We start from the raw sequence: 72089 nt of genomic DNA on the forward strand, positions 1-72089 counted from the left end.
AGTAACTGCTCCCCTATACTGAGAAACTGCTCCACTAAACAATAATGCAACAAACCACTACCCATGCCTTCTGTTCTAAACATCTTCTGCTTTCAGTTAAAAGCATGTCAGCACAAGCTAAAATTCATTAGAACATAAGTACATTTAGAAAATTAAAAAATAAAAATAAAAATAAGAAATGGGACATAATCACTGCCTAGCTATCAAGCACAAAGAGTACAACTGCGCCCTTTTATGTATTAATTTAGTGTTCTGAATAACAAGCAGTAATAGGTTAGGCATGAAACTTCCACTTGCCTGGTGACAGACACACCAGCTATTCACACTGCCTTACTTTCCATTTGCAGCTCTGTTCATTCCAAATTTCATCCTCTAGAGCAGAATCCTATCTGCACTTCCCATTTTACAGACAGACCGTGTATTCTGTCAGGTCCACAAACACATCTAAACTTACTGTCTTTATATTTCACTCTTCCAGAAGTCATATAACAGTTGTTAGTGATGATGGTTTGGAAGCTACTTAGTGTTTTGCCTTTAGTGTTCTGTCAGCTTTGAAATCCCTCTGTGTTTTAGTTCTATGGAGATGGCAGAGACATGTCAGTATCTGAAACTGCAGCACCCATTGCAGTGACTAGGTTGAACCTAATGCTTAGTTTTACTTTGATGGCCAGGTTACGTGGTTCTGTAGACCAAGCATCTGCTAAGCTTAGCCACCTTTCTGGTCTGTTCTCACACCATTACAGCTAGCAACTGAGTCAATCCAGCCTCCTTATCTGTTAGAATCTCAGTTTGAAATCCACTCATCCATCTTACTTTTTTCAAATGCCACAAGCTGGTTCAGGAAATTGAGATCCACACACAAAGACTTGGTTATGATTTTATGAAGACCCTTTTTGATCAAGCACTTAAAGATTTGACCTCTCTTCACTGTGTTTTACAATACGGAACAGGTATGTTAGAAAGCACTTTGTATCGTGAGCTAGTGAAACTCTGTGTGCTACAGTTGGAAAGTTACACAGTGAAATACTGCAATTACAATTGCCTATAGATGCATATATGAAAAAAAAATCAAAGATGATTGTTCAGAAAACTTATTTATGCATACAAATTTACATCATTTAGGATATCTTTGCATCACATGTCTAGTAAAGGAGAGGTAGAATTAGTGGCCTTAAAACCTCTTAAGGTTTCTGCCACTACAGAAATCCCCCTTTGCACTCCTAGATAGGATTTGTAGGAAAAGGTCATGTTGGGTGGACAATGTGGAGAACAGCCAGGCAGCAGGTAGCAAAGCTAACATAATGAAGACCATCCAAAGAGCAATTTGTTCACACGGAGCTGTAGTACTATATCTGATTTCTGGTGCCAAATGGCTTGGACAGCTAGTGTTAGTGGTCAGAGATTTCCCCATGGCTCACATAACTGCATAATGCAAAGACTCCTGAATACTGTGGGGGAATGGAATAGAGCATGACTGTGAGGCAGGAGATCTGGAGCTCAAACTATAAAATACAAAATGCATTAGTGCAATACATCAAGAAATACTAACTCCTTAACCAAAGGACAGAAAAAGTATAAAGTATTCTAAATTTTTTTTTTTTTTTTTTTTTTTTTTTTTTTTTTTTTAACTTCATGCAGTTCTTGTTGAGGTTTAAATCAGTGTTACACTTTTTTTCCCAAGTTTGTACCCCTGAGTCAAACATTGAATAAACATTGTACAGTAGGTACAGAAACTAGCATCTAGTTAAAAAGCAACAGATTTGAATGGCCATTGCTTCAAAAGTGTTAAACAGTGACAATACCCTTTCATATGGGAGAAAAGTGGAACTTTGATTTGTTGTTAGTTTATCACTAGGTAAAAGATCTCAAGAGTTTCTAACCACATCCTTATCAAACATTAGACTGAAGTTTTCAGTAAATGAAATCTTCAAATGAGCATAGCCATTGGGACTACACCATTTGAGTATGCACAGTTGAGAACAACTACAACAAAGCAAAGTGATCTTTCCGAGTTATGAGTTGTAAGAGATCATATTAGCCTTCAAACATTATCTGAATGTTGGAAGAGTTCTCTGACTATATTTATCAGGAGATCTAAACTCAATACTGCTTATATCCAATATAGTTTACTACAGTAATAACTAAATTGCTATAATTCTGGCCTCAGCCACTATTAAAATGGAACATCAACACTTTCACTAACTTAAACATGGTAACATTCACCTTACTAGAACCTCTGCTGACTGTCTCCAAGAATAATGCATGTTTTTTGCACTTTTTCATCCTTTCTTTACAACATCAGGAATAAGAGCTTATTTAGAAGGCAGGTTCAGGTGCAACGATGACTCACTGTTAATCATTCGGCTTGTTCTGAAAAAAGTGTGTGAAGGACCACCCTGTGTTACCGGGCTTGGGAGAGTCTTCATCATCTTTTGGGGGAAGCAGAAACTGTCGGGAATTAATGGAGCATGGGCTCCCAAAAGATGCATTTTCATTGTTGCTTTCAACTGATCCAGGAGAGTCTGGAGTGTCCATGTTCCAGGCGTTTGTGTTTGTTTGAGGTCTGTAACCTGCTGTTTTATCTGATTCTTCCTCGGCAGGTGAGCGACTTTCTATTTTCAGAGCACTAACAGGCAGCTGCATTTGTGGCTTATAGCCTGCGGTAGTCACTAAGTCTATTTCTGACTCCTCTTCTGGTTTAATTTGAGGCTGATACATTGACTGAATGTCAATGTAAACCACCTGAGATAGCCCCATAGGTTCATCCATAGGGGGATTTGACATTTCCTCTTCAATGATAGGGGGGCAGTAGGACACAACCACGTGGTTTTCTGTTTCTGAGTCAGATCCATCTTCAGGTACAGTGGTGTCTGTTGTTGCAGACATCATCTCAGTGTCTTCAATTTTGGGAGCTGCAGACTGTGTTTCCACCACTTCAACACTGTTTGGGGTACAGGGATTCATTTCCAGTGTTTTAAGTGACTTATTCCCCTGAAGTGAGAAAAGGAGAAGGTAGAGTCTAAGCTAGAAGGTCTGGAAACTCTTCCTGAGAGTAACAACTTGTCCAAATTAAACCTGCATGAATGCAAGACTTGTGTCTTGCATTCATTCCATTGCCATTAGTACAATCAATCCATCAATCAATGCTTTGATTTTTATTTTTTGGCTCCTCACACATCCCTGTTCATCTTAAAATTATCTCATCCAACTTAAAAAGACTCCAGACCTGGCTGTAAGTGTTTGAGAACTGTTTCCCCAAATATCAGCTTTTTAAAATCCATTCCAGAAGGTTATCTAAATGTAACACTCAGTTCCAGTTATGGTGCCCACTATAGGTTACCACACTTTCTTCTTCCCTTACTGCTATGACAAAGATAATAACTACCTGGGAGTAACATAGCCATCTACTAAGACTCACTATTAGTGTGGCAGGACAGAAATGCATCAGCTCTTTCCTAGTTCAAATTTCCTAAGTAACTGCATCAACATTATAGTTTCAGATGTAGTTCGACAAAAGTTGCACAGTATCTTTGCCATAGAGTTGTTTTACAACTGGATTAGAAGGCTCAAACCCTCAAACTTCTTTGCTCACAGTGTCTTCTAGAAGATGCTAGATTTAAAATAAAGGTTACCTCACAGATGTTCTTCTGAAACTGCAGTGCCTTACTGTTCTCAGGATTTGGGATCTCTGGATAAAACGTTTCTTTGATCCTTTAAAGAGAAGAGAAAGAATTTATTAAAGTCACCAGGCCCCAGAACACATTGCAAGTACACTGAAGGGGTCAGAACATTTCACTTTAATTCAGAATACTGAAGACATCTGGTATAAAGATTCAGTGTCTTATACCTTCACTGAGTATTTAATGGAAATAACAGCAAACCATTCTGTTTTCCTTTTTTCTTTCTTTCTTTCTTTTTTTTTTTAAAAAAAAACAACAACAACAACAACAACAAAACAATACACTAGGGAACTTATGATGTCATGTTTATGAGAAGGTGAAGGTGAGATGGTGAGATGTCTACCTGGGTGTTTGTGGATAGCTCACAAATTATGCTTTGGAAAACTATTTATAAACACAGGCTCCTGTACAACCTTTTTTGCATTCCTAATACTCACAATGCTGACTCAATTTCTTCCTCACCATCTAGAATATCATTTTGCCACCTTCTTTTACACGAAGGTCTGTCAAAGTCCACTAACATATTTGGGCAGTCACAGAAAACAAGGAATTACTCAAATAGTCAAAAACACCGGTGCTAAAACAAACACGTTCAGAAAAAGTTCAGAACTGAATGCAGATATTTACCATTCCCTTTTTCTATAGCAAAAGATGCTTGTCACCACTCCAAGCAGAACAACCACTGCCACAGGGGAGATAACTGCAATGATTAGACCTACAGCTGGTGGACAGAAAAAAGAAAAGGTATTAAAGATATCCAGAGTTTCCAGCAAGCTTTATGACTTCTCTAACAACCTCACAGAATAGAGTCAATCCCACCTAAACAGAAACTCAGCTAACAGTGACCCATAAACAATGACCTATACCATAAAATTCACCTTTTCTGGAAGACCAGAAGTCCATCCATAAATAGAACTGATTCAGTGACAGCTACAGAAGTCAGCCCATTATTTCTCTCTGATTGCTTAATCGCAAATGCGCAATACAGGACAGATTGCCACTGCAATTTCTGTTCTCAGTAGGCACTGGAACAGCACTTTCAGGTTACTTGATCTGGCTAAATCTCTGGTAATGGCTCTTAAAGTCCAACCACTCTGCATAAGCTGCACTGCCTTTTATATGGTTTATAACGCTTCTAATTCCCAGGGTTGCTCTGTGATACATTCCCACTGCCTTTCTCTGTTGATGTTAAGTGCCTTACATTTGATTTTTCATGTATTTTTGTTGCACCCCAGTGTTTAGTTTCCTTTCACATGACTTTTTTTTTTTTTTTTTTTTTTTTTTTTAATTCTTGTTCCCCAGGTCAGTCTCTTTTTCTAACTGCCTTTCAGAGTTTGTTTCTGTCAGGGGATTGATAAAACTGAATTAAAATCAGCGAGGCATCTGTTTATAATTCTGAAACGAGTAAATATTTCCACAATGTGTTTCTTCCCATCACATATTAACAGATAGATATTCTTCATGGGAAACTTGACAAAAACAACAAACTGCTTAAGAAGTTTCCACACTACAGTAGAAGTCTGTAAGATATTTTTTCTGCATACATTAGCCTGAATTGAAAAGTAGCTGTAATAAGAAAGGACTTTTTTCTCACTTTAAACTGTATCATTTTTTGTGCTGGAAAAAAAAAAGGGGGGGGGGGAGGGGGCGGGGGGACTAAATAAAAACAAAAACAGGCACGTATTATCTAAAGTAACCAGGAAAAAAAACAACAACAACAAGAACACCTCAGTTTTACGTACACTGGACAGCCCCTGCACTAACTAACATTAATGAATAGGGATATTCAACTTACAGTCTTCCTTTGTCACCACATACACACTGTTCGAAGGGCTCAACCCACCAGCAGTATAGGCTTGTAGGTCTAGCTGGTAACTTGTTTTGCCTTGAAGATCAAGTATTTTCAAAGACTTTTTTGTTAAGTCAGTGATATTCTTAACTTTAAGTTCTGGATTCCCTGTTTGTTTAGAAGAAAGATAAACATGCACTGTAAAAAAGGATTCAGAGAGACAACCTCAGCAACAGCAAGACTTTCTTTAAGTCAGCTTACTAAACCCAAGAAGCTGTCTGTGTAAAGCAAAACTGAAGCAGAGAATTGTGGTCATGACTGTAGGTCCTGGTAGATACTCAATTAACATGGCCACATAAGTTCACCCACATCTCTTCCACCCAAGACATCTGTACACAGGGCAGTGTGTCACACTGACACTTAGTCACCGCACAGTTCTGTGCCCTCGGCAAACACAGATGTGCTCCAACTTCTGCCTTATGTTAAAGAGCAACTGTGCTAATCAAGGAGCTGATATTTCAAATGCCATTGTTACATATTAGGGGCCAACTACCAACGATAACAGCGACTAATGCAACTGGACGATTACATCTTTTTTTTTTTAAAATGAAATTAAAATAAGGGAAAAAAAAAAACAAACAAACAAACAAACAAAAAAAAAAAAAAAAAAAAAAAAAAAAAAAAAAAAACAGCTTGAGCAAGGGAATTATGATGATCTATAGATTTACCTGATTCCAAAAGCCTAGGCTTTAAGGCATCTTTTTCACCTTTTGCAAAGGAAAGCCGATACCCTTCTAAAAAGCCCTGACAATCTTCAATAGGCATGTCTTCCCACTTTACCAATATCGAATCTGAAGAAGTTTCTTCTACAGTAAAATTTGGTGCACGTTTTGGAGCTGCAGGAAGAATTAAGAAAAAAGAAGATAAAGTTAAATGCTGAATCCATGCAAGTGCTGTATTAGTTTAATTTCAGGGCTGGCATGTTCAGCTTTTTCCTGAATATCTTTCCCTCACTCTCAAACACAGCTGAACAGGTGCCATTTCAGCGACACAAGTACATTGGTCTTTTTCTTATTAGTTACTGCAGCTTATAACACCAGGTGAGAGAAAAATCTCTTCTTGGGCAATGTTTTTATAGACGCACACACATAAATACCCTTCTTCACATAACATATGCAAAAAGATTGCATAAACATTCAGCACATATGAACTACTTTTAAAGGCTTTAGCTTTGTGATTGCATGGCTCGTCTTCAAGTTAAACAGACTTCACTCTGCTATCATGGGAGTCTATATCAGCTTAAAAGAACAGCCTTAGCAGGCAACACAGGTCCTTACTGCAATTCCTGGAGCTTATTGAGAACATTACAGCAGGTGTTGTGTAAAGGCTTGTAACAGGACATAGCCCGATGTCAGACACTGATCTGTTACCATCAATGCTGAACTTAGGTTTGACAATGCATCTGTTTTGTTTTGATGAGTAACTGTCAAAAGCCAAATTTGAGGGTTAGAATAAACCTGTGATCTTTAGCAAAATGAATATCCTTATTTTCCCATGTTCAACGTATTTTTATTATTCAATGCTTTTATCTTTTTATCTTGGAAGTTTCTAATTCTGCTTCGAATGCACACTGAAAAACTTTCTGGTAGACTGTTCATTGCTTTTACAGAAATGCAAATGGATGAAAGATGAGCTTCTAGTAAAATTTTCTGTTTCACCTTCAGCTTTAGCAATGAAATCAACAACAGTTTTTCCAAGGGATCAGATTAGTTCAGCAGCTCAGTTTTCCAAGCACACTATTCCAGGAGAAAACATGCTGAACTTCAAAGTGAAATGGGCGTTGGTTGTAGTTATATTCCACACAGGATCTGTGATTGTAAAAAGCCAGGACGAGTTCAGGCTCCTGGAAGTAAAAGGCCACTAGTGCCACCAGGCACACAAGCTGAAGCCTCAGTCCACACCCCAGGAAAATGAAATGAGTGAATTCAGTATGAGGGAACTCATTATTACAGTAGCCAAGGAACAAAGTACTCAGAACTCTGTCAAGCCAAAGCAAGTTGTCCTCTCTCCTCCAGGAGGGACCACATCACTGAGGTTCACATTGTAACTGTGCCTTCAGCTCCAAAGAACACTGTCTATAGAGGAAACTTCTGCGCTGTAGTGGCAAATCCTACATCACAACACAAGCTGGAGGATATAGAGTTGTTTCATGCTGGCAAATGGGATGCATCAAGAAATATATTACAATTTCATACAGAGAACAAGCAGAAGTCAGTAGCACTGTATGACAATCTTAGTCTCAATCTTCTGCCAACACCAAGCTAAAAGCAGACACAGTTCAAACTCATTTTTCAAAGATCTTGAATGACAAAGTACACTTACGCAGCTCTTTTGTATACCCAGTTATGTTTTTCAGTAACTGATATCCACTGGATTTGCAGCCATATAATGAAAAGTTGTATCTCACACCGGGTCTGAACAGAGCTGCAAGAAAAAAGCCACTAGTGAGAAGGTCTCACTTACAGATGCTGATGCTACTAACTTTCATATTGCGCATGCTCACAGAAATGAGTATTAAGAAAATGACAGTCTTAGACTGCAGCATTAGATACAAACACTGTTAGTCACAATTTAGGAGCAGTAAGCAAATCCAGCTCTTGGAGAAATTTTGTTTCTAAACAAACATTAAAAATAAGCTACTCAAATTGCATAAATTGCTATTTCCATGAGGAAACACAAACTGAAGTTACTGAAACAATCCATTTACTTTCCTCCCACAGCAGCCATGTGGATCCTGCCTCCTCTTTGGAAACAAAAACGTATTTTGAAATACACAGACTTACTGCAGAAATAGTGCAAAGGAAATTCAGAGAACTCTCAAAAGTGACACTGAAGCACTTCAGCAATGAACACCAGGTCTGAAATGACTCTACAAAACCCAGATAGTCATCAAACTTCTGCTTTGAATGCTTTTGATAGAGGCACACGTGTTTAATACTACACTGTATAAATAATTTACAACTTCCTGTGATTTCTGCAGGTCAGTGTTTTCAAGCTGAATCTCCATCAGTCTTTTCCTAAACAAGCAGCCTCTGTGGACCACTATAGAAACCAAGTGAGTTTTTGCAGGAGTTCAGGTCCAGATGGAGAGAGACTTCTGGACCAAACACAGAGGTAGATGTGGTAGCTTGAGCCCAGCCCCCACAGCCTGGAAACTCTCACAGCAGACATCAAAAAGCATTGCAGGAAAGAGTGCAGGAGTTGAGCAGTGCATTTAGGACAGACACAGTATTGTCTGCTTAGAAAATGCAAGAGCTAGCCAGAACAAACAAAAACAACATGGACGCAGCATTGTAACTGCAAGTAGGAAAGCGTATTGCTTACCTATGAAATTCATACCCACCCCAACTTTTCTACGTACACAGTTTCAAATCATTTTCTCTTTATATATTTTGCTTTATATAGCAAACACTTCTAGAAAGTAAATATACATATTTATAGGGAGCAGAGAAAAAACCTGCATCTTTCTTAGGTCTTTTCTTTTCTGTTTCTACTAGTCCCACAGCAGCTGAGACTCATGTCCCCATCTCCTCACCAGCAGCTAGAGACCTGGAATGTGCCCCATTCCATGGAATTTTAACTGCTGAAAGTGGTCCAACACATGGAGGTCACACTATATATATGTACACATATATATATATATACAGGATGTTGTTGGGTATAGCTAGAAAAGGTAATTTCAATGTAGTTAATAAATGCATGTTGATAATAGTTTAGCGATGACTAGTATTTGGATTTGGTAAGGCTGCATAAGAAATCTTTGATCCATAGCACCACTTGCTACTCAGACTCTGAACCAGAAAAACTCAGAAACTGATTTCTGACTTACCAGATTTTATCACTGCATCTGTTGTATTTGAAGGAAATTTCTGCCAGTCCACGCTGCAGGGTTCCGACCCAGACGAATGACACCATTTTACTATATAGCCACAGGTCATGTTGGGGTAAGAATTCCAAGAAATATAAATGCCATTCCCCATTGCCACAGCTCGATCTGTTTTGACATTGTCTGCAACAAAGATGACAAAAAGATCCATCAGAGACTAGACACTTATCTGTAGTCAAAGCTGAAAGAAAGCCTTCCAGCCACAGCACAAAGGTTTTATAAACTGCAGTGATTTCTAGCAACAAGAAGCACACTCCTGGTACTGTGAAACTTCAAGCAGCACACTTAGCTATGCTTTCTGAAGTGCTGGAAATCAAATGTAGCCTGCAGCAAATCCCACAGCCAGTCTTAAGTATGATGATGAGAAGTACTGCAGCTCAGAACTGGAAAAAAAAGCACTTTTTCAAGGTAAGGATTTACAGCAGATGGCAGGTTCAAATCTGACTTGACACCAATTTGGCAGGAGCCTGCAGCTATAAATTCCTGCTGTTATTTCAGCTAACAGTTTGCTTTGTGTTTCTGTCAGAGTGCCTTGCTGTCACTCACCCAACCACAGACACACAGACATTTGTTTTTCACTGAGAATCGACAACAAAAGTTGAATCCTTTCACACAGATTCCAGGCTACCAAAGGTAAATAAATTAAAAAAACAAAACAAAAACAAAAACAAACAAACAAAAAAAACACCAAAAAAAAAGAAAAAAAAAACAAACCAAACAAACAAACAAAAAAAAAAAAACAAAACCAAAAAAACAGGCCTAAACAAACCTGCAGTGCCCTTTATTTTTTTGTTTCTGAGTTTTTAAAGTTTGGATGCCTCTGAACCAATCAGATCTGAGAATGACTTACGATTCCTGCAGCTTTCCTCCCTGGCTGACAGATGGGACCCTGCAGAGCTAAAAGATGTTTTCCAAAAGCCTTCACAACAGCTGTGGCCCCACAACTGATCTTCAAAAACAGTTTCAGGGTTTGAGTTTTTCCTTATTCAGTATTCTCATTTATGCTCCCTATTGGGTCTATTATTTCATGTCATTAAATCCATAAACCAAGGAAGGTTGAAGGGCAATGGCAGTTTTTAAAAAGCAGTGTTGTGAAACCTCACTCTCACAGACATGCTGTGAACGATGAAGGACTGCTTAGCTCTAAAAAATATGAGTATATGCTAAGCGTACACTCATTTTCTAACTTGCTAGGCCAGGCACAAAAGACACATCTGGTTAAACAAAGACAAATCAACTCCAGAAGTCTTGTAATATTTTTCACTAAAAAGTACTATGGATCCAGTGAAATCACTCTTCTGTGATGCTGGAAGAGCGTATCTGTAATTAGACTGCTTTAATTTTCTGATTGACATGAAAATTTCCTATTTTTACACTGAGTACATACCCTTTAAAATTCCTAAGTACACCACATTCAATGTTATTTCCTGAGCCAGAAGCCTAGAGTTTCACCCAGCACAGCATTGCTCATTTTGATGTATTTATAGCTTCAATCTACAGGAGAAACAACTACCAGCACTATAGCACTGCTGTAGAAGAGGAGTCTGTAACAGCCAGATTATGTGCCCTGAACACTAAACAGTGCTTTCCACAGACAGCAACAAATTAATTAAGGCAGAGTATCCTTTGTTTGTGTTTTTGGGTTCCACAAAACCTCAATAGATCTCAAGCCTCAGAGCCACTGCTCTCTTATGGACACTGAAAGCACTTACAGATTGCACACAGGAAGCAGCCAGAAAAGATGTTTGGGTAAAAATGTCATCCAGTTCAGTAAATGAGTCATCTTTCATGACTCCCTAGTCAGTGACTCAGACAATTCCTATACCAGCTTGGGAGCAAATCTTCAAGGAGTGCAAGTTGGGTAACACTGAGGGGAACCTCAGACATCTCAAGTGCTCATTACAAGAGAAAGCTACAAATGACTGCAAAGGTCCAGCTGCCATCAGCTGTCCCACACCACAGATCTATTACAGAGTCCTCCCCAGTAACTGGAGTCTAGTACTGGTACTGCATGAAGAGAGCTATAAAAGCATTTTTATTCATTTAGCTGTTCCATACAATTACTTTTCTTTTCAGGAAGCAGAAAAAGAAAACATTTTTAGGTGTTGGTGCTTTGGAGAAGCACAAGAAACATTAAGAGCTATTATTTTCTTTTGCATAGAAACAAGTTCATTTTTCTCTCACTGCCGATCTCATTCAAGGCATGCATCTTCTTTGTAGGAGATGGAATTTTCTTACCAGAGCCAGAGTTTTAAGGATGACTGTGTTACCTGCTCTCTGAGTGGAGAAGGAGAAGCAGTACATCCTTCGCACTAAGCAGCTAAAAGATCCAAAGGTTCAGGCTTTGGAGATCACACTCCTCCTGGCAAGCATGGACTCTCAATAACCACATGCGATATCATCTGCTCCACAAGCTTAGAGTTAGGAGCAGAAAATCATTATCTGGCTCAGCTATTTCACTTTACAAAAGCCCACAGCAAGAGTGGCAGTGTTTTAATTGGGAAGCTGAAGTCCTACCTTCTTTACAAACCCCAGCTCCCAGCACAAGGATGCCAACATTTTACCAGCCGGCCCAATTAATATTCTCCTGCAGAGCTCAGAAGCATTGAAGCAACAATTCCTCTCTTAAAAAGGCATACAACACCTCCAAATATTTACTTTGATTCTCTTCAGCATGTAACACTTCTTGGTATCCCAAAAAGAATGCGCAGAAATAAACTGAGCTCCTTAAACATCAGAGAACTATGCTAATGCTTTGAAGTTCCACCCTTGTTGCTCCTGGGAGGTCTCCAGAAAAGCAGTAGTGAGAGAGGCTGCACACTATCATCCTTTTTTGCAGAGAGCATAATTAATTGGAAAGACGCTGCCCTAACAGCAAAGCAGCAATTTTTTTCCTCCCCCATGCAGTAGATTTGCCTGGGAAAAAGAAACAAAGACCAAATGCAAACAGGCAAAGCGTGTTTCATCTCATTTTTCAATCATCAAACTTGCCAACAATATTCCCCAGGCCATGAAGGTGCTAAGCTCTCCACTGGGAGCACTCACCACTTGGAAGTTCCACGCTTGTTATCCTTGAAGGAGGAGATGAGCCTGCATGATTTTTGGCTACAACGGTAATTACACAGTCATTTCTTCCAAGTTTTATCTCTGTACTGTTTGAGGGCTCTGTGACTTCTTTATACTCCAGTGACTCCTCTAGCAGGTAGCAGGACACTTCATGAGACACAATTTTTCCATTGGCTTCAGAAAGGGATAAGGGCTATGAACAAAAAACACATTAGAAAATAATAATAATTAAAAAAAAGTTAAAGAAGGGGAAAAGAAGACATAGGATAATGTGATTCTAGCATCCTAGTCCCATTGTCTGAGGAATGCATAGGCAGAAAAGACAGCAACTCAAGTGTAAATTCAGAATTTAAAACAAAGGTTTCTAAGTCTTCATTTCTACCTTGGACTTACTAAAAATTTAATTGTTCAAACAAAATGCTTCTCAGTGTAAGTTTTAAATACAAAATTTCAGTACATTTCCATTTGGGGACAAATATTTTTTTCAGTGGATGGTCCTATAAAAAGTTAAGAAAAACAATCTGATTTATTTACTATCAACTTCATTTGTTTATAAATCTGTAGGAAAACGGATTTTCATGCTTAAATTACGTTGTATGTTAAAACTTTAAGTTTCCTATCTACCTTCCAGAAGATTCTCAGACTTTTTCCAGAAGGACTTCTCTCTCTCCAGATATCCGGTCCTCTGGCAGGAGCTAAGATAAAGAAAGAGATTCTTTTTCCAGGTTGCACTGTACACAATTTATTGTCTATCAAAAAGTTAGCTTTCTAGACAGCTAATTTAAAAAGCACAAAGTTTCACAAGTTCACTCTTTACCATCAAGGAAACAGATAAACTTACGGGCTTCCAATGTTGTGTGTTCCTCTGTCCCACTCCAGCCACTCCATCTCCAGAAGTGGTCAGCAGCTGAACAGCGCACCCTGAACCGGTATTTTGTGTATGGGTGCAATGCATTCAGCTGAGCTGTGTAAGTTGAGAACTTTCCACCAGGCATGGAGACATTGTGCTGTTAAAAATTGATAGAATTTTATTTGCTAAATATACTCTTTTTTTTTTTTCCTTTTCTTATATTTTCTTTTGCCTGTATTCTATGCTGAAAGTGTTTTCCCCAAGAATACAGGCTAGAAAAATGCTGCAATCAAATCCTAGATAACTGTTAGTTGTCTGAAAGAAAGCAGCCTTCCCAAGGAGAGAAGGATTACTCAAAGAAACAGTGTGAGAACGTGACTATGTTTGAAGAGTATCAAAAAAATACCAAAACATATTTTCTGTGCAGTCATCCTAAACAAATGAAAATAATTCAGAGCTCTGTCAAAATGAAGTTGTATGTAGCACAAAAACATATGTATGTAGCACATACATGCCTTCTGCTGCAACTGTTCCCTAATAGTGTGAGCTTTCAAGAGGATAAGCTCTGCAGGCAAGAGCATGCTGCTGCTTCCATCAATCCAATTTAGTCCCTCCTCTCTCCTATGAGTTGCAAAGCGTTAGCTCACAAATTCCATCAATGTTTTGCCTCTGGTACACAAAATCTGAACTCCCACCACAAGTGTGCACAGCAGACTGGGTGGAAAAAGAACTTACTCCTAAGACAAAGGCATGCTAAAGACAGTCCATCTGAGCAAGAAGTCCATCATGCAGCATCCATACCAGACAGACCTTTTCCCTTCAAAAGATAGCATCCAAGTAAAACCCAAGTGACTTCCGTTCATAGTTCTTACTACAGCACTAGTCCCTCCTGTTATTTAACATGGTACAAGTCTGTAGAGTATTTCTGTTCCACGACTACTTAAAAACAAACAAACAAAACCTAGGCATGGGAATGCACTTTACTGAATCTAATTATAACACATGTGCATCACAGCTGCCAAAACTGGACTCCAAGTGACTTTAAGCTGCAACTAATTGTGCATTTCTAAAGCCAAACAACAACTTGAAAAATATAAAAATGCCAACAATCTCTCGTACGGATATAAAAGCTTCTGAAAACATCCTCAAAATGCCATACAAATACCCATAACAATTTCACAGCTACTTTTTTTTTTTTATTACAGAGAACTCTTGGAGGATTATTAAGCAACCAAAGACAATGTGACAATGCTGTAAGAGCTGCTACCAAGCTGTGCACTATGTTTCAAAATATCTGTGATGGAGGGCACAGACATAGGTGCAGTGAAGCACACTACTGTGGCAGCGTATAACTTTATCATTCTGCCCCAGATTACTGACCTAGTAGCAGCGTTCACAAGCAATCATGCTCTCCGGGCTTCAAACAGTGTAATTCAGGCCAGACAGAACTGTGTAAAACTACTTTTTGGCATTTTAAGCTGAGCTGAAGGGGGGTGATGCTTAGATGTTTGTTTCCGCTCCTGACTGCATCAGAAGCAGTTACTGCTGGGGGCAGAAAATGGAGGCAACTGTGGGTTAGGGTATCTATAACTACAACACCAAAATCCAATACAGCTCGTTGGTCAGAGCTTTTATTTACATCTAAAAGCAAGTTACTTCCTCTGATTATTCCCAAGGCATTCGATTTTCTCTGCAGTACTTAGTATCTGAGTACTGCTAAACACATCACCACCGAGAATACAGACAAGCTTAAGGCTTCCACAGTCTGTAAATGCTTCTAAAGTATTTTAAAAATGAGCATGTATTTATTACTACCCTATTATTTTAGAAAACACACAAAATTAGTATGTTTACCGTCAGCTGCTTCACTTCTGTGGCTTGAGTGACTTTGTACAAGGCTGTGCTACTAAATCTAATAGGGCAAGAGAATACTTCCACTACAAGCAACCTGAGGAACAAACACTGATAAAAAGCAGTCTGTGAGGTTATTCTGCTCACAAAATAAGTTCAGGCTCTTTACACCAAGGCTGGGTAATGCAGCATCTGTCTACACGAGCTGGCCAGAGATACTCCATCTGAATGAGTAATCACAGAACTTGGAGGTAAACCTGAGCCAGCTGAACAGGCAGCCATTAGGCTTCCCCACCGATACAGATCACCCACACACTACTTTAGGCAATAAGGAAGAAAGGGATATACTCCCACCACCTACACTTGGTAACTGATGCCGGTGTCTAAATTAGTGCCTTAAGCTCCTTTGACGGCTAGCAGAATAAATATGCAGCACCAATCAGTGACAGAACACCAGTGCTGGGCAGTTGCTGGAAGGAAGCCTGAATGCTGGAAATCTGAACCCCACCCAAAACCACCACTTCCTCTCCAGCTGCAGAGGTCTTCACCAAGGATTACCTACTGACATGCCAGTGGGATGATCTCTCCCTACCCTGCCTCTGCCCCAGTGACATATGAGCAGGTTTAGCAACTCTGTATTACAGTCATACACGAGCCAACTGCTAACAGCATGCAAATGAAACGTTCTCTTAGTTTTCCTAAGAGGAGGGAAAAAAAGAAAATAAATTAAAAAAAAGAAAATACAGACTACTAGAGGCAATCAGAAACAATCTCTATGGAAGTCTATGGGGCAGAAACAAAACCTGGAAAGAAAGTGCATTAATACAATTTGCAGCACAAAGGACAGACTGCAAGGACAGTTACTCAAAGGGCAGGTAAAATGTACTGTGCATGAAGGCATGAGTGTATCCTCTTGAAGTGCCAAATAATACTGCAGCTACACTGACTTTCCCCTAAGCTACTAAAAACGAGCAAAATAAAGAACAGCAGGCAACAATGAAAGTGAGTAGAACTTTCTCTGATTGTACTAGATGAGTTCCTAGCCATTCCTGCATTAAGTAAGATGATCAGAATGAAGATGTGAAAAAGATCAACATTTGAGCCAAAAAATCCACTGAAAATAACACTTACCAGTTTTTGCTCAGAGTGGGCACTGCTAATTTCAATTTGACACAGAAGCCTGATCTCAGCAAAGCTGCCATTTATAAACCAGCGTAGACGGACACTTGTGGAGCTGTTCCCAGAAACAGTTAACTTTACTGGAGTTTCTGGATTAACTGGATTAAAGAAAAAAAACTGTTATTCTAAGAAAAGAAAAACCAAACACATTAATTTCAGGTTGAAAACATTTCATTTTGAAAGACCGAAGAGAATCAGAAGAATAACTAAATCACCCAATTAGCACTTAGGACAGCTGGCGCTGCAGAGGCACCAGCAAACAGCCTCACTCCTGACGCACTTCTCTGTTATTAAACAGGGAAACAGATTTACTTATGCTGAGTGTTGCTGGCATGCATAATGGTCTGGAGGTGCAGATAAACATTTCGCCTACTAGTTACTTTACCACAACAGTGAAACATGGGCCATTTCAGAGGACTACTTGGACAAATGAAATTCACCCCATCATGGGAACCTGGCAAGTTAGAACTTAAAATCTGCAGACCTCTCCACCTCCCCCTGTCCAAAACTCCTTTCACGCAGCTTTTGTGGACTATTCAATGCTACTACTCAGAGTAGCTAGAGAAAATAAATCTCCACTTTTGGAATTGCTCCAGTTACCCTTGAGGAAATATGTGCACTACATTGAGAATTAAGTGTACAGAGAGTGAAAGAAAGGAAAGGAAACAAATTGAAAACAGCAGTCGTACCGACTGGATGCAAAGCAGCCCAGTTTATCATTAACAGAAATAAGTTACACCAAAGTGGCCTGCCTATGTATTCCTACAATTCTAGTCTCAGGCTGCTTGTCATTAGGAGATGAAAATGAATGAGCCATCTTTAACTGCAAAGTGACTTTTACAAAGTGGATGGCTGAAAGCTATAAGCCCTAGAAACTCTGAATCCACAGCTGTAGTGTGGTTGTGTGGAAAGGAGAGTCAGCACAAGAAAGGTGATCATCTTCTCCCTCTCCTTGTTTATACCATGAATGCAATGAAGTAAGTTCACAACCACAGATGATCACACCTATATGCTTATTATCAGCAGTAAGTAATGTTCTTGCTAGTTTCTTTTAGCATTGCCTTTTTTATGCTCTAAATGTTGCATGTGTGAGCCTGTATAATATTTTGCCCTATAAGCAGACACTGAAGTACAGAATCATAGAATGGCCTACGTTGAAAGGGACATTAAAGATCACCAAGATCCAACCCTCTTCAGCGGGCAGGGTTGTCAGCCACCAGATCAAGCTGCCCAAGGCCCTATCCAATCTGGCCTTGAATGCCTCCAGGGACAGTGCATCCACAGTTCCTCTGGGCAAACTGTGCCAGTGCCTCACCGCCCTCTGAATAAATAATTTCTTCCTAACACCTAACTTAAATCTCCTTTCTTTCAGTTTAAAGCCATTTACTCTCATCCTATCACTGTGTAAAAAGTCAGTTTCCCTCCTACTTAAAAGCTCTCTTCAAGTACTGGAAGGTACTGAAGTCTACCCAAAACCTACTCCTTCGCCAAGCTAAATAAGCCCTGGTTGCTCCACCTTTCTTCATAGGAGAGGTGCTCCAGCCCCTTCATCATTTTTGTGGCCTCTTCCGGACCTGCTCCAACTGCTTCGCAGCCTCCTTGCACTCGAGGCCCCGGGCCTGGAGAAAGTACTCTAGATGGGGATCCACAAAGGCAGAGCACTTCCTCCAGCCTGCTGGCCACCCTTCTTTTGATGCAGCCCAGCATACTGTTTGCCTTCAGAGCTACAAGTACATAGTGCTAGCTCATGTTCAGCTTTTCATCCACCAGAATCCCAAAGTCCTTCTCTACAGAGCTGCTCTCAATGAGCTCTTCTACCAGACTGTAGACATACCTGTGATTACCCTGACTCAAGTGCAAGACCCTGCCTTTGTCCTTGCTGAAGTTCCCATGGAACCACATTTCACTCCCATCCAGGTCCTTCTGGACAGCCTCCTTTCCTTTTGTTGTGTCAGCTGCTGCATGCAGCATGATGTCATCTGCAAACTTGCTGAGGGCGCATTCAATCCCATCATTTATGTCACTGATGAAGACATTACAGAGTACTGGTCCCAACAGAGGTCTCTGAAGAACACTGCTCGTGACCAATCTTCACCTGGATATACAGCCACTCTCTGGCTCCAGACATCCAACCAATTATTCATCCACCAAGTAGTCCAGCGTTCAAATCCATACCTCTTCAACTCAGAGATAACGATATGTGCAGGACCATGTCATGCACAAGTCCAAGTAGATGACATCAGCTGCCCCTTCTTTGCCGACTGAATCCATTGCTTCATCATAGAAGGTCATCAGCTTGGTCAGGTATGATTTGCCCTTGTAGTTCACACACTAAATTTTAAATGCTGATTTGTAATAGAATACAAAGCAACACATAAACAGCAGCTGCTTATTATTAGATCACAAGCAGCATTTATCCATACAGCAGAATACATAGTGCAGTAGTACTGCTGTAGAGTACATACAGTACAGGCATCTCTCTGCACACCCTATCTTTGTGCCTCAGGACATGTGCTAAGCTTTCTTAAGTTCAAATCACAAAATGAGTCAAAAAACTTGTGACAACAAAGCAAAACAATCACAAGCATAACATGTCAGTGTTCTTCCAAACCGCAAACAACCTTTAGTGTGTAATAAACATATCTCTTTGCCTTCATAACTCTCAAGACTTACCTCTCTGATTTAAATCAACCAAAAGTGATGCCTCTGTTTGTCCAATAGGATTGGAAACTCCTAATACAAAACTGTAAGTTTTCTGATCAGCCAGAACTGGGAAGCCACAAACACGCTCTTTCTTCATTTCATTTACTTCACAGGAAACATTTTTGCCAGATATACTACAAAGTAAGAAAGGGTTGGGGAACAATATTATTTTTGAATAGGTAATTTGAAGGTAATTTATAGCAACAGTCAGAAGTCTAGACTAAAAACACAGTAAAGAATAATGTGTTCATTAAAACACATGACTTTCAGAATGACTTGACTGCAGAGGCATATCTAGAACTGCAATACAAGTTAAAGTGGCATCAGTTATGACTTGCCCTGTTCTCACATGAAACTCCTCTCTTTCACTAGCATAATGCTTCCATATTCTTGCTTCTCAAAAGCCTAGAAAACAGGTAGGCCCTGTTAAACCACCTCACAAGTCTCAACTAAGACTCTTATTTCAAGTATCTTTGTTCAGATCAGCATACATTTGCATTGGAAGTAGGTTCTTGATTGCTTTCTGAGCTAAGGAAATTTAACATACAGAACATCTTTCTATCAGCCCTGCCAAACTTAAACTAAGATTTGTTGCCTAGGATACATCCACTAGTCTCAGCCATTTTTAAATCAAAAGCAGGCTGGTAATACCAAAGACCAGAGCAATGTCTTCAGGGGTAAAAAACAGACTGACTGTGTCTAGCACATAAGGCAAACTAGTGGGACATCAGCTTCTACTTTCCTCTGGATGATACCAGTGTTATTGCTCATTCCCAGTGTCTTCCAGGTAACACATGCTCTGCTTGCTCTACACAGTCCAGCTTACGATGCTGGAAGGAGAATGGGAGTAGATTTATCATTATTTTTCTTAGTTTTCTTAGTTTTTCTTAGTTTCTTTCTTTTCATTTTAGGAAATGTTCCCTAGTCTTACAATTGCTCCTCCGTAAGGTTCTGTCATCCTGCATAGCAGAAGCTCAGTAAATATCTGAAAGGTGATCAAACACAGGTTGCACTGGAAAAAAAAGAGTGAATGACTCCTATAGTCTCCCAGTATTCTTACATTGGTCTTATCCACATGTTGGCAGTAGTCTGACAGAATAAGCCCTTTATTTTGTCATTAGTCCATAACAGCATAAGTCTGTGGGAAGTATAATCTCTAATTCCTATTACAATTTTGCAAAATGAGGCTCATATTATTTTGTTTTTAGAGTTCAGTTCCAACTTCCTCAAAAATATTTCAGGCCCCAAACACTGAAGATTTTATGTCATATAAGGAGGCATGAACAATTAGTCACAGGCAGCAAAGGATGTACTCTAGTTTTATCTTTTCAATCCTACAATGCTGAGTGGTTTTACCTTTCAGTTAAACTGTACTTTGTTCCTCGTACTCCATATAGTCCACTGGCTCTACCTGGTTTCCAGGTGCATTTTATTATCACAAAGTTGGATGTTTCACAGCTGAGCTCTTCGGGAATATCAGGGCCATCTGTAGCATAAAACAAAACCAAAACAGTTAGACAAAGTATTCCCATCCCAGTCTGATAAGTGAAACTGTGACAGGTGCTTAAATGAACAAATTAAATGAATTATTATCAGCCCCAACTAATTTATCCTTGGCTCTGGGTTTCTAAGTGGGTAGGTAAGCTGATAAACCCTGTGTTCACAAGCTCCAGGCTCTGACTTGGGAGTGCTTCACTAAAGCTCTGTCAAGGCATTTACAAAACTGTGAGTGTCAGTTTAACAATGAAACAGTTTAGGAATTTTTCAAATGCCCACTCCACAACTACTTTGCATCCTCCAATAAGTCATGTCAAAGAGATGTTCCCCTTGGCAAGAATTTGATCCTGAATTTGAACTCAGGCAAACCACAATCCCCTCATTCTTTTCACTGTTGTTTTGCAAGCACCAATCTTCTCCTTTTAAAGTTTGTTCTTCTCTCCCATACTACACTACTGCTGACTGCCTTCTTGGAGAAGATGGGCAGTACTGCCAACACAGACAGGGTAACCAGGCTGGCGTGAGGCTATGCATAGCCTCACTTCAAGTCTCATACACTTTTCCCCAAACTGTAGAGCAGTAGTATCTATGGAGCTGCCATATAGAAGGAATCTAACATGAGACAACAGTGGCAGGGGTTAGTTCAGACTAAGAAGAGTAGAAGGCAAAGAAGAGTTGGCAAAGAAGAGTTAGGGTCTACTTTGCCAGGTCTAGCCTTAACTAAAATGGTGTGGATATACATTCATTTCTCTACTTTCTTTTCTTCAAATCTACCTCATCAGGAAGAGGATTCTGGCAAATCTTACTTCCCACTAAACAGCTACTTTGATGAGCATAAGAAACACTGGCAGGACACAGACTTCACTACAGCCCAGATCTTCAGAAAGTACTGTAAGGAATAATCCTAGAAGATTATCATAGTCTTCAGTCACTGAGCACTGATTATTTATGTGAAAGGTTCTTCCACAAAAGCAAACAGAGCATAGATAACATAAAAATGGCATCTCACTGAGGAGTCATTAAAGGCTGGATTCTATTTTGCATTTTCTAACATAGAATATGCATGAAGACAGACTTTCAAAAGATACATGCTGGAGTTGGAACATGCTTTCAAAATGAGTTTCTCAGTTCCAAGGACTCTAAGTCCAAGGTGAATGTTTGCAAAGGAAAACTGGAGCTATGGGAAGATGGCAATTCTCATAACCATCGTGGTAAAAACACATGAAACTGAGGTTTATTAATTAATGGGAAGAAGAAGCAGATAATTTCAATAGTTTGTTTCAAAAGGTAGCTGCATCTGGAAGAGATTTCTGAGGCTGGCAAAGATACACAGAAAAGATACATGGTGGTACAGCATCTCTAAAGAAAATATTAAAAGAATATTTTGAAGATTTCCTAGGGAAAACAAACTGTCAGCCAAATTCCCTCACTGTAATTAGCTCCCAGGAAGTTACTGCCCTGGATGAGCATCTGTTGTTGCTTCGAGCACAACTGTTTTATTGCTTTCATTTGACTGGTATGTAAATTAGTTTTTGCTTACAATTCTTGCTCTTAATCTTGACTTTATTAGGAACAAGTTGAAATACATGTTTTTCCAAAGTGACAGAAAATGAGGATAAATCTTTGAATGCTGATAAACTATTAAGTATTACAGATAATGAAGAACTGCCTCATGAAAAGAGGTCCAGAAGTAAAGACGCAATGGGACTGGTTCTAGGAGACTCTCACAGGTACTAACTAGGTACCCCTCATCCTCTCAGCCCTTGCATCTTCTCCATGTGCTGGAGTTTCCACAATTAAATTAATCATATGAGTAAAATCCCAGTTTATCCCCATAAACCAAAAGCTAGGGAATAGCAAAAAAGCCACAACAGCATGTTTCCTAGCAGACTTAAGAGTCTCAAGAGCATTTCCTCAAGGTTAGTAAACATAATTATACATACATCCTACAAACAAGACAGTTCCATCCATCCCATTTTCAGACATTCTGCACACTATATTTGTCCCACTGGCATCTGAAGCATTGGCATTTAGCACTCTGATTGCACTGCTCCGACTGCTCAGACGTATTAGTGGGTAATCTTTTGCTCCGTATGACATCCGTTGTACCTGCCGTCCTTCTTCATGGACACAACAAAATGTTACATTTGAACCCACTGCCACCACAGTGTCCTGAGGAAAAAGTCCACTTCCACTGGGCTCAGTATCTTTTCCTATTAGAGAAGGAAAAAGCAAAAATGAAAAAGAAAAAAAAAAAAAAAAAGGCAAAAACAATTTGCTACAAATACACTGTCGACTAAAACTTAACTCAGAAGTACACCAGTGCACCCAAATCAACACTTTACAAGGTGTCATTTACTAATAATTAAATATTTCTATATTTAAAATACCCCCCCAAAAGCAGTGAGTCATCACAACCTTAATACTTTTCCTCTGACTTTGCCTTAGTTTTCATAAAGTAATCAAAGTCCATGTGGTGCTAACAGAACATACATACCAGGAATTACTTCTACTGGGCTCCAGTCACTCCAATCCTTGTGGCCATCAAATTGTGTTACATTAATATAAAGGCGAATCCTCACATAATGTGATGTACACTCCAAAGGCATATCTGATTTCCAGTTCCAAGAATGAATTACGTCCTCATGGGTGAGTTTTGAACTGTAAGATTCCTACAAAGTTTTCCCCCCAAAAAAGAAGAGTTTGTGAATGGTTGTTAGCAAAGACATATAATCTTACGGCTGTCAACCAAAGGGGCAAATGAGTGAGGTTAATAAGAAACTTGCAGTGGATGGCCGCAGTGTTTCATTTAACTTTCAATTGCCTTGTAAATTTACTTGGACAAGAATCTAAGATGCTAAACAGCCCACCAGCCAGGCAAACCACCAGCCAGAAATACCAGAGGGCAGACATTTGAGGGAGAGTAGGCAGCTTGCTGTGTGTTTCAAAAGGTATATATTATATCACAGTAGGGCCCCCTCCATGTTCCAACTTTTCCATCATGAATCTCCTCTAAATTTTAGCCTTAGAATACATATTTTATCCTTTTCCCTTTTCTAAAAAAAACAAATACCAACAACAACAACAACAAAAATACCCCACATAACAGTTACAAATTAGGTAGATAAACTGGGGATGTTGTTTTCTAAACTCTGGTTAAATTTAGAAGGTACTGTGACCTCAAAAATCACAGAATCGTAGGGGTTGGAAGGGACCTCCTGAGATCATCGAGTCCAAGCTCCCTGCCAAAGCAGGCTCCCTACACCACGTCACACAGGTAGGTGTCCAGGCAGGTCCTGAATATCTCCAGAGAAGGAGACTCCACAGCCCCCCTGGGCAGCCTTTTCCAGTGCTCCGTCACCCTCACTGTAAAGAAGTTCTTGCGCACATTTGTGCGCAACTTCCTATGATCCAGTTTCTGGCTGTTTCCCCTTGTCCTGTCTCTACACACTGCTGAAAAGTCTGGCCTTGTCACTCTGCCCCCCACACCTCAGATATTTATAGACTTGGATCAGGTCCCTTCTCAGTCTTCTTTTCTCAAGGCTAAACAGACCCATTTCATTTAGCCTTTCTTCATAGGAGAGATGCTCCAGGCCCTTCACCATCTTTGTGGCCCTCCACTGGATACCTTTCAAGAGATCCCTGTCTTTCTTGTACTGGGGAGCCCAGAACTGGACACAGTATTCCAGATGAGGCCTTACCAGGGCAGAGTAGAGGGGAAGGATCACCTCCCTCGACCTGCTGGCCATGTTCTTTTTAATACACCCCAGAATGCCATTGGCCTTTTTGGCTAAACGGGCACACTGCTGGCTCATGGCCAACCTGTCATCCACCAGGATGCCCAGGTCCCTCTCTGAAGAGCTCTTCTCCAGCAGGTCTTCCCCCAACCTGTATTGGTGCATGCAATTATTCCTCCCCAGGTGCAAGACTCTACGCTTGCTTTTGTTAAACCTCATCCAGTTCCTTATTGCCCAGCTCTCCAGCCTGTCCACGTCTTGCTGAATGGCAGTACAGCCTTCAGGCATGTCAGCCAATCCTCCCATTTTCATATAATCAGCAAACTTGCCGAGGGTGGCCACTATCCCCTTGTCAAGGTCATTGATAAAGATGCTGAACAAGATGAGACCCAGCACCAACCCCTGGGGAACATCGCTATTTACAGGTCTCCAGCCACACACTGCTCCACCAATGATGACCCTGTCTGCTCTGCCAGTCAGCCAGTCCTCAACCCACCTCACTGTCCACTCATCTATCCCACAATTCCTCAGCTTTGTTATAAGGATGTTGTGGGAGACTGTACCAAATGCCTTGCTGAAATCAAGGTAGACTACATCCACTGCCCTCCCGCCATCCACCCAGCCAGTGACAGCATCATGGAAGGCTACTAGGTTGATAGAGTATGACCTCCCCTTGGTGAACCCATGCTGACTATTCCTGATAACCTCCTTTTCTTCCAGTTGTCTGGAGATGGCATCCAGCACAAGCTGGACAGAGGTGAGGCTGACTGGCCTGTAATTACCTGGATCTTCCTTCTTGCCCTGTTTGAAGACCAGAGTGACACTGGCTATCCTCCAGACTTCACGCACCTCCCCCATTCTCCAAGACCTCTCAAAGATGACAGAGAGATGATCAGCAGTCACCTCCGCCATGCATCCATGGATGCACCCCACCAGGTCCCATTTTGAACATTGGTGATATCTACTGATGAATTCAGTTGACCTCCTACAATACTGGAGATAAAGTATGCATGCTTATTTTTCATAAAGAACAAAAAGGACTTACTCGTGTGACATCTTCCATTGTTTCCTTACGGAGTACCTCAATCTCCCAAGAGGCATCCAATCCATACGGGAAGGCTGATCCATTATCACTCCACTTCAGAGTTAACGTGAACGTTGAAAAGTCAGGTGTTAAACTTAGTATGCGTGGAGTGAACGGAACAAATGCTTGAAAAGAGAGGGAAGGAAAAGAAACAACAACAAACGCATACAAATTATTAGTCAGCAACAGCAGCCCTACAGGTGTTTAACAGACATATTTCTGCTCTGAACTGGCTAGTAGCCATACAAACATGTAACTCAACTTCTGTGATTGGAACAAGATGTGCTTTGTCATTACTTAAGCAGAAAAGTGCTGAAGACAGCACAGGTGCTGATGAGTCACCAGGTAGCAGTTTCTTGCAGACTTGTAATTCAGTGATCATGAACTGACTCTTCCTAACGTGTAGTAAGGCAGGCACTGTATCTTTCACAACTTTCACTCCATGCCACAGAGGTAAAGTGTACTATAGAACTGAAGTGTACATAAGCATACAAGAAGGGAGGAGGATGTAAAATCCACCAAAGAAAAAAGAGGGCTTTAGAAAAAAAGCATGTAATAGGTGACTCAACAAAAGTGAGAGCAGAGAGGTAGGAGAGCAGAAGCACAGCACGGAAGCTCATATGAGGCTCTGGAGAGGATCATGAGGAATACGATTTTAAGATACAAGAAACAGGGAAGGCATGACATGGTGATAGAGACATGATAGGGAGATTAAACAGAAGCATCTCTTCTACAAATGGATAGTGGTGAAACAAGAGGCTGAGAGGCAAGGTTTATAGCAGTTCAGATGGAATTGGGCCTGGTGTAGGATAAATCTAGTTTTTAAAATGCATGATTTATCCAGCTTGGGTCCTGGCCAAGGCTCTGAGAGCTTGCAATATGTTCAGAGTGATTAACATGCTACCCGGGATGTCTTGTGAGGAACCTGAAGGGGTCCTCCTGCCTTGAGTCAGACAGATGCTGGAGAACCCAGTCCATTCTGCACATATTTTTCAGTTCTCTTTTGTTCACGTTGCCTAGCAGCTCTCAATGGAGGAGAAAACTGCGCTAAGAAGGGCTATTGAGTTCAGATTTTGGCTGCATTAAAGAATATGGAGGCTAGCCAGAACCAAAGACTAAATTATGAGTAACTGTGGCAGATTGCTAGTTTCAATCTTCATCTTACAGCTGAGAAGCTGGGATGATCAATGAAGTTGCTGCTGGAAGTGAAGAAGAACCAGAAGATGTAAGATGAAGGAAAAATTAGCTGTCTACTAGTTCAAGTTCTGCTTCTGTAAGGAACACTTGGAAGCAGCCAGTGCTATTAAACCTGACTGATAGCAAACAGTGGAGTTGGAAATACACAACATAATGCCAATAGCTAGAACCACTGATTACATGGCAGTGGTGTTGGGTGACTGTTATAGTTTCAATATAGTTACAGAAAACCTGGAAGAACACACACTTGGAACTCGAAGCAGAGAGGTGATGGGTATAAATATTAAATAGGGATCTCCCTTTGAACACTGGACACCAAGATCAGTGAAATTTCCTCAGTGCCAAGCAAGCCACAGTACTGTTATCAAGGTAGGAAGCAACTTAGTGTAGGGCACCACTGCCTCAACCTACAGATGCTTTCTTGCTTCCTTCCACCTTTCAGAGAAAGGCAGTAGGAACAAGTATTTTATTAAACTATGACTTCAATAGGATGAAGCAAAAGTGCCAAGCATTGATGTCTTTGCTGAGTTTCATATAAATTTAAATGGAATGGACAACTTCAGTATATATTAAGAAAATACAAGCCTTTCATGAATGACTCGATATAATTGATCTTAAAACATAGCCTAGTAGCGGGAATAAACAACTTAATTCTGCACTGGTTCGGTATTTAAGAAGGGAGAACAGGCACTAGGAATTTTAATCTGCCTTCTCCCAGTCAAGTCTGATCAAATGGACTTTATGCTCCATGTAGAATGCAAACCAGTAAACATTCTACAAATCCTTTCTAATTTGCAGCAAAGAAAACAAGAACACAGAGTGATTAGCAGGAGCTAACAACACTGGGCTTTGTTTCCTCCTCACACTCTGCCCTTAATTTCTCTGTGATGAAGGGTTCCAGGGTTCTTTTTTTTTTTTTTTTTTCCCCTGAGGGAGGAGAAATAACAACCCACTATGTATGGCTAGATTCATATGGACTCATTAACATTCTATATACAGTAACACTGACAAAGAAAAATGCAAGCATCTACATTTACAGTATTTTATACATATTATTAAAGTCTGAAACCTGACACTTACAGATGTCTTTCTTGTTAATTTCAAAGTGTCTAGTAGCAAAGGCTGTTCCAGAAATGCTGTATGTGGTTATTTTCACGGTGGTGGAGCTCTCTGGGACTGGAATCTCGACTCTTTTCTCCTTAGTTTTAAAACACCTTGGAAGGTGGTCACTGAAAAGATAAAGAGAATTAATCAGGTATTTCAGCTGATAGGAAGTTAAGACAAGTTAAGACATACATGTAGGATACTAACAAAACACAAATCTCTGAAATGTAACAAACAGAACTCTGCATCAGATATGTCTGTGAAGGACTTGCAGGGGCTTTGATTAGCATCAGATTAATAAACACTCTTTTTCCTTCAAGCCACTTCTATCACAGTGGTAGACCATGCACTAGTTGTATAGTGTGGCCATCCAGTTGTTAAGAGAACACCTCAAAGTGAAAAACTGACTGAAAACAATGTGCAGAGACACATTTCTAAAACCTACAGTTGCCAAGAAACAGTATTTCAAAACAATTTAAATTAAAAAAAAACAAAACAACACACAAAAAAAAACCTCAACAGTTTCTTCCTTACATTTCCTGATGCCATCTCTCTCAATTTCGTTCCAGTGGGATAGCAAACAGTACGTTCATCTACCTGTGACCCCACCTCAAAACAAATCAGCTAGCAAGGGAAGAACAGAGTGCAGGGGAGAGAACTACTGAGATTCCAGATGGAAATGCAGTCTGCACAGTGTTTGTGCAGTGCTCAGCACAATGTGATCTGGCCTTTGTCTAAAGGTCGTAGATACATACATAAAACAACAATGCATGGGTCAAGTCCCTTTGCTCATAATCATTGATATGCAACTAGAAAGGAAAAAAAAGTTTGGAAAAATCCAAATCTTCCTCTTGAGGCAATGATAGGAGGAAGGAAAATGATGAGAACAATGCCAGACTTCCTGCTGAGAGATTATTACTCACTTATGAACTGGAACAGGACACTGGAACTCCTATCTGTTGGAGTCAAGAGCTTGGGTTGAACTTTCCTGATTCACACAAAAGACTCTGGACTAGTGAAGGCCAGTTGAGACCTGAGTGCTCAGAAAGGCCATTCCTATTCTGTGCTGAAACATCATTAGAGGATGTTTGGGCAAATGAAAAACAAAATTTCTTTCCCTATGGGAGGTCTGCATGAAGCTCAGCCATCAGTCTCTGCTTTGGGGACCCAACCCTGCTCTGTTCTGTTAAGGAAGAACAGAAGCAGCTACATGATTGTTGTTGTCATGAGGACAGTACCTTGTGAACTCTGCACTCATGATCTCTGGCCAAATCATCACATATACACGATTTTTGTATAGAAATAATAGCTGGCAATGCAGGAATAATAACTAAACAAAGAAATCAAGCATGTAGGTGGAAGAAGTGCAGCCAAGCCCTGAGACCCCAAGGAAAAGTTTGGGCTGCCTGCAGAAGTAACAGGAAAAAAAAAGAGTGCAAATGTCTGGACTGGGAGAAGGATCAAGATACAAAAATGATTTGAACTCAATCCTAGCACATGATAAGTATTTGGCAGGCCCACAGCACAGGGAATTGCACATGTAGTTTCCTTAGTGAAAAACATACTAAAGATTCTGTTTTCTTCATGTTTTTTGAAATTTTCAACTTGTATTCACTTCAGAAAGGCTACCGAATTTGTGGACTTGTTTTTATATTATCTCTGATAAACTGTTCTCCAGACAGCTTAAAATTTAAATAGGTTATAAGACAACCACCAAGAGATTCTTAATGTTTTTCCACATGTAAATCTTGATGTTTATGAATTCTACCTTGTTGGCACATAGTATCAGGATCTGCTTCTTCCAACTATTATTTCCTTTTGGATTGAACCTGGTATGAAGACGTCCCTTATGAAAACTCTGAGTAAGGTCTAGGCAGACACACAGAGAACTCTGAGTAAAAGAGAGCATCTTCCAGCTCTTTGAAGAGATCAAGGAGGAGATTTTGGCAGGAGAATTGTTAGTGTGAAAAAAACAACTTCATCAGAAACCCTGCCATTGCCTGAGTTAACAGTGACTGTGGAGAGCACCACTGGAGGACAACCGGCAGGCAGACTTTTAGAGGTAAAAAAGCATTATGAATTTCATGGACAGAGACTGAGGTATAACTATACATTAATCACAGCTTAGCATTTTGCAGTCAGGTAGGTAAGGAACTTACTTTGTAGTGTAACAAAACTCAGTTTGTCCATGTCTTCTTTTAGATGAGATATCCCAAGTACAGACCATTTTACGTAAATTGTGTGTGACACATTTTAAATTCTGGGGGTCCCCTTGAGAACCTGGAATTGTATAAGAACTACAGTCACAAATGGCAGTCATAAATGACCAGCTGTAAAACAACTACTATGATTTGCACCTGTAGGCATTATGTTTGCATATTTACTGCACATATTTCTGGACAGTATTTTAAAACCACTGCAAGATTTTTGAGTGTGCCTGATCATAGACAGCCACAGACTACTAGAAGGATTTCTACAAGTACAGAAAATCTGGATTTATATTTGTTCATGAGATGGGCAGCTGTCTCCACAAAACCCATTCCTAGACTGGCCTAATAAGCAGGCTTTGGGCCAATGGCAAAACCGCAAGCATTGATGATAAACCTAATGAGTTTTTGTTTTCCATTGTCCCACATGGAGGACAATTAATGATAGATGGGCAATTAATGATAATGTGTGAAACTGTCACAAACAGCTGACACAGACAGCAGGATGGCCTCAATGCAGACATCTACACCAACTACACATGCAGGCTATCACAGCTGCATTATGGGTAATTTAAAACCCAGCCTTATGCTGATTAACAAGATATTAATGGCTGCTGGAATAGAGACCAGGCCTGGCGGTGCTTCTGTCTTAAGGATAGCGTGGGATCACAGTGGTGGCAATTTCTGGATGCTCATAAAGTAGGAAGGCACCATAATTAAGCAGTGCCAGTAGAGAGAAACAACCAAAAAAAAAAAAAATGGAACTAGTGAATTACGTAACAACATGCTCACCGCTCTCTCGACTCTGCACTAAGCTTGCTAAACATAAAATAGCTAGTGCTAAAAGACAGCGGAGGTTTGAATTCGTCCACATTCTTCTTCTGTTTCCCAGACGGCAGCTTCAAGTAGGAACAAACATCATCTTCTAAGGAGCTGGTCAGTTCTAAAATTGAAAATAAATAAATAAATAAATAAATAAATAAATAAACTCTTTTGAAATTCCAGAGCTGCCACCACCACATAAATACTACTTTTTGTTCCATCTATTTTTCTTTTCCAGTGATGCCACCAGGTGCGTTACTGCCTTTCTTTTCTCTGACTAGCAAGCAAACCTTTTTCACTGTCCCAGCCACTCCCTGATGCACACTTTTTCAGAAAGGTATTTCAAAGATAGATAACTTCAGGATTCACACATATGGAAAATACAACTGTACACAGAGCTCCTTCAGGACCATCTCATGCCAGACAGAACAGACATTGCAGTGCTCTCTCCTAGAACAGGTATTTATCAATATAGATTGTATGTCACATTTACAGAAGGTCCTGAGTACCACCATTGCAAGTGTCTCCCATTTGGAGTAAGGGTCTAAGAGACCAGAGTAGTTTGTCTGATTATCTGATTTTCTTTTCGCTCTGATAATTCTTCATATTCTTGCCATTCAAACCTATGAGATGCCAGAACCAAAACTGATTAACTGAGGGTTGCTGGTTCAATAATCTGCTAAATAATAATTTCTAGAGCAAAATCAAAAACAAAAAGCCACTTCTGTGTCACTGGATACTTGCTGCTGTAAACGTTGACCTTAAGGCAAAAATCATCTAGAATATTATATTTAATGTCTTCTTGAAGATAAATGGGTTGCATGTTTTGCAAAGGTATGCTCATAAAAAACAGAGGAACACATTCAGTTCCACCCACACTTCAGACATCAGTTTCAGTTCTCAAAAAGAAAACTTCAGGAAAGCTTTTGCTCAAGCTCAACCTATCCCTGAAGCACTGTCTCCCAAATCACCTGAAAGCTTCAAAAACCTTAGCTTTTCAGAGACCACAATTCTCATGTACCAGGGAGCTTTTTCACACCAACAGAGACAAGAAGGAGCTAGCTTATTTTCACACAGGAATAGAGCTGAGACACTCTCTCCTTCAGAACAATTTTATAACGCTGCAGGCCAGCTCTTTCAAAAGTAGTATGAGCTGGAAAACCATCCAACCCCTGAAGTCTCTTCCAAAGCTAGATGTGTGCTCCTTCATCTTTCAATACAGACACCTTTATTACTATTATTACTATTATTTAAGAAGGACTCCCTTACAGGAGACCTGTGAATTCCACAAAGACTTCTGTGCTCCCCATCAATTTGTGTGCACCATGTTAGGAGAAGTGTAGCAGCATTACTTCAGATAATCCAGAGCTGTTCACAAGTAGCTACTGCTTTCTTTTGGTCTGAAGCAAACAGGCTGAGGGAATGGCATAGGCAGAGCTGGAGCTAAGAGAGATTCTGTAGTAAAGGTCAATGTTATATTTGGAGAGAAGAAATACCCCTAAAACTTATTCTATTTTCATCATATTCTCAAGTGAGTCCCAAATTTTTGTTTTCATACATTCTTAAACTGGAATAACCATGCCATGCAACTTGTTCAGGGCCAAATCAGAAGTAGACAAATCCACGTAAAGGACTAATTAAGAACCTGCCAGCACTTAAAACATAATGCTGTCAGTGCCAGAAGCGCCCACTACATGTTGGCATCCCTTGAGGGCTTCGTATCATATTTGTCCACATTACTCATGGAAAGCCATGATGTAAGCTCCAGGTTTAAACTCTTTCACAAACCTCTCACTTCATCAGGAATCTGAAGACTGCTCTGACAGACCCAGGAGTTAACACAAACAAAACAACTGACTTCCACACAATAAGCATATGTGAATTACAACTGACTGTTTGCAAGTACTTACAGCATTTCTTATAGGGCCATTTCAGGTCTGTAATAAAGTCCATAAGCAAAACTTCAAGTTTTACATCAAAATTAGTAGACAGCATCCTGCTAGCTTGCAGAAACCAGGGACAGAACACACACACACGCATGAAAAAAAATAATAAATAAGGGAAAGCACCAATAGCACCTGAAGCAGAGAAAACTACTGTGCACTGTGAAGTTAATTAAACCCTGAAGAACTCACTTTCTAAACACACAGCTCTATGTGACTGTGCAGAACCTGTTTGGTCATGCCAGGTTTCTGAGGCAGTCAGCAGCTACACGTGCCTGTGTGTAGTTCAAAAAGCATGCTTTTCTGCTTTCTTATAATATGTACTTTGGATGCTGTGTGGATGCTTTAACATTTTAACAGTGAATTCCAAGAAGTTTGAATAAAACCACCTTCTCCTAAATCAAGCAGTTTTAGTTTCTGTTTCAGAATAAGACAGGCACCAAAGGAAAGTTATGTGCTTCCATGCAAAGCATGACAATTAGCTTGTACACCACAATCCTTCCCAAGAAGTGTAGATTCCCTGGCTCTCATCTTCTCATATACACTTTCGAGCTCGCTGAAAAGCTGCCAAATCAAAGACTCATATCCAATAATTGAATGCCATTTGTCAGGAGAAAAGATCCCCATCAATAGGCTTGTTTTAATTACAAAGTTACAAAATAACTGAGGTAATTTTAAAATAGAAAGTACCCTTTCTTTGGGAGAAAGCTGCCCTTCACCTGTTCCAGGCTAATGAGATGCGGAAGTTTCCCCTTACAGTGCAGAGTAATGAAAAGCTGTTAAACCTCTAAGTAGATACACTGTTACGGCATAGGGCAACATAAGGATAAGAGATACAAATTTAGGACATGAGGCATCAGTGCTGTTAGGGGAAGTCAAAACCTTATGCTGGAGTGCAACAGGAGCAGCTGCTGCTCAGTTTTAGGTCTGCACCTTTTTAAAATGAGATGGGGGGGGGGGGGGATGTTAGTGTTAAATCCAGTCTCTTCACTGGAAAGAACAACTGCAGCTAAACCTTTCATAACAGATGTCAATATTAAAATCCATCAGCAACAGGACATCCCATAACAGTCCCATCACCCTTCATCATGTCACTTCACTGGCACCACTGTTGGTGTTTCCCAACTGCATCACAACTATCTCTTGCTCCATTTCAAGAACACTACTCTGTTGTTCCTCCAGAAAATAAAGCTCAGTTTTTCATCTGACTTACAGCAACTTCCTACACAGAAGACAACTGGAATCAGGTCTCCACTAGTTCCTCCCTTAAAAACTCACTATTTGCCAGTTCCCATTTCTAGATTTGTGATAATTCCTGGAATATATCTTTGTGGACCAAACCTGCTGTACTCAGATTCAAAAGTATTTCTGTCCCCTAAAGCCTTGAACATTACCAAGCACAATGAAAGAACTTTCCTAAGGCAAACCTTTGAGTAGTATGTGTTTACACAGGCCTTGACATATTTGCTTTTCTCTCAGTGTTCAGACCATGTTGACTCAATTGCAGTTTGTGATCCAGCCCCGGATACTGCAGTATATAGCTGCCACGTAGCTGTTTGTCTAGCACTTCAGACTTCATCCTCATCCTCCAATGGGCTGCAAACCTCCTGACTTAGCGTGAGTAGACTTGCACAGCAGAATTATTCATAATGAACTTTCTTGTAAAGGTCTTTCACTTGTCCAATTTTAAAATAAGGAAAAAGCCTTCCATAATTCTATGCTCACAAGGAACACTGTGCATGTATTTAAAAGACACATCCATGCAAATTTGTGCCATACCAGCAGCAAAGGTTTTGGCATATAAACTGCCCATATTTAAGATCAATTGCTAAAAATAAGATTCCAAAATAACTTTGTTGAAAGCTACAGTACACGGGGATGTTCTGACTTCTGCTCAGGGCTCTATTGTGTGGAATTGGTCCCCATAGCCAGAAAGAAGTCATTTTAGTTCACTTTTTTAATGCAGCTAAGCTAAAGATGGACAAATAGATCCAGATTCCTAGTCACTGAAGTCAGTGGATGATGGCCCCAATTTAAAACAAAATTAAGGGTATGCGTGCACGCACACTGGGGAAACAACTTCAAGCCAGCCAACAAACAAATTAATGCTAACTGTGGACTTCTAAGGATGTTGTGAGGCATGCAGTATACCTACTGGCAGACCAGACAGACAACAAAGAGGAGATGATACTTCCAGTTCAACAATATGTGTCTGGGAAAATATCTGTGGACATCTTTCCTTCAAAATCTTTTCATCTGTAAACGTTAAGGGTTCTGTCACAAGAACAGAAAACAAGCAGAGCACCAAAAGTCTGACAGTGACACTCTGACACATTCCCAGCCTCACCAACCTCACCATGCAAAAGGGAAAACATGAAATAGCTGCAATCCCTCCTGCTAACTGTGTTTTTTACTGTGTATTTCTGGGTTTTACTGCTTCTGTCTAATATTTTAAAACATAGCTGATAATTTGCTTGATTCTCTTTAAAGTAAAAGAAAGTATTTCTTAGTCAGCTGCAACAGTTTAGTTCCTGAAGTAGAAGACTTCTTCAAAGTTCTATTAAGAAGTTATAAAGGAAAAAAAAACAAAACAAAACAAAAAAAATGTATTTTTGTGTTTTCTGGTCTCAGAATGTATTTCATTGTCAAGTGCTTAGAAACCACTCTGAACACAAACAAACAAAACTGACTGAAAAAAAAAATATCAAAAAGCCTTTCTGGCCTGCTTCCTGCTGGCAGTCTGATATGCCAATCGCAATGCTGCAGATCTGGTTTAATAATTGATGAATTGAGGTTCAGTGGTCACACTTTTCATACCCATTTTTGTGAACCACATGCAGGTACATAAAAGGTTAAAAAAAAGAACCTACCCAGAAGGCTCACAGAAAACATAAGTGGAGAGTACTAGATGAGATCATACATAATAAACGTGATCAGTGTAATAAATCTGTACATCAATAAATTATCTCTAGTTATATTTTGGGTTTGTTTGTTTTTTTTTTTTTTTCCATCATTAAAGTTATCATCAAAATAATTTACCAAAAAAACAGAACAATAAATGCTCTTGAGGAAAATGATTGCATAGGATAGCACAAATAAATAAATAAATAAATAAAAATTGTAGAGACTGATGTCAGGCTGTATTTCCAGAGACACTGAATAACCATCATCTTAAATGTCTCCAGGCAGAAATGAAGGTGCCAAGATCAAAGTCTTACTGCTAGTGGAAAAATATTCTGCTTAGCAGGTGGAGTGCATTCCTTTTACTTGGCTTTGAATTTTTTTTTTTTTCCCAGACAAAGATATTAATTTAATCTCCAAAGTGAGAGACAATGCTCCTATATCCGCAAGCACAGATCAAGTTACACATCCACATGCTACAACCGCCAACAGAAAACTCTGAAAAAATTCCCCTATCTAAAATCCATGCCAGAAGTACACATTTCTGGGAAATAAAGCAAATTGCCAGTGCAGCTGACAGTAAAGACAATGAAGACAAAAACAGAGGATGAAGTGGCTTTCTTTAAAACAGCTTTGCTGACCCCAAAGCCCTCAGTCTTTGACTCTAGAGATAGCTGAGTAATATAAAAAGGAGAAGTAGAATTAATAAGATTCATTTGAGAGGCTTGGGCTATTTTTCAACATTGTACACTCTTCTACCTCCTTAAAAAAAAATTACCAGACTTGAGAGAAAAATCTCTCTTTAACAATCTGAATGAAAGCTTTCCCTTTCTGTTTTATAATGTGGCAGCATTCCCTGTTATAAAAGATTTGCAGGACATGAATCACTAAAAATTGTTTATAAATGAAAGCTGAAGCCCATCTGGGAATCTGGCTTTCCCCAGTTCTGAGGAATTAACTTAAGAATTCGCTAGCTCTCTTTTGGAAAGCTGATGAAATAATTCAAGTTGCCTATCTGCACCAGTGTAGCCTCCTAATCTGAAGCAGAAGAAAAATAAGCAAGGAGTATTAAGATATTACACAACTAATGCGCAGGAGGGCACAGGGCCATATAATTTGTCCTCTCAGACATATTTTGGTGTGCTGTTGTTTCTGCCAAGTGTGAGTGAAAAACTCCCTCCTCACCACTTCCTCTGGCTGCTGAACAGCAGCAGCATCTCAGAAGTGCTGGGAAGCCACTCCAGGATGCTCCTGCTCTGCAAGGTGGAGGAGGATGTCAGGACGCAACTCACCAGCTCAGCTCAATGATCAATGCTTTCACAAACTCCCTTTGAAAGCTGCTGGTCACCAGCACTGTCTAAATAGCCAGAGATTTTACAAAGACTGCTGGAGACAGTCATTTCACCTGGCTCAGAGTCTCAAGGACAACACAGCAGCTGCAGTCACTTCTCACTGTTACCAGTTTCTCATTCCTGAACAATGGAAATGCAACTAAGGGAGCTGCAGATTGAGAGCACTGGTGGATACTTCAAAGCAGAAAATCAGTAAGAGAAAGCATCCCCACCTGGCAAGGAGATGAGAGAAAACTCTCTGAAAAGGATTTCCTGATGTGAGAAAAGTGATACAGACATTCTGCATAGGGCACAGATGAGGATGGTTTGAAGACATTTGATGAAGAAAGTCATGAACAAGTATCACAGTCCAAGGCTGATTTCAGTAAAGCAGTTAGTACTTCTTTGACATCACAACATAGATTTATGTACAAAACCTGATACCCTGAAGATATGGCCTTAAAAAGAAATGAAAACACACAGGTGAAATGGATGTCAAATGGCTTGATCATAGCAATGGAAACAGTCTTGAAAAGGATTGGGAAGTACAATGTAAGACCCGTTGTTATGAAAAAATAAGGCTCACACACAAGATCAAACTATGTGGCTTACAGATAGCATTGAGAAGAATATTCCTTCTGGGACAACCAGGCTGGAAACAGGAAAGGGCAATGATACACTAGTCAGGCAGAGCAGTGTACTGAAAGGTCAAAATAAAGCAAAGAGATGCTGTAGGAATCTATGGCTCATTTTTACCACAACGTAAACAGAACACATTAGATGGTATTTGGGGGATTTTCAAGCTAAGCATGTATCCTGTACACTTTGCTTTGTGTTCTCATTGAATAGTTCCTGCTTTCAATTAATTTGTAGGCTAACTTCTAGTTCCTTTGTAGGAACTTCTAGTCCTCCAGAGTTATCTGCCATGTCTTGCTCAGCACACACACCAAGAGAGGCCCCCCACCCCACATGTTGCATCTGATGCTCCCAACGCATCAGATGTGAGAAGAACAAAGACACTTCCAAACAAAAATCAGGTGTTCTAGTCCTGAATTTGGAGGAGTCTGCTTGTATCAATTACTACCAAATACATTGTTAACTACAAGAACGTCCATTGCTACTAGGAACACAGCTCTGTTTTCCAGATGGTAACAAAAGAAAACAAATTCTTCTGATGAACACAGTGAACCCTAATAGTACCAAAAATAGATTAAATGCTTTTGGGATATCTGCAAGCTTGGGCATGATTTATTGCTATTACATATTAGGAAAATATTATCATGGATTGAAACTTACATGCTAAGTCTTATTAGACATCAGAGGATGCATACTAGAAAGGCCTGGATTGCAGTAGGGTGAAGGCTGACTTCATGCTGCAGCCACTTCCTTAGTGGGGCCTCTGCATCTATCTGCACAGTTTCATAAAGCTTCAAGGACACCGCACATAGTATTTTGAAACCTCACCTTCCCATTCCAAGTGAACTGAACCTGGGAAGCATGTTCAAAGTTTATGGCAGGGGTAAGAGGACAGCCAAAGCATTATCAGATATGCCTGACTTCCTTAGGAAGCCAGCTCAAATTAACAAGCACAGATTCTTCTTCCACAGAGGTGCAGATGGAAAACACCTAATCATTTGAACAAAGAACAAAGTGGAGGGGTGAAGGTTAAGGGACACTATTAGCCAATGAGAAACTTAGCTTCTAGCTATTGTGCTGTGCAGTAGAAGGAAACTGCTAGGAGTCATTTACACACTAGTATTTTAACCCATTCAAAAACCGTCTTGATACTTACTACAACTGGCAAATTAATAGTGCAATAACGTGAAGGACTCTACTTTGGTATTTGCGTAAATCTGATACAGCTACACACATTTCCTGATATGCCTGAATTTAGTGACCTTGCGGTCACACTTCCTTGAATTCTTGCACTTCACAACACAGCTTGGAACAAGTACACTGGCCAAAAAAAAAAGCATAAATTAGTTTGCATATGCATAGAACACTGCTTTACACAAATGCCTATGTCCACCCATTATACCTTTGCTATATTTAATACTGGGACAATGCATATGAGCAATATTATTCACATTTTCCATCAAATTCATTCAAAAAACCATTCAAACAGAATTACATAGACAAGATTTTCCTCTTCTCTGAGGCTTGCTGCATTTTCATGATTCGTAACTGAAATGAAACACTAATCCAATATTCCAAAGCACATTCAATTTTTCAGAGCAATGTTAGCATCTGTGTAATTCTCAGAACAGCACAACTTTAGAGGAAAACTCTGCCCACACTGTCAGCTGTACGTTATTCAATGTGAGGTTCAAGGGCAGGGCCACTATCACCCAAATTTTACGAAAGGAACTGCAGTAAAAGAATGCTTAGGCAAGTCATTGTTGTCCCTGCTGTTTTTCTTCAACTCATACACTGTTGTGAACAAATAAATCTTAAAGAAGTTGACCTTATTAATGAAAGATTTCATTTTCCTTAATCTGGCAGTGTTCAAAAACTTGCTTTGGACTGTATGACCTTTAATCTTCTTTCCATCACCGGAAAAGCCTATTTAGTTTTATAAGAGAACACTGATAATTATTGAAGCAATTCCAAAAGTGTTTTTTCTAAAAACAGCCAGCAATGACCCGAGGGTTGGAATCCTTCCTTGTTTACAGAGAAACCTGTGGTATTCCAATTATTTTTAAGGTAATATGAACTGAATCCAAAGAAATCTTGTTTCATGTGTATGAACAGTATACAAATAGATCAAATGCTGAACTGTGACTTTCACATTAAATAATATATTGAGAATAACAAGCAACAGTTATGCAATATCCTTTCAGTGTGAATGTAAGGAATGAAAGTCATTTACGAGAAAGAAATTGATTTTTTAGTAATCAAGGGAATGAGCAATTCCTGAAACTACAGATCTATATTTTCTGATAAATTCCCATTGTAATAATTTTTCTCATGTCTTTAAAACTCTTGTATTCCCACAGTGAGCAGCATGCTATCAAAGGTAGGCTACATTTCCACTGGGATGACCGAATGCTTTCCTTAGTTATGAGTGCAGTGGAAAGGAAAGCTGGCATCCACGTTCTGCTATTCCCCTTCCAACCCCTCCAAAGAAGGAAGACCAACAGTTTATCACAACATTATGAGAACAAGCTTGTCCATGTGTAATTACATTGCAGCTGGCATTTATTTTGAAAGTGTAGTTATTTCACATACTGAAATTATTCCCCTTCAGGTTCTCATTTTTGCATAGTCTCCTTTTGTGGCAGCAAAGCACAGGAATTAATCTTAAGTACTCAGAAACACAAATATTGACAGTTGAAAAGCATCAGAGCCAGCCTCCTTCCTAATTAACTTTTGTAGGCCCCAAGAGAGACCACCGCTACACTATGAAAGATAAATATTTAACTCCTGTACTTGTGCACACATACACGGTAGTACAGCTACTGGAAATGGTGACTTCCACGCTCCTCACACAGGCCTGCTCACTCTTTAACAGTACTGGCACTCTTAATCCTATTGCTGGTCACAGCCACCATTGGAGCCGCAGACCCAGAAGATATGCTGGCACATTAAATCCATCAGTCTGAAGCTATACTGCTTCCCTTTTTCTTCTCTGCTCCTCTCACAAAAGTCCGTAGGTGCTTGGCAACTGACTTATGGTCCACTCATGGATCAGCTCTTGTAGCAGCACAGCTGGCAACCCAGAAAACCAAAATAAACCAACTCATTCACATTATCCTTTCTACCCCCACTCCAGAAAACTTTCACACCCTGAAAATAGACTCACTGCCAGCTATCTAGTTTTAGAACACTGCTCCATGTCACCCTCGGCTCTACCAGCACGTGTTGCTTCCTTAACTGAAACATACCTGAAAGCACTAGCTGCAGCACCAAAGGAACAAGATTCTATTCTTTTACATTTAAATTAACATACAACTTTCCATATCAAATAATTTAGGATAAATATTCAGTTTACATGGAACATTGCTAAACACGAACATATACAAAGTTCAGATTCTATTTTCCATTTTTGTGAGATGACTCCAAAGCTGATTCAAACATTGACTGAGATGTCTCAGTCCATGAGAGTGAAAAAGATGCTAAAAAAACTCCCAAATTTTGTTTTAAGTACTCCAAGTGAGAAGCTCACATCTTATCTGTTGACTGAATTTATCTAATTTATAAAGTTTCTTGTTTTTGCGTTATATAAACTAACAGATCCTCATCTGTTTCATGGAGCATCTCAGGATGGAATGAACTGCGGTAAAGTACTCTGTAAGGAGATCAAACAGATGATCAAAATCTGCAACATTAAAAAAATGCATCAAAAGAAACAAAGCATTAAAATCTCAGCATTTTAAAATAATAGTTAAGATGGCTAGGACTCATATGTATCATTTTTATTGTGAAGAACAGAGCAGTGCTTTCTGACATTCCTTTCAGTATTTAGCAAATGCAGTGAATTGAATCCCTGACAATAACCCAGCAAGTGCTGAGACAGCAGCGTCTGTAAGGCTAATGATGCTGCACCTAATTTAAAAATGAAAGCAGCTCACAGAAAATTGAGCCTGCTACTAATGGAACGCAGAGAGTCAGTTCCACAAGTTTCTCCTGACCTGATTCAGGAGTAGAATAAGAAAAATCATAAATTTTGAGTCACAACCTTACTTCATTTCACATCTTCACATCATTTTCACATGATCATCACTATAGCTGCTGCAATCTAGATCTGTCTTTTGTCCCTCAATCCTCCCTTGAAAACAAGATTATTCTAGTGAAGATCTTCTGTTGTTGTTGTTGTATCTTCTCAAGGGTAAGCATAAAAACAAGCTGCAGAGAGGGAAAAACAACCTTGGCTTTACACAGACAAATCATTCCAATTTGGCTGTCTTTGTTTAACAGGATTCTTCCTTCCTGCTATTATTAGTAGATCTCATTGTTTACATCTCTTAGCATTAAGCTGGCAGATGATGTACAAAAGAAGGAGAATTTCTTACTTATTAGATTCTGTATCCCACAAATCCTACATACCTATGTGTTGGCATGAAAAAATCCCTTCCTGTGGAATGCTCTTCATCCCATTTTTCATGCATTGTTGCTGATACATTTAACTTTTTTGTTTTGCGACTCAGCAATGAAGCAGCTATTGTTCCTAAACTGCTGAGCAAGTCCAACTGTGGGAACAAGAGATGTATGACTGTTCTCAGTGATCTTCCTGGTGGCTACAGAGAGAAGAGTCAGGACAAGGGGTGGAGAAGGCAGGAGGCAAGAGGAAATCTAACTCTGCAAAGGGGAGTTAATGGGAACATTAATATTTCGTTGCAGTTAGAGGGAGCCCATATTTTGCTTCAGTGTATTTTTACTTCTGCTCTACACTTCTGTTCCTTAGGAAAACGTCTGCTCGCTATGCATTTAATCAGATATAGCATACATACATGACTCACAAAGCCAAGCCTTTTCCTAAACCTTTACCCGTCTAAACCCAGAGAGCTGCAAAACATCTAATGTAAACTTCATGGCGTGAAACACTGATATATTACTTTTGTTTTCCCTTTTTGGAGAACCTTCTAAAAAACTTGTGCCAATCTCACCAGCACCCACAGTCATCGGAAGTTATGAGAACCCACATATCATTCAGAAACACCACAATTGAAACACCTTTGGAAAGTACTCTGCTCTTCCCAGTTCTGCAGTCTATATTCTGCAACTGTATTCTACAACTATATCCTGGGCTGCAATAAAAAGGGGTGGCCAGCAGGGAGAGGAAGGTGATTGCCCCCTCTATTAGGTTCTTGTGAGGCCCCATCTGCAGTGCTGCATCCAGACCTAGTGACCCCACTACAGGAAGGACATGGAGCTCTTAGAGCGGGTCCAGAGGAGGGCTGCTAAGATGATCAGAGGGCTGGAGCACCTCTCCTATGAGGAAAGGTTGAGGGAACTGGGCTTGTTTAGCTTGGAGAAGGCTGTGGGGAGACCTCGTTATGGCCTTCCTATATATGAAGGGAACCTATAAACAAGAGGGGGAATGGCTGTTTACAAGGCTAGACAGTGATAGGACAAGAAGGAATGGTTTTAAACTGAGACAGGGAAAGTTTAGGTTAGATATTAAGAGGAAGTTTTTCACTCATAGGCTGGTAAAGCACTGGAACAGATTGCCCAAGGAGGTTGTGGATGCCCCATCCCAGGAGGCATTCAAGGCCAGGCTGGATGTGGTTCTGGGCAGCCTGGTCTGGAGGTTGGTGACCCTGCACACAGCAGAGGGGTTGAAACCAGATGATCTTTATGGTCCTTTTCAACCCAGGCCATTCTATGATTCTATCACACTAAGGGGCTGTATTTGTGTATCTCACAAATATTACATTTGTAAAATGTATTTAAGTGACAATGCATATACCATAGGAGCATAAATATTCTGCTTTAGGATATACATACAGAAAGTCTTTGTGAGCTACAGCAGAAGAGATTGAAAAAAATCAAATATACATTTCTTATATGTGCATACATAAGTATCCTTTTTTTTTTTTTTTTCAAATTAAGAAAATTAAAACACTCCAACAATAAAATATATAAAAATATAAAACAGGTAACATAAAAAAATATATAAAAATAAAAAAAACCAACAGAAATTGTAAAATTTGATGCACTTAACCTCAAAAGAAAAGATGAACAGGAGCTGATTATTATCAATACTGTTAAAGAACTTTTGAAATAGACAGTCCTTCATATATCTGGGCTTAGATTGAAGAACCTTCTTTGCAAGTCCCATGAACCAGGCAGCAAAATGCCATCAGAGATCACCTGAGCCCTCTGAAATGAAGGTATTCCAAAGCCATGGGCTGCTGTACAACTAAGTGATCATTTACGCAAGAAAACAAACCTCGGTAACCACATATATACGCATATTGCTCCTGACTATGACTAATCCGACCTTACAAATAAAGCTATGCATACACTTACACTTGCAATTTTGGCAGGAGCTCAGCTACAGGAGCCTTTGATGGACTCAGTCCTCACTCTTCAGTGCAGCAGAGCTGAGCGCTGAAGCAGGCAGCCACAGTAGGTACCTGGAGTTAAGAGATTCATATATAATCAGTGAGGAAGATTGCTTCACAAGAAGTTCCATCAGAAAAGATACTGAATTACAAGTACACCTTCTGTGCTTACATGTGTAGTGAGAAAAGTTAACAGTGATCAGAGTTCGTCAATGACCTAACTCTGCAGGCAGCTACTGTAACACTAAGGGCTTGCTTCCATTACAATCTGCAGTAATCACAGTCCAAACTCATCTCCAACCCAGAGATACTTACTGATTAGCCAAAAAGCACACAGCAGAGCAAAAGGGTAAAACAAAAGAACACAACATTTTCAAGGATATGTACTTGGCATATTAACACTACCTGCACTGCTTGTGAGTTGAAACATGGAGAAGAAATGGGAAAATATTCAGTTTTCAGAGTATGAGTTTTACTATCACTCAAATATACTGAAAAAAAATGTCCTCACAACTTAGTCTGCATGGGTGAGGCTACCTTACAGAATTCTAGCAAACACTGTAAGAGAAATACTAAACATTCACTGGCAATAGAAATGGGCTAATCCAGTACTGCCAGTTTACATGCCGAATGAAAAAGTTACATAGAGCAGATCTGGTCTGGGAGATAATCTGTTGCTGCAAAGCCTGAAATAACACAACTATTTAGCTTAACAAGGTTACTTGATCACAATTCTCAATTCAAAGAAGAAAGGCTTAAACATAGTCTGTGAAATATGAGATACAAAAGACAATGCCATATAGCAGACCATCACTAAAAAGTGTTGCTTTGTTGTTTTCTTTTTTTTTGTTGTTGTTTTTTAAATGAAGTAAATTGGCATTGGCAAAGCTTTCCAAGGACTGGATGAGCTGCTTGAAATCTTAAAGATAAGACCAGATGCATTCCTGAAAATAATCCTAAAAATGGTCTTAGCACAAGTATTTCAAAATTTAAGTTTCAGGTTCATATTACACTAACATCAGCCCAGATTAGCATAAAAATCCCACAGATCGTGTAACTGTTTTAACACTGAGGGAAGACACTATACAGTGGATGAACTATCAATTTTGAGGTAAGATTTAAAATAACAGTCACATGGCAAATTGCTGGATTCACATCCACACCAGTTCCATCATTTGAAACGTGTAGTAACACAGGACCAAAAATATCTTCTTTTGAAAAATTCCTAGCATTTCAGAGAAGTCGGCCAATCACATTCAGTTTGGAGGAGAAGGCCGTTCTATATTGGGAACTGTGACAATGCTATTCTAGCAGATGAATTATGAGTTACGTGCCTGGAGACCTGTGTACTAAAGACTTCTCATGGCTATGACCTTTGCTGGAGTACGGAGCAGGAGAAGGAGGGGAAAAGGAAGAGGAACAGGTTGACTCTAGGGAACAGATATTATTATCCTCATTACCAGCAGAAACCTTAACCGAAGTACAAGAAGCGCGTGACAAGTATATGCAACTCACACACACAGTACTTTGGTACTTGTTACAGCTAGCTCAAGACAACACTGAAGTTGTCTCTTTCTCAGAACTCCACATAGGATTAAGTATTAAAAGCTTATCTTCTTAGTTTGAGCTCAAGAGTAGCTGTAAAATCATGGAGGTCAAATCTCTCTTCTGCTGCAGATGATGAACTTCATTCAAAACATAAAACACTGTGAAAATTAGTTGTAGTTCAAACTTATATTCACCTTTGGGCCACAGAAGCCCAACCTGTAATACGGACCACACAATTTTCTCTTGAAGTTTACTTGATGTAAGCAGTACTATTAAAACCAATTACTTGAGAAAGATATTTTGTAGCTCTATCCTTACTGATTTTATAGTCAGGGGAGGCCATTAGATCACCTGGTTCAAACCCATAGTCAGCCATACAAACAGGGTTAATTCCCAAGGCAAGTGACAGAGATGCCTTGGCAAAAGAGCTTCTGGATGACAGCATGAGCCCTGATCTGAGAGGAAGGAGAGCTGCCAGAATTAGACAAATATTGCCAGACTGCCCCAGAAGGCAGCTGCCTTTCCAAGCCAGGCCCACACTGAGTAGAGCCATGCTTCCTCTCTTGCTTGTTCAAATTTGCCAGCCCTCTGGGTTCTCCAAGATACATGCAATTGTAGTAGCAGTCCCAAACAACCAAGTAACACAAAATGCAACTTCATAGAAACCATCAATACCAGAGAAGTAGATAAACTGCCCTGATGGACTGCATTAGAGACACAATCTCAGACTCAACCTAAATGTGGCAGGCTGGATTGCCTTCAAGGTGCTTAGGCCTATCACAACAAAGACTGGCCTAGGCTACTTCATGACATGTGGCCAAGTCAGAGTCTGGCTCCAAACCAGCTTTTTGAGAGCTGCTCAAAGTGCTCCCAATAAAGAGAAAGTAGATTAAAATCTTTAGGCTGAAATGTATTGCATGGCCAAGGGAACAACACGAGGAGTATTTGAGGGAACAAAGCCAGCTGGGAAAGAGCTGGCTTGCTCAGTTCATCATGCTAGTCAAGGTTGTGACAGGTGACATCCACACCATCCACAGCAAATGTCTAACAGTGCTGCCCAGTCAAAAGAGCCTGCATCTCCTCTTGAAGGGAATTTGTTAATTTATTCATGGAACAAAACTAGTTTAGATGGTTGAGGCCCAGAAGTAAAACAGAGTGTGCCTAAGCAGAACATTTTTTACCACCTCTGTAACTTATGCTCTTATTACACTGTTAAGCAACTTCTATAATAACAATAAAAATAAAAAAGGCACAAGAAACATTCCCACATACTTTTCAGATAGCATTTACTATCTAGAGTACAAACACACTGCTATACATAAATTCCATGATCCTGTGCTACAAACCAGGCCACCTTGGTATGAAGTTAAAACTACTGAAGCTATTACCAGTGCACCTGAAGCCCCACAATAATGCTCTAATCAATTATACTATAACAGTGAAATTTTTTGTCTGACCTGGAAGACACTGAAGCATAAAAACAAACCAAAGTCCGCCTTCAGCTACTGAAGACTTCCACTGGCTGAGGCTGGCCAGTATGCTGTATTATCTGGTTTTGAAGGATGATTCCCCTCAATTCTTAGGTTTACAAGAGAGAAAAGACTCTGTTCACAGACACATGTGGCCCAAGAGACAGGGAAACCATCCTGCTACCCCCGCAGTAAGCTGGCAACATGAGCTGCCCATGCTCTGCTTTTTGGCTTGACAGAAGTGAGGCAGAGGAGCAGGGAGCTGCTACAGTGCCATCCTTGTTTTCAGGACACATGCTTTTATAACTTGTGCTCCCTGAGGTAAAAGGCATAATTTGGACTCCACAGTGACAACTCAGCAGTTCTCTGTCTATGGGATAAGCGAAGGCTGCTTCTGTTGTAGCAACAGTCTTTGTCATCACTCAAGTGCCAGCTACTGACAGTGCATGGAAAGCAGGGGAGACATATGCCCTTCAAAACCTTACACCCTGACCAGCATTCATACCAATGGGTTAGAAGCTATATTTAGTTGAAGCGTTTTCTTCTTGCAGTGAAATTCACTTCTAGGAGTGACTCAAGAGAACAGTAGGGAAAGGCAGGCAGCAGTGAAGGGGCAAAAGACCCTGCTACAAGCTCCTGTTTCTTATAAGGGCAAGGACCTCACAGTCACACACCTGGAGGGCTCCCATCACCTGTAAATCCAGGAATTACATGCTAACCAGAGTAGGGAAAACAGCAGTGATCAGCAATAGCCTGGTGGTTACTTCAAAAAGCTTTACCCAGAGTTTGAAACTGCTAGGTATCATTAATTCTATTTAATATCTGTTGGTTTATAATTCAGTAAGCAAAGTAGCCAAGGAACAAGGGAATCTTTGTTTTTTGTGGGTTTCTGGCATTCAAGCTGTCCCCTACCCTATAAAGGTGGGTAAGAAAGCAGCTCTAGCCATCTAGGAATTTATATGGCCCTCACCACTGCCATAGTAATGAGTCTGGAAGAAATCCAGAAGATTCTGGAAGCAATCCCTGGAGACATTTAAGCACATATAAAATCAGAATTTGCGATGCACAGACCTAAAACAACATGCTCCAAAATCCCATTTAGCTGCAGCTAAATATTAATGGGGAGAGAAAAAACAAAAACAAAACAAAAAAAAAAGGAGAGGAGGAGATAGATGATAAATTACATAAGCATCAACATGTATATATGCAGATGATCTCAAGTTTGATAAGACCAGAACACCTGCCTAACACTTACATGCTCAAAATTCACAAGGCAATTATTTTCTCACCTAAGCCAACCAATAAAATGTTCACAGAACAGGTCACATACAGCCATCCAGCATGAGGTCTCCCAAAAAAGCAGCCAAGAAAAGAAAGCTGTAGTAATGTTATACTTGCTGGGGTGGCCTGATGACTGTAGAACATGCTCTGGGGTGGGGAGCATCTATGACCATGTTAGAGATAAAGAGATGAGCCAGGATGGAGATTTCCCCAGTCTTTCTGTAGATAGCATTTCTCCTCATGACTTCAATAACCTCTGACTCAGAGCAGAACTCTGTGTCCTTGTGAGGGAGGACTGGATGACCACGGGCTCCAGGCCCTGCTCCCAGGGATTACTCATATATTTTATATTAAGCTGCTTATGGAGTGAAGTACATGAACTGGCCTTTGGGCATAATCACTTCTCATGCCTTATCTAGAAGAAAGTAGCTTACTTTTCTTATTTTTAGACAGAAATTAGATGCTTAACAGTCAAAAAGGGTTTGTAACTCAATATCAGGAGAAAAGGCACACTAAAATACAAAACCACTGCAGGTAAATCTAGTCAGTTTTGTTAACAGCAGTAAAATTGATTTCTGCACCTGTTCTCCACAGTTCAGTGGGCATGGACTGATGTCTAATCCAGAGTAACATACATCATCTTAAGATACTTACTTAAGCAAGTTATCTTTACATCTCCTTCATCAAGTCTTCCTTGTACTTCTAAAAAACACCCCTCCACTGAAGTCAACTCTGCATTTCAACATCAGTTTCAACATAAGATCTCAGTATTTTTGTTACAACTATCTGTATTATTGAAAATGGAACAAAACCAAAGCTTCCTGATTTCCTTTTTGCATTTTCCCTGAAAGCTGACATTCACAGAATCACAGACTCGCAGGATTTGGAAGGGAACTCAAGAGATCACTGAGTCCAACCCCGCTGCTAAAGCAGGTACCCAACAAAAAATCATGCAGGTAGATGCCCAGACAGGTCTTCAATATTTCTTTAGGAGATTCCATAACCCCTCTGGGCAGTCTGTTCCAGTGCTGCACTGCCCCTTACCATAAAGAAGTTCTTCTGCAAGTTACTATTGAACTTCCTGTGTTCAAGTTTTAGCCCATTGCTCCTCATCCTATCACTGCGTACCACCAAGAGCCTGGCCTCATCCATTTGCCTCCCACCTCCGTTTAGATACTTATAAACATTTATCAGACCCCCCCACCCCTCCATCCTCTTTTACCCAGGTTGAACAAGCCCGGGTCACTCAGCCTTTCCTTATACAGGAGACGTGCCAGGCCCTTTATCATCTCTGTGGCCATCCACTGGACTCCTTCTAGGAGATCTCTGTCTTTTTTATTTCGACAGCTCTAGTAAGCTCATTACAAGGTAATATAATCTGACTTTCAAAAATGTGCATGATTGCAGTTTTCAACTAGCAAATGTATGAACATTCCTTGGGTTACACAGCAGCATGGTTGAATTTAGCATGCTCTGCTTTCCCCTGAGCACTAACACATAGCGTAACTGGAAAAAAGCCTCATTTACCTGGTCACATCATTTACTGAGTCATTTGCAGAAAAACATAATCCATCTGCATCATCCTTGTGATGCGCTGCACTCTGTAAGATAGAGTCAGGATCTATAAAAATCTCCATTGTTTAAGACTGCCAGACATATTTTACTTGAAGGACCATTTAATTTTTCAGGTATAATTCTTACCAGCATACATCAACCCTTCTGCTTAAATACATCAGCTCTTGTGGCACCAAACCTTGCTTTCAGGCACCCACCAGATTAAACAATTCATGCTCTAACAGAGCTGCTTCTTATCAATAGTGCAGACTCTGCTATAGCATTACACATAAAGATGTATAAATAAATCCATGTATATATCTATTATGTTTACTAAAGTTCTTAGAGTAAGCCTAGGCTGCATGTGATGATGAAACAGACCAGACTTCATGATGGTAACTTATCCAGCATGTGAAAATCAAAGCCCCAAGAGCTCAGTGCTAAAGTTGCAGGAACAACTTTACCACCTGTGAAATAAGTTTTTCTTTCTTGGAGAGCATCTCCACCCATATGGCTGCTCCTGCCCATTCCACAGTGGCAAGTCTACAAGCATGCCCTCACCTAAAGGTTACATTTCTCCCTTCCCTCAGCACACCTGTAAGGGAATTTTGCACAATCTAACTCCCCTGATAGTGCTTGCCACCAGTTACTCTAAGTGACTGAAAAGGTATGTTTGGACAGTGCACAATGGAAATCCTTATCCCTTAATAACGCTGATAAAAGTTTCAATAGGTAAAACAGTGATAAGATGAAAGGATGTGAAGACTGAGTAAACAGAAAGAAAAAGCAAACAAATCAGGTCTTCTGCTATCTGATAGCTGTATTCTAAAGCAGCTCCAAGGCAGTGATCTTTAAGCTCTTGATTTGTGGACGTCTCCATCATCCTCTGGTTTAGATACACATCCCTGCAGACCCGGAGCCTCCTGATGCTAAGCTGTTCTCTGCAGTCTAAGCAGACCTCTCAGCAGAGACCTGCAGACGCCTGCCCAGCTAACAGCTGGCAGCCGTGGCTCAGCAACAGCAACCAGAGGCAGCATGGCACCATTCACTCGGTACTTCTCCCTGCATTTGCTTCTGCCTTTCCCACATCCTAATCCTTCATTCATCACAGTTTTAATTTTGAGTCACTGGGGCCCAATCCAGGAGTGCTTGCTGTCCTTTATCACCAAAAACAAACGGAATTCAGTGCTTATCTTTCTCACCACAATATTTGTAGCATACAATGGTCGAGAAGTTAAGAACAAGCAGACTATTTGCGAATTGACAAGTTTATGCATTTTCCCCCACAGGATGCACAAAGCTGTATTAATAAAACATATGTGCACCAACAAAACAACAGAAAACAATACACTGCTCCATTAGAGGGAATATAGCATGATATGGACCCTCATCTTTCACACAGCTAACAGACCTGCTAAAATTGATTAACCGTCAGGGTCCAAGCTACATGCTTAGGGTTTAAGAAGAATTTAAAGACAACAAGAAAAAAAAGCAGAAAAGACATTCAGGTGTGATGTCAAACAAGTCACATCACCGTGCATAAGTAACAAGCCAAACTTCATGTTAAGAAGAAAGCTAACCATTCCCTGTGTGCTGTATGATGTGATGTTAAATTCCTGAAGGAATTTAACACAACATGGCAAACTTGGTTGTGGAAAATGAATATCTGACTGTTTTTGCAACAGAAATTTCAAGCACACATGTCTGGATTAGAGAATCAAAGGGAGAGTTCCTACACCCCAGATACAAGCAGATTTCAATACTTATCCGAAGTCTGATTCCCATTTACAGCAAAGTCCTCTGGCATTTACACTTAGGAAACAGAAAACCCCATCTATTGCTAATTCTTACCGGAGCAGCACCCAGCATGCCAGCACAACATGCTCTGTTCACACTGAGTTGAAACACGGGAATGACGTTTCTTCCAGAATCACCTTAAAGACTTAGGGTGATCTTTTTTTAAGCACGCTCTCTAAAGGCACCATAAATTCAATCCCTTAAAATAGAGGCGGTGAGCTGACACTGCCGTGCCACCCCCAGCGTGAGAGGTGCGTCCGGATGCTCCTGGCCGCAGAAAGGACTCTGCATTTCCCTCCTAAAGTCTTGTTTCTTTTATTTTTTATTAAGATGCTACTTTAAATAATAATAGTAATAAATGATAAATAAAAGTCACGCAAGAAGAGGCATAAATATTTACCCACTTCTCGGTCCTTGAACCCACCAACTTGCCGGCCAGCAGAATGAGCTGTTGACACAACACAGCCTCTTTATAATCGCCGGCTCCAGGCAGCGGCTGCCTTCCCCGCCGCTCTCCCCCGGGGGAGTCCGCACCCGCCGCGCCCCCGGCCCCGCCGCCACCTGTCCCCCGCCCGAGTACCGGCCAACGCGGGGGACGCGGCCCTGCGAGGCGCCGCCGGCACAGCGGGAGCTCCGTGCCCCTTCGCCCGGAGGCACTGCGGGAAGGCAGCGTAGCGCGGGGCTCGCCACCCACAGCCACCCACAGCCGCGCCGCTTCGCCCCCTGCGGCCCCCCCGCTCCCTCCCCGCCGCCATTCGCCCCTCCTCGAGGCGGGTGGAGGGAGGCGGGGGGCGCTTCCCGGCGCGGCCCCCTCCCAGGTGTGAGCGCAGCCCCCCGCGCGGCGGCGCCGCCGGCGAAAGCCGCTCGGACCGGGTCCGGCACTCACCCGCCGCCGCCTCGCCCTGCCCTGCGGCGGCCTCATGCCGCGGGGGTGTGCGCAATGCCCGCGGCGCGATCCCGGGCGGCCCAGCTCCGGCGGGCAGCAGTGCGCAGCGCCGACAGGAAGGAGGGATGGAGCAGGCAGGGAGAGGGAGGGAAGGAGGGATGGAGGAGAGGGCCTGGCGGGCTGCCTGCGGGAGGAGCCTGCGCCGCGCATCGCCCAGCGGCGCGGCTGCCCAGGCGGGAGGCAGCACCCTCGGGCCTGCCCTCGGGGTGCGGCTGCTCATGGCACCTGGTGCCCCCGGCCTGCGCGTGGGCAGCGCTGCCTGCGGCGTTCTGAGCCCAAGGCTGGAGCTGTGCTCATGCTCAGCCGGAGGAGCGGTGGTTATGGTTTTCCAGGGCTGAGGATTTCAGTTTCTCCCTGGTCATACTGTGCGGCTTTAGCGTCAGGGTTTTGTCAGGGCACAGTTGCAGAAGATACTTCAGCAGCCAGTGGTGCCCAGCAGGCTGTAGAAAGCAGAATGAAGTCACAAATCTGGTCACTTCAAGTTCCCTTTGACACCATTAAACACCGTTCTCAGAAAACCCTCCTGTCCAACATTTCGGACGCCACCAGTCATCTGGGGTTCAAAGTGTTGGGCCAGACCTTCAAGTGCAGGAAGTTCTTGACCAACTTTGTATTTGCCTCCAGTTTTTGAGGTCTGGGACTTGACCTCCAGCATTTCTCTGAAGCCACAATAGCTGCATGCCAGCCTCTCTTTTAAATCAAACTTCAAATCTTCACAGTCCCACAGTCTCAAGAGTCAAGCAATTATATATATACATGCCATGAGGCCTGTAAAATCAAACAAGCAAGCAAGCCTATGGCTCCTCTTTTGTTCCCCTGTAAGCCACAGCAAGACTGAGAGAAAAAGTGACTTCTCAGTTTTCCTTGGATTTTCCTGCTTGTGCTCTCCTCCAGGGGACTTCTAGATTGCTGTAGGTGGTTTTTCTTAGAGCCTGCATGGTAAAGAACTGCATGTACTTGTATGAAGGTGCTAAGCCAGATGTGTCCTCCCTTGGCTATGTGGATGTATTTGGGGTCTCCAAAGCCACTCTCCACAACCTTGCACATTCCCTGCCTAGGCTAAGTGAATGCAGACTATTTTGTAGAGATGAAATCTTCCATCCTTTCCTTCCCTTTCCAATGTTTTTTTTTCCTGTGCAAAGAAAATTGAAGTTGCTGTAAGCTAGATCAAGAACATGAATCTTGTGGTTGAGTCTATTCCATCTCAAGAGCATGCTTGACTTCAGGTCTCCTGAGGCAGCTGTGTATTCATTGACCTGTGTCACCTTCTCAAGAGCTGCATCTCCTTATAGGCATACTGTCCTTGGGAAAGAAGGGTAACGGCATAAGCCCCGGGCAGTGAATCCCAAGCCATAGATGATGTTTCCTCCTGTTGCATATTTAAATATTTGTAACTCCAAGGATGGACACACTTCAGTTGAGCTCTCTCCTCAGGGGCATCTCTTCATGGTCCCAAGTCTCTCCTGATTGCAGAAGCTTGCTGGATGCCTCATTCTGTGCTCTGTGCAGTCCAGGCACACAGTGATTTGCTGTGCCAGCTGCCTAGGACCAACTCTACATTTATTTTTCCCTAGTTTTCATTCTGCATCCCCTCTTGCCATGGTATGCCAGAGGAACCAGTAATATCCACAGCATCAGAAAGCTTGGGGTGAAGCTGGTAGTTTTGTTGTGTTTGATCCAGGCTGGGCTGGGCAGGATACAGTTTGTCCCTGTGCTGTGCATGGTAGCTGCATTAATGCAAGTTTCCACAAAGGTATGTAACACATTTTTTTTTCTCTCTTTTTTATTTTTTATTTTTGAAGGCATTGTATGTGTCAAATTAAATTGTACCACCTTCCTTTTCTGCAGCTCATACTACTTTCTCCTTCATAATGGCTCCCTGGCATCTCACTTGACAGGAAGCCTTCCTGTATTAGGAATGCGTGCCATGATTAACTACAGAGGATCTGGCCCCATTTCTTTATGGCATATGTTATTCATTTGTACCATTTGCTCTTGCTGCCAGGAGAAATCAGAGGTAGGGGGCATTTTTGAGGTGTTTTTGTTTGTTTGTTTGTTTGTTTTGTTTTGTTTTGTTTTGTTTTTTTAAGTTTTGTTGTTTTATTTAATGACCCAGTGGTTAGAGGCACCATTAGAAGTGAAGAAACTTTCCTGACCAGCCACAGTTTAAGACAATTTCATAGTGAAGGTGTCAAGGTGATAAAGTTGAAGGTTGAATTTCTGATACCCGATTGTTACACAGTGGAATACACTAATTTAAATAAAGAACTAACTAATGGCTGCGCTGATTATCCTTACCCTGTAGCTTTTGATGTGCAGAAAATATGCTGTCTATGCATCCTGACTCACCCTGCAACTTTCCCTTGTAAAATGTCACAGCTGCTATATTTTATAACAAAACTTATCTGTGTGTAGTACATATACGCACATTTTTGTTTCCTGCCTTATCTCTGGTTTCCAGAAAATTAAAGGGTAGATGCTGGAACAAATGCTGAGTCTTTATAGACTTAGTGCAGGATTTTGTCATTGACTTTGACTGCAACGGAGCTCTGCCTTTCAACATTAATGCTTGGGCAATGAGAGGAAGATTTAAGTCTCTGTGGATAGTGGGCTAGTTTCAGTTTATCTGAGTTTATCTCAGTGCCTCCTATTACTTACAGAACAACTTGTCTGCTCTCCAGGTCAGAAAAGTTCCAACTGAAAGTGAGAAGCTCAGCTAAGACATTTTCATTAATGAGAGTTTCCTGGAGCCATTTAGTCTTGCTGTTAAGGGTGTGTTGGTTATTTATGGCAGGAAAGGAACGGATGTGTTGATGTTCTGGAACTTTTCCTTTGTGCATTGTTTCCTATTTCACAGTTGTATTTGGCACCCACTTTCCTCCAGCCAATAAAGAATATTAGAGAACTTCCTCTGCTGAGAAGCTGTGTGCACATTTTACAAACCCTACCATTTAACCAGAATGGTGTGATGAGCACTTCTACCAGTATTTACAAAAGCTGGAGATTGTAAATATGTAATATTGTGAGGGAATAATGTCTGCCAGTTATTCTTTGTATGGATTACCTATTCCTGTTTTTGTTTTTGTTCTCTTAATGATTACATAATGCAACCGGCAGAGTGTATTTGGGCCTGACTGACTCAGTCAGTCCTGTATTCAGGAAAGCCAGTAACAAAACTCACACTGGCTGTGATAGGACAAGGAGGAGTAGGCTTTGCTCTGCCAAGAATAACCTCAAGTAATTCATATGCACTGGGTAGCGCATATGTTTTGGTGCACTCAAAAAGCAACAGTTCTTTCCTATGAGATCTCAATGGAAGCATCTCTGTGTTGTGAAGCTGGATCAGACCTATTCTTGGAAATGAGTATTCTGACCCAAGAGAAATAATCTCTTTTTAATAAATATTTTTCAAATGCATAGTTTTCTTTGTCACTAGGGATTTATGTCTGAAGAGCCCAGTGACATATTGGCAATATATGGCTTCAAAAAATTCCTTCATCTCCTGGATTGGAAGGAAAACCATATAGTTCGTTGTGGTTTGTCTTTTTGCGGGGAGGAACAGTGATGGACTTCGATCTGCTGGCCTATACTAGTTAGATAGTGCCATGAATTTAAAAAGAAATTGAAAGAAAAACACTACTTGCCAAAAACAACTGTGCTGAGGGCACTTGAATTCCTCTCACTGGAAAAAAATAAAAAAAATAAAAAAAAAATAAAAAAAATCCATCTCAGATGTCTGAAAAATGCATTGGGTGGAAATATGAGAATCGCTACCAGTAATAGGACCCTTATGGTTAGCAGCGAAGGTAAGCTTCACCCACACAGTACAGAGATGCTAGCAAGGGGATCTCATCGCCACACACAGCCAAGTGTCTCAGTCCTGTCCAGATTATGTGATCAGGGCTGCTGAGGACAAGGGCACCAGCTTGTGTCTTCACTGAGTATGTTGGATTTGTCTTGCAACAACAAATATTTTTGAACACGTCTTCCTCACTTTCCTAGTAGAAACAGTTATTATGCAGTGATTTTGCCTCAGAACCTTGCTTGCCATATCCCCCAGGAACCTTAGGAAGAGCTTCTGCTTCTTGCTGTATTTCACTGTTTTATCATCTTTATGGCTACTGTCTGTCTTTCTGTTGGGAAGATGTTACATGCACCCACGTTATCAGAGCATGAGCTTAGTGTAAAAAATACCTATACGTTAGTAACAAATCTGAATGCTTGGTCTTCTGGTCTTGATGCAAAAAAAGCACATTCCTAACCATTTCTTGACTTACCTGCTGTCTTTCACATCCATTCTTTCCACCCTTTCTATGTTGTGTCTGCTGATACTTCCATACGCTGCCATGTGGAAGATTCAGATCTTGGAGTCCTAGTACTTTGGTTACAATTGTCTACAGTGTCTGCCATGAACAGAGAAGGAGCCTGCTGCTGACGCTGTTCTGCTACAACAAGCTACATGTTGTAAACATTATCAATTGCTTTCCAGTTTAAGCAGGTGTGCTATTTTGCCTTTGACTGTGCTGGCAGTGTAAAGTTCAGCACGAGCTTAATCATCAAGTGGGATGAGTTCCATTGCACTGTTCCATACAGTAGCCTGAGAGGTCAGTCTTCATGTCAGTGAAACAAGATACAGCATATTTCTTGGAAGAAAATGAAGCTAAATATAAATCTCCGAAGAACACAATAAACACTGACAAATGGTAACAATCTCACTAACTGTGGAAGGGATGGTGGAAGCAGTCCTAGAACTAAATCTGATTTATGAATATAAAACTGAAGAGGCTTACTTTGCATAGTAGTGGAAGAGCCTAATTACATCATGAAAGAAGGGATTTATGAGAGTCACCATCTAATTTAGATTAGTGATAGCCATACAAGCATGGAAATGTGCAAGTTAGATATACTGAGGACATCTCAGGCATTCGTATACTCTTTATATTTCAAGTCCTTCCAGTGTCTCCCCAACATCAGTGTATCTCATTCAAACATACTTCCTTTCTCTGTGTAACTGTTCCTGTCTATCACATTTTTCTGCCTGCCAATTAATCAGACAGATATTGCCATGCTTTTTCTAATTCTAGAAGTTCTCACAAGTAAATGTGTCCTGTGCTATAAATTTTCGTAAGCTGGTGCTTGTGTGATGCTTCAGATTATCTGTGCTTCAGTCCACGGCCTGAACATGTCTGATGAATGCTGGATGGATTTGAAGCAATAATTCAGCTGTCACGAACTTTGCTTGCACTCACTCGGGAACTGACGGCTATATCAACAGGAGCCATTCAACAAGAATTCTGGTAACTCAGCTGAGCAGCCGGTACCATTGAATAAGTGATTAAAATTATCAAAATTCTCCCTGCACAAAGTTTCTAGGCAGCAATACCCTCACCCCCTGCTGAATCCCATCCAGGGGAAAAAATATATCTTCTCCCATACAAACTATCCTTGGACAGAGCCGTGAGCCCACTCAGTGCTTGGAACCAAATTTCTGTGCATCAGCATAAAAACAAGGAGATGAAGACAGCTCAGCCAGAGAGGAGGTGGAGATACCTACCAAATGCTTTGCAGGAACATGTGAAGTTTGATATTTTCAGGACACTGTGTATGCTTTGTCAGTCTTTCCATGTTTGTAGAGGCAATACAGTGGGCTACATCTTTAAAGTCCCATGGGCAGTGCATGTGGAAGGTGAAAAGCAACCTAAAGGACATGTTTAAGGATGGTTAGTCCTGTGATCCACATACTTTCTGCTCATATTGCTGTTCAGCTGTTTTCATGTCTAAGAGCATCTATCTCATGTCCAAGAGATCTCTGCTACTGAATGTGGCACAATAACATATGAAGAATTCCAGTGATCTCCCCAGGATGCATTCCAGGGTATGATCTGTGTTATGCCCAAGTACACACTGATACATGAAAGCTGCAGTGGGTAGCGAAGCAGAAGAGTGGGACTACACACTAAGCTGTATTCACTAACTTCTATGTGATGACATGTAGAAGAAAACTTGGGTTGAAAGTATGTTTGGAACTTCTTTTGTGTTTCAGTACTACATAACATAGTGCATTAGAGGATATTGTAGTGTTAAATAATGTACAAGTAACATACCTTAGGGTGTGGGTTTGGAAGATGCCATGACAAAGTCAGTTTATCAGAAAGAGCTTTATTCTTTCTGTATTTGACTTTACAAGTATTATTATTTGGTGTATCAGTACAGACCTTTTATTAGCCTGCAAGAGAGCTCTGGTTAACCACAATTCTCTTGCAGGCTAATAAAATGTCTGTAAAAACATATACACAGAAAATCTAACTTTAATAAAGAAGTATATCCCAGTGTATTTGAAAGGCAGGCTGTGGTTGGCAGATGGGCAGCAATCTCAACCCTAGCTTCCCACTCAGAGAATTATTTCTTTTAATCCTCAGGGCTGTAAGATTAAGCTTCTTCAGGCAGAAAACTGTTCAGTGAAAAACTCTTGGAACATGTATGGGCAGCACTGCAGACACTGGGATTGTACTTAGATGCTTAAAACTGTACTATTGAGCATGCTCTTTCATGTGCCACGCCTTTGCCAAGTTGGATGTCTAGGCAATCTCTTTTGCCTTTTGGGTCATTTGAAATGCAACCAGCCCTGTGTCATTGATTCCCATTTGTTAACACTGAGTTAAACCAGTGATACACAATCACACAGCTTTGCTCGGTGCTCCCAGCAGTGAAGCACAGCTCATCACTGAGGTGGTAAATCATGTTTTTGAGGCATCTACTGTGAATACACGAGGCACAGACTGAGTTAATGCATGCCTAGATTAGTCTTTGTCAGGTACTTTCGCAGCAAGCAGTATGAGCTTGAGCATTCACCTTGACACTTCTATGGTTCTCCGCTGTATTTTGTTAGTATGAATCCTTGTACATATCCATACAGAAAGATCAAAGAAACAATTCCATTATTTTTAAATAACCTCCCCTCAAGGCATTTTTTTAACTGAATAGTTCCCCTGCTGTCAGTTAGACTGAACACAAACATCAAGCCGCTGGAAGGCTAATAGGAAGTCGAATAAACAGGAAAAAATAGCCAAGGGCAAAGGTTTAAGGGCTGCATGCTGGAATGAATATCCAAGGGCAAAAGTTGAAGCAGCACTCCTGCTATGTGTCAAACCACAGTCCTGAACTCCAGGCTGTCCCTAGGCTGGGAGAGCTGGTGAGCTCATCCTTCAGCTATGAGTCTTAGCCATTGGACTGGAGTATTTCAGGCATGGTCAAGGACCCAACTGCACTCACAATAGCCAGGATGGACTGAGCAGAGACCTGATGCTGGCAGGGAAAACAGAACTTGACTTTGACCATTGTCTGATGAAAGTGACAACTGAGAGAGCAGAGAGAGTGAAGCTGTGTCTCTACTTGCAAAGATCTTGATTCTTTTCTGTTTTTTTTTTTTTTTTTTTTTTTCCTCAGCACATGACAGCACTACTTATCCTCCATAGACCTCCTTAAACAAGACTTTTGGATAGCCACTAGAACATGGGAACTGCCTAGCTGAGAAGGAGTACTCAGCTTACAGCAGAACCTAAATAAAGGTCTTCTTGGCTCTTAATTAATTTTGGAGGCACTTTGCTGGTCTGCAAAGGTGCCTGGCTTTATCATGCTGGCTGTTGAGTACTTCTTTGGCCTTTGTCTCTTCCCAGCTTGCTGATGGATTCACCTGAGAGAGGAACATGCACAGCAGCACTCAACATTTTAACATACTTTATGCCTGAGTTAGACTGACAGTTCTCTTTCATTTAGAAGAAAAAATGAGAACTCAAAATATAGAAGACCAGACACACTCTTTGCTGGACCTAAAATATATAATTAGAAATGCATGCAAGCATCTAGTGAACAGGGAAGAAGGCTTGCAGTAAGTAATTTGCTGAGTATGGATCATTCTACCTAAACAAAAGCAAATTACTGTTATCTCTCTACTTTTCTTATTTTCCTACTCAGCTCTGCAAGGTAAGGCTTTGTTGTCTATTATATGCACCAACAGGCAGCAACTCCTTGGTACCTTGTTTTGGATCTCTGGCCACATGAATGTATAGTCTTCCTCCTTATGACTTTAATTTGCAAAACTAATGCCGAGGAAGACTAAATGTCTCAACCTTTAACATATGGAATGTACACACTGTGTGGAGTCATATCCAGATGAATTCTTTCCTGATTTTGGAGATGCTAACACTGAAGTCAGTCTTCTGTGTTTTGTCCTGTTCTGTCTATGCACAGTCCTCAGGTCATTTGGCATTTTTAGCCTGAAACACTCTTGGATTTAAATGCCAGAGAATTTTCTCTCTTTGAAGTTATGTGGGAGAAACAACAGATGTTATCACATGCAATTGGAAAGATCACCTCCAGCTCAAGAGGTGGTAAAAGGCTTGTTGGGAGGACAGAAAGCTGGGGTGTGAGGGACAAAGCCACTCTAGAGGATATTTCTGCTGTCCAGAGTGCTCTGACCACATCATTAGGCTAGAGGGCACTGTCCACTCTACATTTGAAGCTTGGCCATCCCTTAAATAGCAGAAGTGAAGCTTTAAAAGCTGGAGCAGAGAGATTGATTGTGCCAACTACTTAAATTTCAAGCCATTGCTCAAGGGAATGCCGGTGCATTTCTTGTGTGTTCAGGTGCTGAAGCTGTGTGTTTTCACACTGAGTAGTTAAGCTGAGGAGAAACTTGTATTTACCCATAATAGTCACGCTATGATTCAGTCTGTCCCTTATTACAGGCAACAACCTTGACCAACGTTGTGCAATCTTGCCATTTTCTCTGAGGAACTCTTGGACTCTTTGGGGTTTTATTCCAGAAAGACCTTATTCCTCCCACAGAGAAACCCACACAAGAGAGCAGCAATGGGATGACTTGTTGAAACTTACGCTTCTTGTAAAGTTAACATAAGTTCTGCCAGTAACAGTTCTTTTCTTCAGGGTCCCAGTGATAACATTTTTCCCTACACCTTCCACATCTGGGGGAAGCAGGAGCTCCCTAAGTGTTGTGCAATGACCTTCTGTCTGGGCTCTGTCTGGTACACAGCTCCAGCAGGGCCTGCAGTAGCCATTGGCATGTGCCAACCAAGGCTCAGTAGCAATGTGATCTGCAGGAGGTAACATCTGATAATACTGTTCTGAGCAGTTAGAACAGAACAGCAGTGTCTTTCAACAATTCCAAAGCAGGCATTTCACAGCTCCCTTGCCCACAGCTCAGTGATACTCCAGAACAGGGAGAAAAACTCATACACTACAAAGAAAGGTTGTTGGTTGTTGCATAAATCATTGCTTTTTTTTTTTTTTTTTTTTTTTTTTTTTTAAAGAATTTGTTGTCAGAGAGACTGTGAGCTGGTTGTTATTGCTGCATGTGGACATAAGATCTGTCCTAATAATGCAGCTGGCTCTAGTTCCAGAAGGAGGGAGTGTACCAAAGCTCCAGGGAGAATTTGTACCGAGACACCTGTGGGATGAGTTCCCACAGCTGGCAAGAGACAGAGCAAGAGTAAGATCTGCTTCCAAAGGGAAGCAACTACTCTGACTGACCCAGAACAAGCATTTCAGTTTGAGATGTTCTGGGGGACAGTAAGAGCACAAATGCTAAAAATCCTATCTAACTATTGCTTTGCCAACACTCTTTTCACTGTCTCTCTTTTCTTCCTTCTTCTGTCCTTGCATCCTTCCAACCCTGCTTTTTTATTACTCCATAGCTAGTCAAAGGACTTGTCCTACACTTTTACACAGAGGGCTACCCTCTGTTGTGGAAATCTCCAGAGCTGTGACCCTCATTTCACATGACAGCAATCACTGACCAAAAGGATGCTATTCCTACCTTTTGAAATAAACCAACATGTTGCAGGGCCAAGCTATCTCCCCAGAGATCTTCTCTGCTAATTGCAGCTCTGTATGGAGAAGTAATTTTCACAGAAAATCTCTGCATTGGAAACATATTAGAAGTAACGGGACTCCTAAGTTTAGAGAAGAAAAATTATCTCTGTGTTTGGATAGTCATTTTTCTGCTCCCAGAAGTTTAGAAAGATAAAGCTGTGTAACTGCTAAGTTTTATTTAGGGTCATAAAATGCTCCACAGTTTCTAACTTAATGTTTAGTATTGAATCTGTCTAGGCAACGTGAGTATGAATCTCTTGTCTCTGATTTATGATGAGGCAGATCAAGTCTGTGCAAACCTCTGATGTTTGGTTAGTGAGAGAAGCATTGGATTTTCTAACATATGGCCTGTGCCCTCACAAAAACATTCCTGAAAAAGATGAATGGAGCAGAGAACATGACTTCAATGACATTATAATTAGAAAGATTGATACTTTAACGTTATGACTCACTCCTTCCTTATAATTTCATTTCTGAAGCCAATTAATATTGTTTAAGAGAGATGTGTTAATGTTTGCTCTTGCAAACAAACCTAACTGATACATAATTGCAGGGTCCAGGTGGATGACACATTGGCCATCAGCCAGAAGAGTGCCCTTGTGCCTAAGAAGGTCAATAATATCTTGGAGTGTATTAAGAAGAGCATGGCCAGTAGGTCAAGGGAGGCTATCATCTCTCTCTACTCTGCCCTGCTCAGGCAACGTTTAGAATATTGTGTCCATTTCTAGGCTCCCCAGTTCAAATAAGACAGGGGTCTCCTAGAAGGAGTCCAGCAGAGAGCTACAAAGATGATAAAGGGCCTGCAGCATTTCCTGTATGAGGAAAGGCTGAGTAGCCTGGTTCGGTTGAGCCTGGGGAAAAGGAGTTGGAGAGGGGATCTGATAAATGTTTATAAATATCAGAACAGAAGTGGGATGATGATGAGGTGGGATGATGAGACCAGGCTCTTCTTGGTGGTGTGTGGTGATAGGGCAAGGAACAATGGGCTAAAACTTGAGCATAGAAAGTTCCATAGTAACACGCAGAAGAACTTCTTTATGGTAAGGGTGACAGAATGCTGGAACAGGCTGCCCAGGGGTGTCATGGAGTCTCCCTCTATGGAGATTTTCAAGACCTGGCTGGACACTACCTGTGTGATTTTTTGTTGGGTATTGCTTTAGAAGCAGAGTTGGACTCAATGATCTCTTGAGGTCTCTCCCAACTCCTACAATTATATGATTGTGATAATTCCCGATTTTGCAATTTTACTTATGAAGTGAATGGAACGTTGAACAATCTTTCCAAATTTCAAAAGCAATATATGATTTTTATTTTAAGCTGGTACATTTTCAGTCTTCTGTAGCATTACTACTATATATGTATTCAATTTGTATCTTCAAAACTCAGAAAGGACAGTAATTAACTGTGTATTTTCCACAAAGTTTTGCTTTTACAATCTGTGCACTTTGTGACCTTCAAAATCTCCTACTGAGATTAATCAGTTTAACAGAATAAATTGATAACATTTAAAATAATCCAGAATTAGATAATGAAGAACCCGTGATATTCCATGAGCAGAACAAGATCTCCATTTACGAGTCACACTGGTTTTGGATGACTAATTCATCATGCAAAATCTGAAGGCTTATGAAGAGCAAGAGAAGATACTCAGATTCAAACCTAGAGAAGAGAAAGCATCCAGAGCTAGGGCACCTGCAGTGCCTTCTCCCCCAGAGCATTCTGGAGTGTGATCTTCATGATACTAATTTTAATGACAAGAGCTTGGAAACTCTACAAAGAATATATTTCAGTGCTGATCACACAGATCCCAAAGGAAGCATATGAAGACGTGCTCCGGTGGAATTGTTCTTTCTTTTCAGGTGAAATCACACCTTTGTCTTGTGTTGTTCCAGTACCCCATTACAAGAGTTACCCAGTTTCTCACCACTTTAGAATGGGATTTCCAGGAAAAGTGTCAGTGTACTGCTGTTTGGTAGAAAAAGAAAAATAAATAAATCAGCAGAAAATAGTTTCAAATAAGGGATGTTTTCCTGCCCCAAACTTTTTGTAGAATGACTCTTCTAATGTATGTTTGTATAGATCTATGGTGACTGACTAAACAAAAAGCAAACTGAAAACACACAGTTAAATGCATAGAGAGCAGCTTGTTAGTTCATCTGTGAATAAGTCTTGAACAAGTATGCAAATTTGAAAACTTTACATTTTATTTTTATTCTTCAGTCCAAACTCATGGTGTACACATGATAAATAATTTTCTCACGATTTCTGCAATGGAAACTAATGGAAAGCAAGGAGTGATTGAGTGGAAAATGTGTAGTATTACTTTGAGGGCAATGGAGAAGGCTTTGGAAACTTGGTGTTTCCCCAGTTTTGGCAACTGATTTATCATTTGCTATGATTTTTGTACTAAAGAAACAGGTACAGTCAGTGGAGTTGAATATTAAAGTAAACTGGCACTTACATTTCTTATTTCTACCTGCTGGAAGTGCAAGCACAACAAACCAGCGGCTCTGGGCTGGGATCCTCCCTCTGAAATAATGTGGGAAACTTGCCTAAGAAAATCAAGTGAGAAGAAATGTCTGGGCAAAGACAGTGGAAGCAAATACACTCAGATGTCCTCCTCCTTATCTTTTGAATACAACTATGTTTGTGCTCAGTTATACAATGTATACTTTTAAGAACATTTTAAAAATAAGGTGCAAATTCTTTCAAAGAAATTGCTGACAGGGATGTCAATGCAGAATGAGGGCTAAAATCATTTACAAGAATGAGCCAAGGTACTTTAGTCAGTTAAAACTGTTTTAGCAATTATCATAAGCTTTATATCTTTTGTTTTTGAGTTTTTAAGAACATTTTACCATTGATTTCTCTTGAGAACCATAATTGGACCGTAACAGACTTGGGCTTCATCATCCACTGATTGCCATATGCTTTTCATTGGATTCAAGAAGAGTGGTTTTCATAAATGAAAGCCCAGAATAACATAGGAAGATCTGAATCATTTTAGATTTAATGACACAGGCAGATGCCAACTTGAAAGTCAGAAAAGACAAATGTGGAGCTATGCAAAAATGTAGAGCTCTGACTTTATGAAGATACTCATGCATGGAGATTATTAGCAAGACTATTGTGGTTTTTAAAGCCATACTTACACTGTTGCTTTCTTTTAAAACCAGTCAGTTGTGTAGAGTGTATTTTCTAAAAGCCTATCAACTCAAATAGAAACTGTTATGATGGCATGATCCTGAACTGGTAAAGGGATGTAAGTCCAAAATTTTAAGTTCATTTCTCTGAGAGATGATGCCTGCAGCAGCAGATCTAACAGAGGGAACCACCCGAGGAAGCCTGAGTATATTCATAAGCTTCTGAATGATTCCAGTAAAAAGTCCTTGTACAGAAAGTTCCAGCTCACTTCTTGTTTACTTGGTTAGCTGCTGTAGAAGAGTCACATAGGATTTCCCTAGCAAATCACATGTTCTCATATTGCAGTGTCCTTGAGCCAAATGCATAGAAAACCTTGGGTAAGCTTTTCTTCCTCAATATACGCAGTGAGAAATGATCTGTTTTCAACACTTTTGGCCCCCGTATTGCATCGATAGTAGCCAAATAATGACTTATTTCAGCATATTTTCTCCTGTACTCTCAACAGCATCTGTGTCATTTTCTGTCAGTCTTATCCTTAACGTGTAGTACTTTTACCTTTATAGGAAAGACTGCTATACATGTACTAACATTACACAAATGTAGATTTACAGCTTTGAATATTAATCTGCAGGAAATTACTTTGTTCCAGATAGTGAAGTTATATTCATATGCCTACTGAGATAAACAGACCTGAGGCTAGGAAAGGCTTTGAACTGGGTTCTTGAAACCCTGTTTTCCAATATCTACTTCTTTCTTAGATACTTCAAAGTCAGACATTGCCTTTCCCTTAAGCACTTGACTCATAAGACCAAATCTGAGTTCAAGAGGAGGAAACTGTCTTAGGTCAGTTGCCCTCATTGGAAAAAGATGCCAATGCAAAATACAGATGACGCATGTTTCCCCAGACTAAAATAGGGGAAGATAATATAAATGACATTAAGATGCGTTAAATATTTGCTGAGAGAAAAGGAGATGTGAATTCTAACCCTTGCTCCAAGAACAGTTTACATACTGAACCTAGTTTCCATCTCTCACCAACAGACCTTTAAGCAGGACCAGACCCGGGGTTGCTATTAATCCAAGAAAGTGCCTCAATTACTGTGTTAAGGATTCAGGTTCCTGCTTGATCGCACTTGAAGTCTTTTTATTTGTTTTTCACAGCAAAGCTGAAAAGCACACTGTTGTCCTATCATATGCACTTAAGGAAAATGCATTCAGGTTTTCCAGTAACAAAGCAGTACCTGTAAAAGATTTCAGCATTCCTCACAAGGAGAGGGGATAGCACATTCACACTTCTTTCCACTGATGTTACAGGGTTGCTAGATTTTTTATGACTCTTCATTCATCCATTTTCATTACTATCATCATCCCAAACTTCTGCTTATATCATAAAATGTCAAGCAAAACCTAGAAGGGTGGTACGCTGTGTTTCTTCTTCATTTCATGAAAAGCAACACAAAAGGTACTTCATGGCTATCATACCTTCCTCACCAATCTCCTTCCACAGAAGGCAGTAAAATTCTTTGCATTGGAATCACATTTGTACTGGTAGAATATGTCTTCAAGAACCCAGACTGTTCTCTTCAGGATAACCTGTTAGTATTAAAGGCCTTATTGAAATCCTCATCATGGAAAGCTACCTTTGAATTCACTGAGCTTTGGGTAAGCTGCTTGGACTTTGATGTCAGAATTTTTTTCTTTACTGACACAGATTTTTAGTAAGTATCTGCGAAGTAGGTATTGTGTGTTCTCAGTAGGTGGTAAAAGTTGCACAAAGGCAAATTCTAGTGATTTATTTAAGATATCAGTCTATATAGCATCTCACAGATGAACAACATTTGTTGTGATTACAGTACTGAAGAGTTAATGCTTTCAGTATCTTTCCCATTTTTGCAAAGCATAAACTTTATAAAAGCACAGCATTTTGTTTAAAGGATGTGTTTAGTTCCTTTAAACCAAATTAAAGGTTTTGAAAACCATGTCAGGCTCACAGTATAGACTGCGCTTGAACTTTGTGGTTACTTTTGCCTCCCCAGTGACTCAGCCCTGGTTGTTTTGGTATTCTTAAAATATAGATTTAGCTTCAAATTCAGGTCAGCTTGTATGGTCTCACTTGCTGTCCTCTGTCTTCAAATCTGGGAGATATTTGTAAAACATTTTGTCTTCTCTCTGTGCCACCAGATTCCCAGAAGTCACTAGTAAGCTTTTATTTCCATTTCCAATTGTAGATAGAAGAAAGCTGGTAATTAAAATAATTGTGTTATACAATCGTTTAGAGGAAGGAAAAGTTCTCTTCTATATTTCCAAGTCCAAAAGTGATGCTTTCTTCATGGTTCTATGAGATCACACAGGATAAACATGGGAAGAATTTGGGAATCAGCTGTGGTTAGCAGCACTTCAATGGACAAAGACAGGCTATGTACACCTGTGTTAGATGCATCAGGATGCATCCTCACACAAGAACATCCAAACACAGACATAGGGAAAATTATCAAGAAAGATAGGGGAAAATTCAAGGGAAAATTATAGAAAGAGCACAAATCAGATACAAACAAATGAAACCAGCAATTCTTTGTCCTGATACCAGGAATATATCCTTGTTGGCTTGCATTAGGAAAACTGCAAGGCAATGTAATGTACTTTTCCAGTGTACACTTCTGTAGCAGATCCAACTGATACAAAGGTATCATTCAGCTCCAGGACCAACGTTTTAAATAAGAGAGTTGGAAGGAATTCACTTTTGTGTGTTTTAGGAAAGCAGTATGTACATTTTCAAAATCTTTGGCAGTAAGATGCAGTCAACAAAATCTAAGTGGAAAAGATATTTCTTTCATATTGGCAATTGAATCTACCCTGAAATCCACAGCCTGCTTGGTAATTCTGAGGAGATTAGATCCTCATGCAGCTTCTGCTGTATATTTCAAATGAACAACAAACTGCATCTTAATTTTTGTTATTACTTTCAATATTGGCCAGAGCAGCAGTACACTTTGCATTATGAGCACCTATAACCCATCTCAGATTCCCCTCAGACATCCTTGTATCAGCAACAATTGAACATTCGCCACATCATTTTGGAGTCAGAGAATATGTTCAATCTGATATTCAAACTACAGTAGAACCTTTGGGGAACACAAGACTCTTATTTATTTTGAGATTAAGGCAAGTAAACTCAAGAATGATGCAAATGTTGACATGGCTTACAACTTGGTTTGCTCACCATGTAGCAGACCATAATCTCAATGTAGTTGTATGTTAGAGGGCTGACTCTGATTGCATGTGGCTGTGCCTCCAGAGCATGAGTCTCTGCTGGTGTACCATTTAATTCTCACTTTCTTCCTTCCTCCCTCCCTGGTTTTAAGGATCATAACGAATCACGGCTCCTCTCAGTTTAACCCAGATTCCTTCTCTTAGGGTGCATTTTTATTCAGCTGGATATATGTTAAGAACATTATTTCAGTTTACTGTTTTCACTTCATTCATGTTTGATTGACCAGCCTTAAACAGCAGGTTTTGTGTCACTCTAATCACACACTTCACCCACTGAAGCTATGGGGATTCCATTAAATCACTATTCATGTTCTCTATCCACCCACCACCATTCCTAATGAAATTTCATCCATGTATTTTACTTCTCAAGTTATTTCCTTTCTTCCTTTGTAACTTCCTTTGCAACCAAATCTTACTTCTAGATTAAACAAAATATGTTGCAATGGTCTGCTATCTCTTGTCTGCTTAATTATGGTCTGAAAGTAAAAATGGTTTTAACATGAAGGAACACACCTCCCTACTCAGTTTTCCTCCTCAGATTGGCATTAACATCAGTGTTCTCAGAATATCAATATTCCAGCCACTTCCACTGACCACCAAATGTTTGTTATCTTTTATCAGCTGCTAGAGAAGCTCGTCTAAAATCCTCTTATAGGATTACAGACAATAATTGGTTTTATCTTTATTTAACTTGAGCCTCATTTTTTTTTTTCCTACTTTCATATGGTCTCCAATTACTTTTTATATCATATTGTCTTCCTTTTGTTGCCACTGAAATTATTATTAACAACAGAAGGATTGGTGAGGATCATCTAATTTCTGTCCCTCTTGCAAATGTTATAATCGTGCCATGACTCCTAGAACACCTTAAAGAGTCATGGAGGAGTCAATCTTTCTGTCTACTCCCACAGTGCATTTTCCAGAAATTACACTGCTCTTTAGTTGTTATCTCCTCTGTACAAGAGATGGGTGTACAAACTGTCACAAACAGGAATTTATAAACTGTACCACACAGGAAGTGTTATGATCCTTGTTATAATCTATCTCAACACTTTTTAAAAAGTGCTGGAGAAACTATTTTTGTTCCAACAAAGTCAGTTTCCATGGTCATTAAGCTATCTTATATCACTGCCCAAAAAAGAACTTTCCATCATCCTTTTGGTTTCAGTAATTCAGCTTTTTAAACACCCAACATTTTGTCCTTTGTTGTTTCCGAGAATTCCAACTGTCTCTAAAATCTCTGATCTTTTTGTTGTTGATCTACAAATGGCTCAACTATTAGTACTAAGAAAGTCATAAAAGACTTCTCTCCCACTGTCCATAACTGCATTCTTGCATTCTGTCCTTTTTCACACTCACAGTTGATCTTCTCTCCCTCTCACAAAAGGCTCTCACTTATCATTCATTTTCCTCTTGCTCCATTTCATTCACTAAATCCTGCAAACTCTACATACATACAATACTTAAATACCATATGTCCTTTTTTGGCCTTGCCAAAAAGTTACATTCTCACTGTTACATATCATTGTCCATCTACTTTCCCAAGTGCTTGCAAGTGTTCCCTTGCTTCTTATGCTTGAAATTCTCCTGAATTATCTTTCTAGCCTGTTTCTTTAATAAATCTCCAGGACCTTGTGATCTGTAACGAGTCTACTGAATTTCCTTATCACTTTGATACTGCCACTCTATGATTAATTCTTACATTTCCAGCCTTTGTCTTGAAACAAAATACGTAATACGGTACATGGGGTCTACCTCTGTAGATAGCCATCTATGCCTGAGAACATTTTTAAGAAGTTTTCTGAGCTATTCAACTGTGTCTTTAACTGTTACAAAATCAATTAATCTCATGTCATTGTCAGTTTTTGTATCATAGACCTCTCCCACTGTCTTCTCCATCTTCCCCTTCTACTTTGGTATCCCAGCCATCCACCACTATTTTGGTGTCACGCTTAGCAAGTTTTTTGGATATATATCATAATCAGCCTAGAATTCATCTTTTATGATTCTACAATTTTATGTTGTTAGGCAGTTGTTTTTGTTTTGTTTTTTTTTCTTTGTTTGTTTTCATTTTTTTCCTGGGAGCACATTTATTCACTCCTAATACATTAGCTGTCTCATCAGCTGGAGATATGGACAGTTTGCTTAATGTTAGCTTCAAAACCAATAAAAGCTGATAATGTAATTTCAGCGGCTTGACAAAATACCAGTGGAGATACAGTGAGACATAATTTCCTCCTCCTTGACCTTATTCCAGCATTCTTGCTGCGAAAAGAGCCAGCGATACTTTTTCCTAAGAAGCAGAAGTAGACTTGGGCATCTTTCCTTCCTTTATTATAGCCTTTAGAGAATGCCTGGGACTGATACCTCTCTTTTCAGGGCCATTGTATCACTCAACATAAAATTTATTTCCATTAAACTATTTTTTTATGTCTTCTCTGAGTAAACCAGCATGGATTTCATAAACTTAATTAGCATGGCTATGATGTGCATGTCATCCTGTATTTGCTTCACTGCAGTTTGGATTAACAACATGTCTTATTTCTCTGCAGCAAAGATTATTTCTTGCAGCAGAGTAAGTCTTAGCTTCAGATTACCTCAAGAACTAAGGCTCCAGTTTACATGGAATTTGAGTACCTGCATTTTTGCACTACTTTGAAATGCAGCTCTGAATGCAGCTGTCAGACACTTTGAGATGCCTCATAGAAGATAAGACTTCTGTGCTCTTTTCTGTCAGCACCTATTACATCTGGATAAGAAAGAGAAATTGTTTATGAAAGCAGATGCTATTCCAAGATTTCTCCTTCTTAATAAAATCATTTGCAATTGTTTAGGCAGGAGACAGCATGCTCTCATCAATGTCTCGTCTTGAAGTCTGTAAGACTTCCCGTAAAGCAAAAGAACCCAAACCCTATGTGTCCTATTAAGTGAAAAGAGCACGAATGTCCCTTCTCAGTGTATCTGCCTCTATATCTGTGTCTGACTATGCCTATCTACAGAGTGGGATTGCTACTGTAGGTCTAATTTAACCCCTAAGAGGAAGAGATGACTTAGAATTTATCTTCAGAATGTTTTTATCTCCAATTCTACCATTTATAATGTTAGGGCATGGTGTCAGAGTCATACTTTCCTGCTGTTGAGGTGCTAGGATTGTAGCTAAAAGGTATAAAATAGTGTGCTGTGAAGAAGAAGCAGGCCTTCTTTAAAGGGCTTGTTCATCAAACTGTACAAGTAAGTTTAATTTGAGTGTATATGCAGTTTCCTTGTTGAATAAAGATGAATTTGACAATGCAAT

General features: G+C 40.4%; 1 protein-coding gene across 3 annotated transcripts; it reads right to left on the reverse strand.

The window, feature by feature from the left end:
* Nucleotides 1–1626: 1626 nt before the first annotated feature.
* Nucleotides 1627–52560, reverse strand: LOC140263846 (leukemia inhibitory factor receptor-like). 3 transcript variants are annotated; one of them, XM_072359127.1, is made up of 21 exons: nucleotides 52430–52560; nucleotides 43860–43966; nucleotides 30683–30833; nucleotides 29843–29963; nucleotides 27660–27808; nucleotides 25344–25507; nucleotides 23059–23233; nucleotides 22505–22774; nucleotides 20421–20550; nucleotides 19035–19198; nucleotides 16314–16459; nucleotides 13323–13488; nucleotides 13106–13176; nucleotides 12461–12674; nucleotides 9359–9538; nucleotides 7852–7953; nucleotides 6198–6365; nucleotides 5476–5637; nucleotides 4308–4401; nucleotides 3633–3711; nucleotides 1627–2991 (listed from the first exon to the last, which is right to left on the reverse strand). In XM_072359127.1, the coding sequence occupies exons 3-21, from the start codon at nucleotides 30762–30764 to the stop codon at nucleotides 2353–2355; spliced, it is 3276 nt and encodes a 1091-aa protein (XP_072215228.1). In that variant the 5' UTR covers nucleotides 30765–30833; nucleotides 43860–43966; nucleotides 52430–52560; the 3' UTR covers nucleotides 1627–2352. The 3 variants fall into 3 exon arrangements, with proteins under 3 accessions (XP_072215228.1, XP_072215230.1, XP_072215231.1); XM_072359129.1 differs by lacking the exon at nucleotides 52430–52560 and adding an exon at nucleotides 51944–52050; XM_072359130.1 differs by lacking the exon at nucleotides 52430–52560 and adding an exon at nucleotides 51948–51968.
* Nucleotides 52561–72089: the final 19529 nt, after the last annotated feature.

The sequence above is a fragment of the Excalfactoria chinensis genome, chromosome Z, assembly GCF_039878825.1.
Source record: "Excalfactoria chinensis isolate bCotChi1 chromosome Z, bCotChi1.hap2, whole genome shotgun sequence".
Lineage (NCBI taxonomy): Eukaryota > Metazoa > Chordata > Aves > Galliformes > Phasianidae > Excalfactoria > Excalfactoria chinensis.

Bases quoted from the DNA above. Each gene is read 5' to 3' on its own strand.
- LOC140263846 (XM_072359127.1), bottom strand. From the start codon at position 30,764: ATGTGGACGAATTCAAACCTCCGCTGTCTTTTAGCACTAGCTATTTTA. The intron at 6,366-7,851 runs GTAAGTGTACTT...TTCTTCCTGCAG, and splicing joins TGGGTATACAAAAGAGCTGC to CTCCAAAACGTGCACCAAAT. The intron at 5,638-6,197 runs GTAAATCTATAG...CTAAACAAACAG, and splicing joins GCCTAGGCTTTTGGAATCAG to GGAATCCAGAACTTAAAGTT.